The sequence below is a fragment of the Vigna angularis genome, chromosome 8, assembly GCF_016808095.1.
Source record: "Vigna angularis cultivar LongXiaoDou No.4 chromosome 8, ASM1680809v1, whole genome shotgun sequence".
In the NCBI taxonomy this organism is placed as follows: domain Eukaryota; kingdom Viridiplantae; phylum Streptophyta; class Magnoliopsida; order Fabales; family Fabaceae; genus Vigna; species Vigna angularis.
Window position 1 is genome coordinate 33,782,178 of NC_068977.1, and position 53,413 is coordinate 33,835,590.

At 33.6% G+C, this 53,413-nt stretch overlaps 6 protein-coding genes, 2 long non-coding RNA genes and 1 other non-coding gene across 10 annotated transcripts; 3 read left to right on the forward strand and 6 right to left on the reverse strand.

Moving 5' to 3' along the window:
* Positions 1 to 4,695: 4,695 nt before the first annotated feature.
* On the forward strand, positions 4,696 to 6,709 carry LOC108345157 (uncharacterized). The gene is made up of 2 exons (XM_017583735.2): positions 4,696 to 5,000; positions 6,159 to 6,709. The coding sequence occupies exons 1-2, from the start codon at positions 4,841 to 4,843 to the stop codon at positions 6,437 to 6,439; spliced, it is 441 nt and encodes a 146-aa protein (XP_017439224.1). The 5' UTR covers positions 4,696 to 4,840; the 3' UTR covers positions 6,440 to 6,709.
* Positions 6,710 to 7,021: 312 nt separating this feature from the next.
* LOC108345137 (pentatricopeptide repeat-containing protein At5g66520) lies at positions 7,022 to 9,114 on the reverse strand. The gene has a single exon (XM_017583712.2). It carries the CDS (start codon positions 9,022 to 9,024, stop codon positions 7,387 to 7,389), a length of 1,638 nt encoding a protein of 545 aa, XP_017439201.1. The 5' UTR covers positions 9,025 to 9,114; the 3' UTR covers positions 7,022 to 7,386.
* An 813-nt stretch (positions 9,115 to 9,927) lies between these two features.
* Positions 9,928 to 10,467, reverse strand: LOC128193538 (uncharacterized). The gene is made up of 2 exons (XR_008244844.1): positions 10,361 to 10,467; positions 9,928 to 10,209 (listed from the first exon to the last, which is right to left on the reverse strand). It is a non-coding gene; the product is annotated as an uncharacterized LOC128193538 (long non-coding RNA).
* Positions 10,468 to 11,364: 897 nt separating this feature from the next.
* Positions 11,365 to 11,445, reverse strand: TRNAL-CAG (transfer RNA leucine (anticodon CAG)). Its single transcript has one exon. It is a non-coding gene; the product is annotated as a tRNA-Leu (tRNA).
* Positions 11,446 to 12,191: 746 nt separating this feature from the next.
* On the reverse strand, positions 12,192 to 12,678 carry LOC128193537 (uncharacterized). The gene is made up of 2 exons (XR_008244843.1): positions 12,567 to 12,678; positions 12,192 to 12,491 (listed from the first exon to the last, which is right to left on the reverse strand). It is a non-coding gene; the product is annotated as an uncharacterized LOC128193537 (long non-coding RNA).
* A 3,248-nt stretch (positions 12,679 to 15,926) lies between these two features.
* On the reverse strand, positions 15,927 to 17,556 carry LOC108345264 (reticulon-like protein B9). Its single transcript, XM_017583851.2, has 5 exons — positions 17,408 to 17,556; positions 17,087 to 17,267; positions 16,821 to 16,962; positions 16,653 to 16,722; positions 15,927 to 16,377 (listed from the first exon to the last, which is right to left on the reverse strand). Exons 1-5 carry the CDS (start codon positions 17,511 to 17,513, stop codon positions 16,208 to 16,210), a joined length of 669 nt encoding a protein of 222 aa, XP_017439340.1. The 5' UTR covers positions 17,514 to 17,556; the 3' UTR covers positions 15,927 to 16,207.
* A 5,321-nt stretch (positions 17,557 to 22,877) lies between these two features.
* LOC108345122 (chlorophyllase-1) lies at positions 22,878 to 24,313 on the forward strand. The gene is made up of 2 exons (XM_017583694.2): positions 22,878 to 23,164; positions 23,261 to 24,313. Exons 1-2 carry the CDS (start codon positions 22,907 to 22,909, stop codon positions 23,945 to 23,947), a joined length of 945 nt encoding a protein of 314 aa, XP_017439183.1. The 5' UTR covers positions 22,878 to 22,906; the 3' UTR covers positions 23,948 to 24,313.
* Positions 24,314 to 30,125: 5,812 nt separating this feature from the next.
* Positions 30,126 to 50,669, forward strand: LOC108345314 (chlorophyllase-1). The gene is made up of 2 exons (XM_017583905.2): positions 30,126 to 30,428; positions 49,868 to 50,669. Exons 1-2 carry the CDS (start codon positions 30,150 to 30,152, stop codon positions 50,552 to 50,554), a joined length of 966 nt encoding a protein of 321 aa, XP_017439394.1. The 5' UTR covers positions 30,126 to 30,149; the 3' UTR covers positions 50,555 to 50,669.
* On the reverse strand, positions 32,456 to 35,171 carry LOC128193539 (uncharacterized). Of its 2 annotated transcripts, XM_052867193.1 has the most exons (6): positions 34,802 to 35,169; positions 34,460 to 34,722; positions 34,176 to 34,379; positions 33,868 to 34,104; positions 33,127 to 33,786; positions 32,456 to 33,040 (listed from the first exon to the last, which is right to left on the reverse strand). In XM_052867193.1, the coding sequence occupies exons 2-6, from the start codon at positions 34,718 to 34,720 to the stop codon at positions 32,777 to 32,779; spliced, it is 1,626 nt and encodes a 541-aa protein (XP_052723153.1). In that variant the 5' UTR covers positions 34,721 to 34,722; positions 34,802 to 35,169; the 3' UTR covers positions 32,456 to 32,776. The 2 variants fall into 2 exon arrangements, with proteins under 2 accessions (XP_052723153.1, XP_052723152.1); XM_052867192.1 differs by having other exon boundaries at positions 33,127 to 34,104; positions 34,802 to 35,171.
* Positions 50,670 to 53,413: the final 2,744 nt, after the last annotated feature.

The window sequence follows — 53,413 nt, forward strand, 5'->3', positions numbered from 1 at the left end:
CATATTATAATCATGTATTTATGTGGGTTTTATGAATGATAAATTTAATTTATACAATTTAATTAAAATTGAGATTATGTTTAGGATTATCAACTACTTATCAATAGTAAATTATTGTGAAATGGTAACATGGATAATAAATTTTACTATTTACAAAAGTATATTATATATATATATATATATATATATATTATTTATTTATTATAATTAAGTTTTATTTTAATTGAAATTCATTCAACCAGTAAAAGGTGTAACATAAAACATCCTTGATTTTTAATTGGATTTATATTTTATTTTAATTGAAACATCATTCACCAAGAAAGTGAACAAGTGTTGTAATTGAGAAATAATTTATCTTTAATCATATTTGTTTCGATAGAATTTAGAATCATAATCTAAAACATTTAAAGTTGTCTGTTCCATCATCCAGTTGCGATGTCTTCTCTCTTCTTCTTGTCCAAGTCGCGGGGAGGGTACCTGCAAAAGACACTCCGACGTTCAAGTCAGTGACCTCGCGTATTAATCTTGTAATCAAGATTAGTTACCAAGAGTTCAAAGTTAGTCCCAAGTTACCTCTTCTCAGAAATATTTATAAATTATAATAAGCTTCTGACTTATTAATCATCAATGAATGACAATATTAATTGTCAATAAATGACAATTATTTTCATTAACTTCCCGATAGTTATTACTATTGATTACCTTAATGATTGTTTTTATGGATCGGTTCATTGACTTGAGAGGTATCATCGGTCAGCCGACTCTTCTACACCTTTATCGTTCGGTCGGCTATGAGTCCATAGTAACAATATTAATTTTTAATTGGGAGATATTGTCATTGAAAACCCACATAATAAGGTGATTTTTTAATTGTATTAACTCTTAATTAGGTTTAAGTTTTATTTGAATTAAAATTATTTATCCAAAAAGGTGGAGAAATAGTGCAACGAGTAATTTAGAAAAAAATTACGATTTACACGATTTTATAATCTTGTTTGAAAATGCCATTGATTTTACTTTGTTGTGATTATGCGTGAGATTTAAATTGAAAATATTGTATAAAATTATAAGATCTTACAATTTTATTAGATAAATCTTAATTTTAATTACAATGAATTTAGATATAATGTTATATAAACATTCTTAATTGATTTTAGTTACATTGAAAACCTATGTATCTCAATGCAAAACTTATCAACAAAATGGAATACGACACTCAAGATGGGTGGTAGAAATGTCACTTGTCCTTTATGCTAGATAGAAATGTGACTTATCTTTTATGCTAGATTTAGTTATTTGATCTTTTTTCTTGACTATGTGTAAAAGATCTTTCTTAACCAAAATCAATGAAATATCAAATAATGTTATAATAAGATTTTATTTCTAAAATTATTTGATACTTTGTTAATTTGGTTTAGATTTGATATTTTACTGAGAAAGATTCATTCAAGTGTTCATTAATAAAATTGAAAAGAATCTTAACACGATGGTGATTTATAATCATTCCTTTTTTTTTTATTGTTTACAAATATGTTTTTGGTACACTTTTTTTTTTGTGTTGTTAGGAGGCACACTGCTCCTTCTTCTCCCTGGCATAGGCATCCTTCTTTGTCGTGAACGGGGTTACAAGCAAGCCTAAAGGTGAAAATGTTGTTAGGTTGTGTTGTTTGGAAGTGTGATATATAATAGATCAATTTTGGTTGTGGTGTTGCAAGGTTATGTTGTAGGTGATGGTGCGACTAGGGATAACAACAGGTTAGACACGGATAGTGTCTATTCGTAATCCGACTCATGTAAAAAATTGTATATGTTACTCGTCCTGCTACTTATCGGATACCAAAAACTGTGGATTTTTTTCAACTTGTGGATACCCATTGGATACCTGTTTTCCAATTATCAAGCCCAAATTCTGGCCCAAACTCTATTATCTCTTCTTATTCATAACTCACGAACCTTAGGGTTTTCAATTCAAAGAGAGTAGTCATCTCTTCTCCACTTGTGGACTGTCCTCCATCCACTTAGAAGCGTCGCGTTCTGCTCCGACCGACCCAGACCATCTTCGTCGCCTACGAGAGAAGCCTACGAGAGTTAAGGAGAGAAAAAAAAACCCTAGTCATTTTTCTCTTTTTTTATTATTTTTTCTTCTCTTTGAAAATCGCAAACTCTAAGATGTTGGGAGGTATGTGCGGCGTGAGTAAGAGAATGGAAGGAGGGGATGCTGACTTGTTCGTGAGGGTGAGAGAGGACGAATCATAGTGTATTTTGAAGCGAAACATTAGGAGTTTTATGGTGTTGAGAAGAAAAAATGCAACATCTTTGAGAGCGAGATTGATTTCTTGCGTTTTTGAAAAAAACATGCGAGTATTCATGTGAATATTAAAATATCCGCTACCCGTGAGTATCTCTCAGGTAAGATCTCTCATTGAATCACAAGTTGTATTGGTTGGCTCCACAAGTGACAAGATTGCTAATATTTACCAATTTTCTATTTTTAAAAAAAACCAATTCTACATCACCAACATTTTTATTAAGTCAGTCATTTTAAAACTTAACAAAAATATGTATAGTCACTGTTTATTTAAAGTTGTTTAGCCAATTTAATTAATTTTGTCTAAATTAGAAACTAAATTAAGGCAAAAAATAAATAAATAAAGAGATTGATTTGCGATTTCACTACAAAATGGAAACAAATAGAGCTCTTCCTCCTGTATCTTCGTATTCTCATCCTGTACCCCCGTAATGACCTTAATAACATTCTCAAAATCTGCAAAACCTATGCACACTTCAGAGAAATCTTTGACTAAGACCGTGTTTGAAAATTTAAAACGAAAACCCTACACCCCAAAAATCACTCCTTTCTCACACACTTTCGAGAAGAAACCCTCTCTGACGTTCAAAAACCCTTCCTCACTAAAACATAGAAAATAATATTTACAAAGTTAAATAATACATCATAAATAATAAAAAAATATTAAAAACGAAATAATAAAAAAATAACAACACATTAAAAAATTAATAGCACATAAATATTACAATTTAAATAATGTATATAAAATATTAATATATTATAAATTAAATACAAAATTCTTAAAAAAAGATTTATTGTAAAAGAATATATATAAGTTAAAAAGTAAAACATGATAATATATATAAAAAACTATTAAGTAAATAAAAATAATATAAAAATACATCACCGAATGTCCAAATACGTTTTAAAACATAACAAATATTAAAATAATAAAAAACATATGAAAACACATTACCGTATGTTGAAGTGGTCCCTCCTAAACCAAACTTCGAAATTAGGTTATGATTTCACGAACACCGGTTGAGGTATATCGCCTTTCGAACTGCGGTGATCTTTAACTATTTACCTGCTGGTCCAGTTCTTCCCAACCATCGATTCTAGTCGGTCATATTAAGATGGAACATCCAAGCTAATGCTGTCCGATCACACATAAACCGAGCGAGATTGTTCATCATAAACCGAACGTCCATCATTCATAAACTGAATGTTTATCGAGGTCGACTATTAAGACTGAGCGTCCAAGCTAACGTTGTTCGACCACACATGGATCGAGTGGTCATCCAAAGTCGTCCATCCAGGTCAACCATCAAGATCGAGCGTCAATGTGACCGATTAGCAGAACCGAGTGGCCGCCCACCCAGGTTGACATCCCTAGCCGACCACCCTTCTGATCGGCCATCCCGACCGACCCTCACTAGGTCGACTACATTGTTAAACACTAATGACTCATTAAAGCCTTTAATGAAGATTAAGGTATGATTGAGCCATTATCAGGCCCACGAAAGATAAAAGTCCATTACAATCCGTATAAATAAGAGTTTCAGGTACAATTTCTAGACATATTGCTTACGATACAATATATACATGCATTACAGACCATTCGGTCATGTTAATGACTTAAGCGTTGGAGTGCCTTTGACAAATATCCAACCACCCGGCTTGAAGAATTCGACGCAAACACTCCAATAAAATTTTGAGTTGCAATACACAACACTACACACCACAAACAACACCACCAGTCCATCAGAACTATCATCACCAATAGCACACTGTGACCATCACCGTAACCACCAACCACCATAGAGACCATAAGCATTACAAGCATAGACAAAAAAATACATATAAAAACGTAGCAAAATGTTGCATTATGTTTCCAAAATATGGGGAGTGCAAGTATGCATACCTAAATTGATTCAATTGGTTAATGAAAAAGGAAACAATCATTAATGTCATCACGAACTTTCATCAATGTTAAAAGACGAAGCAAGTTGAAGGGTATTAAGGTAATTATGGATTGCAGATAAGAATAATATGACCTAACATAATATCAAATATATTTCAAATGAAGTGTTTTGGGAAGAGGAAGTCATTCTAGCAATGAAAAAGAGTAAGAGTGCAATATTGTGTAAAAAGAGCGGAGAGCAACATGGTGTAAATATTGGGTGTGTAAAAAGAGAAAAACAAGGCTCAAAAATATTTTAACGGGGTCTTGAGAAACCCAACTTTTCAAGTGAATGAAAAGTTAAAGAAAAACCAGAATCACTAATACACAATCACCTTTTAATTAAAAAAATAGAATTAATAAAACAACAAATTAAAAGATAACATGCTATAAACTTCTCAAATATTTCAAATAGTAGGAAAAAAACGCCTACAGTCATTAAAATTAATAAATTGTTAAATGGTTCTTGAATTTTATTAATTTCAACGTAGAAGAAAGTTCCTTGGATTTGGTACCATTAACCATCAAGGTTGTGGATTTTGCTTGAATTGGCAACGTAGGAGGAACCTCTTTGGAACACTGACAAAAACATGAATGCGATCTTTCTCAGAAGCCTGTCCTCCCACGCGCGCCGACTTCGTCTTTCTCCCACCGCTTCCCTATTCTCTCTTACCGCTCTCACTTCCTTCTCTTCTCGCTCCAATGCTTCTGACAAACCCCACTCCCTCGTTGAAGACATTAGCAACGAAGGTAACACCCATCTTCGCACTTTCATACTTCTCTTCCTCAATTTCTGCTCTCTCTTTCTTCTTAATTACTTGGGTGCCTTTGACGTGTTTGATGTAATGCTTCTTTGAACACTCACGCCAATCAATCTTATTCTTTATTATTAGATGTTAATTTATTTGTGTTGCGAATTTATAATACGAATTCATAAAAAAATCATCTATTAGATATGATTAAATAGCTTATGTTTTGTTTGAGACAAAAAAGAAAGCAGGGATGACAGTAAATTTTCTTCTATTTGATTGGAGAGAAAGTAGAAGGAGAATGTAAGGGCTGAAGGGCCCATTCCCCTCACTCCTTCCAGAAGCCCAAACACAGCTGTTACTCCAGCTTCAGCTGTTGAGAAACCGTTAGAGGAGAGAGTCAAAAGAACCACAAAACAGCCACGTTACCTAAAGGATTATGTGGTCACGTGCCCAGTAAGAAGGGGAATTCGGTTAGCAAGAAATGATTGGAATTATTTTATATTTTTCCTTTATTTGTTATATGCACATGATCCGTACTGCAAGGCAGAGCCAAGCGCATATATAATACAATATTGTAACACAGAGGGGGAGGACGATATAACAGAAAATTCCCTCTGAAATTTTCTCTCTTCATCTCTGAATATTCTCTTTCCTCTGTCATCACTCTTTTCTATTTCCTGCAGCATCCTTACAGAGAAAAAGAAAGTAAAATTGGAATTGACTTCTAGAAATAAAATTAAAAAATCTCCTTTCACTTTCTTTTTAGTTCAAATTCTTATTTTCTTCCATCTTCCTACTATCGAACTAAAAGGGTTATGGGAAAGTAATTTATATAAAAGCTAACCATTTTTATCATAATATGACATATTTTAATTATTTAGCAATGTAAATGTTTATATATAATTTTTCTTATTATTATGTGAAATTCATGGGAGTTTTTTTACTAAATTTCCGAGGACGATATAAGTTTATTTATACAAGGTTGTTAAAATAATTTGTTAGATAGCATGGTGGTAACATTTGGTGTTATGAAATAAGGTTTAATGGAAATGCCAACTGATTGAAAGAGCCAGTTTGTATTTTAATCTTTGGTTTCAGATTTTGATCTTTTGAGTCTTTGCTAAGAAGAATTTTATTTTTTGTATTTGGGTTGAAGAGTTGAAGAGGCGTGTCGCAAAACTTCAAGAGGGTGATGCTGAGGCTATTCCTTCTGTGTTTGAAGCTATACTACAGAGGTCTTTAGTGGGGAAGCCTATAGAAGCTGACGAGGAGTTGATGAAGGAAATTCTAGGGAAACGGACATTGTCGGAAGATGAAGAGGAGTTTGATTCTGATTGGGAGGAGGAAATAGATGACCCTGAAAATGAAGATGAAGAAGATATTGATCTTGGTTTTAAAGGAAGGAGAGAAATTGATGAAGGAAAGAATAAGAGATGATACAAGTCTGCAACTGCGTACCGGCAGTCAAGATTTCAAATCAACCTTAAATTGCTTGCTTGTATTGTATAACAGACATCCGGAGATGCCTTTGGGCTGCTGCTGTTAAGCTATTTGGTGCTTGCTTTTAATTCTTTGAATGTAGTGGTTTTTACCTTGTGGTAGTCTTTTGTCATGATTAGAAATTTTAGAATTTTGTATTCAATCTGAACTGAGAAATCAAATTAAATTATACATTAATACAGGAGAATACTTACTAGGTACTGTAAATGTTGTTCTCTAACCATATTTAGTGTTTCACTTCGGTAATATGCAATGCACATAATGTAATGTAAATTAGTCAAGTAAAACTCTAATCCAAATTTGATTGGAAAACAACACCTACTATGTTTATGGTCCTACAATATATGCTTCTTTACGCGTGTCCCTGTATTCCATACCCTTTTGTGTTGGAGATTTTTTCTTCCTGTTAAATAGCAATGTTGTTTTCAGATTATGGTTAGTCATTTTCAGCCAACAAATGGCATTGCGTTGTATATAATTCAATTCCATCACCAGATATTTAAATGGGAAAGTAAAATGTTCATTAAACATGCGGTGAAGATTCTATTGACAAGATGCCAAACATTCTTTAGAAGAGTTTAGTGTCTATATCGCATCAATTTGTCTTCAGAAGTTTCAAATCTAAGATTATAAACTCAAAGCAACTAGAGTTTTCCTTGTATGTCCCTTGCAACTGTCCCAAAGCACTTTGTTGAAATGAATGAAAATTCCATCAGTCTACAGAGCGGCAACTGTAACCTAAATAACAACATAAAAGTGCCTAGATCGTGGAGTGATGGTTGAACAGAAATTATATCACATGCCACCGCAATTGATTGCTGCACTGTTGTTTAACAGGGCAATGTGCAGATTTTGTCATGTAAGCACATGCTTATGCTCATAATTCAACGTATTCGTATCTTCATCTCACTACTTAATCTATTTAAGATCAATACTAGTTCTTTCATGGGAAGTTCAGATGATCCTCCAGCTGAAAATTCTTGAACTTCTCCATTGATTTCAATCATGCTACAACCCGGGATTTTCTTTTCTATATCTCTTTCTTTCATAAAATTCCTAATTCTTTTGGCAGCACCAAATCTGCCAGCTTTGGCATATATATCACACAAGTTAACATAGAAAGCATGATTATGGGGTTCCAAGTCTATCAAATGAAGAGCTACTTTTTCTCCTAATTCTACATTCCCATGCATCTGACAACCTCCAAGTAATGCACCCCAGACATAAACATCCGGCTTCATCGGCATGCTTCTTATGAGAATCTCCGACTCTTCAAACAGCCTGGCTCGACTAAGAATATCAACCATGCAAGCATAGTGATAAACTTGCGGTTCAATTGAGTAAACACGTTTCATTGCCTCAAAGCACCAACGACCTTGTTCTACCAAACCAGAATGAGCACAAGCTGACAATAATCCAACAAATGTCACATGGTTTGGCTTTGCTCCAGCTCTTTCCATCTCTAAAAAGCAATCAAAAGCCTTCCAACCTAATCCATGCATAGCAAACACCGAAATCATCACTGTCCATGCTGAAGTATCCTTCTCAGGCATCTCTTTGAAGATTTCAAACGCTTTCTGCACATCCCCACACTTGCCAAACATACTGACAAGTGCTGTTCCAATTACCACATCATACTCTATGCCGTTTCTTTTCAGATAACCATGCACCCATTTCCCATGATCTATGGCACCAAGTTGAGAACAAGCTGAAAGGACACTAGCTATTGTAATCTTATCAGGTTTAACCATATCATCGCCCAAAAGCTGCATTTCATGGAAAAGCTCAAGTGACTCCTTTGCCCTCCCTCCCTGAGCCAATCCTGTAATAATGGAATTCCAAGTTATGATATTTCTCCCCTTCATCTTCCTAAATAAGTCCATTGCCATGTCAAGTTCTCCATTTCTCAAACACCCAATAACCATTGAGTTCCAAGAGACGACATCTGTAAGCAACATTTCATCAAACACGTTGCTGGCATTGTTCAACATCCCACAAGCCATGTACAAGCTGATCAAAGAATTGCCAACAAAAACATCCTTCAAAAATCCAAACTTTATCACTTGGGCATGAATAACTTTGCCAGTAGCACCATCCTGCCACCTAGTGCAACCCTTTAAAAGGAATGGGAACGTGAGACAATTGGGCACAATCTCTTTGGAAAATATTTGTTTATACTGCATCAAGGCCTTGCAATAATGAGTGTCATCACCTCCCTCCATGTTTGTATATGCTCTGATCATGATGTTGTAGACACGAAGATCAGGGTTCTGGATCATATGAAAAACATTGGTGGCATACCTGAAAGAACCATAATTCGAAAAGGAGCAAAAATATAGGAGTCGGGTAACTAGATAATATTGGTCACTATTGTGTAAAGTTGGGGACTTTAGAATCTGGGTATGAATTTTTTTGAGCTCTCTCAGGTTCTTGCATTGTTCAATCAATCTAGAGAGTGTGTTCTTGAGGGTTAGGCTTAGGGACTCCACTGTTTGGAACTCAAGAAGGCTAGCCATCATCATCCACCAAAAAAAGTAAAACTCGCTGCATTAATGATGGATGAACCGAAATTGAACCAGTTGAATAAACATTTTCCTTTTGGAATCATTCACTTTTAAGGTTAGACAGTGTATCTAACTTCACTCCAATCACAAATATAATCAATTTATTATATTATGATTATTTAAAAAATTATATCAATGACAATCCTTTATCAAATGTTTCATGTAAATTTTTTATACTAAAAAATCAAAAAATTCATTGAATTTTTTCTTGTTAGATTCTTTAACATGTCAGAAAAGATTAATTGGTTAGTTTTCTTAAATTGAAGTCTCAAGTTTCTAAGTCATGCCCTTATGTAAAATAACTAAAAGCATTTCTGGAAACATGTTGAAAATACAAAATCCAGGTTTTTGATTATAGAAACTATAATACATGCACTCATGACTACTGCGTTTAACAATCTTTGGGGTAATATTCAAATTAGATGATAAACAAAAGATGTTGGAAGAAAAACATAATGATTTAGGGGACTTGTGAAAGAGAGGTATGAACCTAAGGAAGCTTATGAACAGCTTAAAAAGTTTGATTCCTTGACGGTTAGGGAGAGATGATTAATAACTAATGGAGACTAAAGCACAACATGTTTTTTAGTTAGAATAAAGTAAGTAATTCTAGTGGTTTAAAAGAGAGTCAAAGATGAATTTTCAAACAAATTTATGATTGATTATGCATCATTTACTCTAGATTCTGTTTCTAAAGTTCTATATGATTACTATATTTTGGGTGTTTCCTCTAGGCCTTTTCTGAACACTTAAAAGTATGTTTATGTTTAAAATCTTCTTTGCAACACTTTGGTTTTGGAACATTCGTCTTACTTGTTCGGTTTTTGTTAAAAGCTGATGATAAAAGAGCTTAGATAAGTATGGTTAAAGGATCCATTAACACCCTTCAAATAGCTTTTATTACAAATTTGTTTACACTTATCAAATAGCTTTTATACGAAAGGTGTAACATTAAAGATATCGGGGTAACCAGAATCCAATTTAATGGTACCGAAAGTAAGAAACTTGAATTCTGATGCTGAAATTGTGGTTGTGTACAGTGAAGGTAGATCTGATAGGGGAAGATGCCTTGCTTTGATTTCAAGCCTCTTCTTTCTGCTGCCTTTCTTGTGTGATCTACATTATTCCACTTTAAATAAAGTGCTGTAGAGATAAACGAATAAATTATGTTGCAGACAAGTGTTCCTGCTAATGCATTATAAAAGCTTTCTGCCTAAAGAATTCTGGTTTGCAGATTATTATCAGAAAGGAATGAAAAACATTGGATACCTATTGTTCTGAACTAATAACTTACAATAACTGTGATTATCTCAGCCGTGAGAGAATCTTGAATTTGAAGAAGCATCTTTGGCTACCAATATTATTTTATGACAAAAAAACAGAAAACCAAAGAAACAAGGAACAAAGGGGTTATATATGTATATATCTATATATTCTCATTAAGAAATAACTGCAGCCTGTTCCAAAGGTTTTCCTGAGAAGATTTTCATGCAAATGTTCACAGTTCACAATCCTTCACAAGGATTGCAGGGTTTCATCAGCATTCAGCAAAAATTTGATGGCATATGGGTCCCACATACAGTGATATGGGGTGCAAACTAGCCCTTGAAGAGAAAAAAGAAAGAGTTACATTCTTCCATTGGAGGAGGAGGAGGCAGAGGAGTGAACATGTTGATACAACAAGACATGCCAAACCTTGCAATTGTTCACGTTTGGGATCTTTTCAGCAACAAGATCACAAAACCAAAGAGAAATTTGTTGAATTTATTTGTAGCAGTTGTTTTCTTTGTATCTGTTGCCCTTTGGCCTGTGTGTCATGTTTCATCAAGCAACCATGCAGAATCTGTCACCAAGCATTGAGGTGTGCCTGGCAATGGTCATGTTATGGATCAAAGAATAAGGTATGTGCAGATTATTCTTCATTTTCTGACATTGATTCTGATGTCACGTCTGGTAAGGTTAAACCAAGTAGTGTTTCTGAAGACAGAAGACAGAGTTCATCAATTGTTAAGTGAGTATGTTGCAGTGCAGTTTAATCAAAGCACAATCTGAAGCCTAGGAAAAGTAAAAAAAGTGTCTTTTGTTCCTCTTATGTTAGAAGGCATGCCTACTTACATGATTTTTTCTTCAAGTTCAGCTGTAAGAACAAATCTCACGTTATCAGAAAAGGAACTGTGCATTCAAAGTATAAATCACTCTTGGTTAATATTATGGACTTTGTTTTTATTGATAGAAAAATTAACTTTTGTGGAGTGATTTCAAAAATTAAAAGTTTTGTCAAGAATGGGTTAAAAGTTTTGTCAAGAATGGGATTCGAACCCATGCCCTTTCGGACCAGTACCTGAAACTGGCGCCTTAGACCAACTCGGCCATCTTGACCTTTGTTGATAAATTATGTAAACCATAGAATTTAAATATATGATTAAGAAAGAATAATTATATTCATTAAAAATGTAATCCCAAACCATTCCTTCATAGAACAAGTATCTAAATTACTTCTCTGTGTATTAATAATTCGTAATTATTAATATGTTAGTCTTGATTAGTGAAGATTTTGGAGAAATTGGTAGGTTAATTTAGAATTAACATTACAATAAATTCTATTAATTTAGCATGGGTTTAACAATCAATATAGTGTTTTTTTTTTTTTAAATTTTTGTCATTGACACAGAAATCCTTATTTTCCTTGAACTAATAAAGTTGATTTAAAAACATATTGGACCTTTGCATATTTTAGAAGAGGCATATTGAAGATAGGATCAACATGATATAGTAGTCAAATATATTCTTTAGATATTTTTTAAGATAATAAACTTTGAATCCAGAAATTCATCAAATAGAAAATCTTTCACACTATAGTCTGATATCAGTGTACTAATACACTGTATAAGATTATCTAGTCAAAAAATTTGATTGTTGGAAACTTAAATTTGTGTAGATTTGGTGTCAATGATTTATGAATCAGTTTATATAAAAGATTACATGCTATTTCAGGTTAAAAAATTTAAAATGATTAGTGTCTAGATCTTCTTAAATTTTGATCCATTTCCTTGTTTGTATTCAATGTATAACTCATTATTTCTAACAGAAACAACAATAGGAGAAAAAGATACACTTTGAGGTCATGAGATCAAAGTTCATATTCAAAATCCATTGCAGAACTTCTCAGCTTACATTTGCAAGTAAAACAGTCAGCAAACTTACCATACTAATAATCATAGTCCTTAGCAACAAGCTGCGATGTGAAATATAAGAAACTAAGACTACAATAGCCACTGAAGTTCACTCTTCTAGATATCTATGCATGAAGTTGATAGCAGCAAAACAAGATCTCTAGGCACCACATCCAGCACCACATCCTGCACCACATGCAGCTCCATAAGGCTCTTCATCTGCTGCAGAACTTTTCTCCTTGGAAACACCATCTGCACAAGAAAAGATGATGGCTGGAATAATGCAAAAGGTAACCAAAATCATCAACCAGATTGCATAGCCATTACCATAGAAACCAATATTTGCATCCACAATTTTCACCTCTCTCAATTCTCTCACCATTTGTTCCTACTTTGTTGAATAATTTTCACTTTCACCAGAGAATAGGCCTTGTTTTTTTTTTCAGAAGTGGACATATATGCTTGTTATATAAGCTATATATAAATAAAAAATACAAATATCTTTGTGTGCTGTTGAAGACGTTTTCAAATTTTTCCATACCCTAGAAAAGTCCAAGTTATTGCTCCTTTAGACTGTGGTGGACCACTCAGTTCTTGTCTTGAAATTTAGTTGTGGCAGCTAACGTGTAATCATGCTATTGATTCCAGTGATCACTTTCAACTAATAAATTGGCATTCATGCTTAATTGCAAAGTCCAATGTTTTTAAACTCAGAAATGATTGAGGTATTCCTTCCAGATTTAATAGTTGAACATTTATGAACTTAGTTTTAATTAAATAATACATAAAATATAGCTTTTTAACATTTAAAATACACATGACAAATCTAATACACCACAGTAGTTAAGTTTAAGTTTTATCATTACAAAACTATCATTAAAGACAGAAAATTTAAACATGTAAAATGAAAAAGAACATGACAAATATTTAGACTATTTTTTTTTTGAAAAAAAAACAAAATGGCAATCATATTAAGCCATTTTTTTTAAATAAACCAGAGATCATTAATTTTTTTATTCTTTCGACCACGATGGATTTGACTTTTTAAAACTGACATGTTTATCATAAGCAAAACTTTTTTTCTGACTTGGGGAGGTTGTAACTAGTTAAGCAGCAGTGAAAAATATTATTTTGCTGAGTGGCTGTTTCTATATAGTACTACTACCAACACTTTTTAGACTAGAAATTATATAAAAGAACATTATTAGAGATTCCACTCATTGTCAGTGGAGGACGAAGACCAATAAAGCATGGTTGTTGATTCTTTAGGAAAACGCAAAATGCAAACTTTTCAAAGCAGATTTTATCCTAAAATTCTACTGCTGCTGTACGGCACATGAATGTGTTGGTTTGCAGTTGCTTAATCAATATTATGCTCCATGTGTTATGTTTCCAATTCTTCATCAGCAAGCACCATTGTAATTAACATCATTTGCTCAATTACAATTCAGAATGGTGCTCCCACTACTGGATTAGAGAGGCTCAAAGCCTATATGCTTGGCCCTTTCTGATAGCAAATCCTCCACATCATCTGTTGTAGGCTATACCTATAACTACACTATCTTTTCTTATATTCTGATACTGATATTTTTCAGATAACTGTATCAGAAATTAAGCAATACTACAGTTACTGCTAACTCTACGAGGTTTTAAGTCCAAGAAACATGTACATTATTTGATAGCTCAACTTTTTTCCAGTTAAAATAAACTAAATGTTCAAAATTGCTTAATCATGACTACAGCTGTTGAAGTTGTATGAGTCGGACATTTTACTTTATTAGACTTTAAAAACCTTATGTTAATTTTGCAAAACAACAGTGGATCCTTGATTCCTTTTCATGAAAACTACAGTAACAAATAAAATGAAAAAGGATTATCGAATAACGTTTACAAAGTTCAGACTGATGCATTGATATGCAATCTTATAACAATTGGTTCAGAGGTTTACTCTATAGTTGGAGATATGTTCTAGTTAATCCTAAGAAAACACTTGAATAAGAATGAGAGAAAGAAACTTTTATTCACAAAAACATGTTATACATAGAATTCTCAATATGTAGAATTTAGAAAACAAAATAATAGAAAACAGTTAAACAGTTAAACTTTAACACTTAATACATGTCTTTGACGTCTTTTTAAACTTATATTAGGAAATATTTGTGTAGGGACTAAAATGTGAATATAAGTTCTATATTAGATAAAAATGAGAAATTAAGTAACATATAAAGTACAGAAGACTCATGATCTCAATGTATTAAAGTTTTGGGTTAGAAAAAGTATCATTCTTTTGTATAAATTAGATTGAGATCTTATCGATGTTATATCTTTTTCCTAAATCTTTCTCTGGCAAAAGACTCATCAATTTGAGATGGTCTTCTATACTCACCATACAGATACTATGAGAGTCCATCATTACAGGACAAATACAAATAAGAGGCAAATTTAGGTTTTGAAGTAATAAACCAAAAGAAGAAACTTAAAATCTGTGGTACTCTAGCCACTGACATTACTCTTATTGCATAAATAAAAATAAGAAGACTAAGTTTTGAGGCTTTTGGAAGCTGTTTAATTTTTATTGGACGCATTGTAGGTAGTCATAATGTTAGTGGAATTCTTGTAATCTAGGGGCTATCTGTTTCCCACCTTATAAGTGGGTCATAGACTACTGCACCACCACATCAGACGCATTATATATGCTTCATGTGACAAGCACAATTGTAATGTCACGTACTTGTATATGGAAGTCAACCTGTACCTGGTGGGAAACTCATCTTGGATTATTCTTCGACTCTATTTGATTACCATGGAAAAGCCTGATTTGAAACAATTAATTAGTAATCTCATCACCAGCACCCGTTATTTCGAACTTGGTATCCTATTATAGTTTTCAATTCAAAAAATATTTGAGACCCTTTTATTATATGTTTTCTTTTCATAAATAAGTTTTAGATCTCTAATTATAGATCCAATTCAAAGAAAATTTTTAATGGAGAAAACAAAAAATTGATTATACAGTACAAACTTAAAACTTATTTAAGGCTAATTTTGTCCCTATAATTTCATCGAGTCTTCAATTTCTCCATAATTCAAGAGAGCTGATAATTGTTTACCTAAAAATGGTGAATTGGGCAGAAATAAGACAGATAGAAAAGAACAAGAGAAAAGGTGAAAAAAGGGATAGATATATAATAAGTGACTATATAGATATATGTAGAAAAAGAAGAAAAAACTAAATGATATAGAAAAAAAGGTGTGGAGATGGTTATAATTTTTCTACAATACAAAGATAACATGAGTTTCTGATATGATTATACATTTTCACTAAGAGTTGTGATGATGACTTCTAAGGGAGTGGATTGAAGTTAAAGGAAGAGAGTAATAAGGAAAGAAGCAAGAAAAGAAAAGATGGACGAAAAACGAAGTGACAGATGTGATCATTGATGAAAAAAAGGAGACAGAAAAAGAAAATGGAATAGAAATGAGATGAAAGAAAAGTAGAAGTGTTTGATATATGTTTCCTTTCACCAAAAGAGTAGCAGACAAAGTGTTCTGGAGTCTGACCTCAGCTTCTCTTTATATCCGAATGCTAACACAAGAGAACTTTGAGGAACCTAAAAGGTGGAGAATATTGAAAGAGAACGTTGTTCACATACCACACCACACGCACGATATATTGTTTAGTGAAGAAAAGTATAACAATTAGATTTTATTGAAAAGTATATCACACACAATCCATGTAAAACACCATTGAATAACACAATTGGACATGTATGAAAAATAAAATTATTACATTGTATGGCTTTTTTGGGGAGAAACTTAAACATATTATGTATGTTTTTCTGGTGATAACCATTGTTTCTCTCATAGCAGCTATTTATGTAATGCACAATATATATATATATATATATATATATATATATATATATATATATATATATTGAAGTTGGGATGAGTGTAAGTGTAACAGTTTATTGGGTTTTCTTTGGCTTTACTGGTCCTCTGGGAATTCTGTTGAGGTAGTTCTTCTTAAAACTCCTGTAGTTTTTTCTGAGAACGATTATCATATCGCTCACCCAATTGTTGATTTCTTCCTCATATCGTTCATACACAATTGGCAGCGTGTGGACGCACAGGAAACCTTGTCATCAATGAACACCAACAAGAAACCAGACATCTTAGTACAAACTTCAGTATAAAATCACATATAAAAATAGGGTTAAGTTACTCACATTCACATATGCTCCATATTAAGGAGATGGTTAAATTATTCCTTTAATTCTTTAATCATGTAATTACATTTTAATTATTCAGAGTTTTCTTTATTACTTGCTACTGACTGCAAAAACTGCTATAACATCATAATTTACGACAGTCAGTTGAGTAATTTAACCTAAAAAGATGAAGAATGCTTACCAATATATAGCAGATTGACAAAGCTGAAGTAGCTTCCAATCACTGAGAAAATATAGAGGGACACAATGTTCTGAAAATGTTTTGAGAAGTGAAATGTCAGGTTTACGTATTCGTTAATTAAGAAATCCACTTTCAGTTTAGTGAAATAAAATGAATATTGGTTGTTACCAGAAGAAAGATTGGCAGGTCTATTCCACATGAAATATGGAGGAGCATTGGTAGTAACTGGTTGAATCTTCTGTGGAGAATGTAAGCAAGACTTTGGAAGAAAGATTCTTGTAAAATAATGTCTGGAATCTGGGGAGGTTTCCTGAAGATATATTTATCAAAGGGAATAATATCATAATGTCATAGAAGAACATGTATGCCTATATCATCTTGTAGATCTATATTCATAGACACTGTTACATTTGATGTTAAGTAAAAATAGGTACCATTTGAATATATCTGCAGCTGTGGACCATATGAATAGCACAAGCATGGTGGTGATGGAAATGTGACAAAGGAGAGTCACGAAATTGTATTCAACAATCTCAAATAGAAACCATATCACTGTCATCCCTCCCAAAAGCGCAGCTGATAAATTTCTGTCCCTCCATAACAGCATATCTGCCACTGCAAGTTCCCCAATTATCAGAATCAGTTCATGGATTATCATGTTATTATATATAGTTCTATAAACCTGTTTTACAGTTTGTAGAGCTGCTCTAGTTCATTCATATAAGAAAACTATGAACATGAATTTAATGTGGTACCTTTTCCTCCTCCAAGAACTTGATGTATCGGTTTTTCATGTCCAAAGAGCTTTACTCGTGCTCCGATAATTTCATTATCAGAATCAGATGATGTATCGTTCGCCATAGTTTTTTCTTCACTGATGTTGTGTCATGACTCTACCATTTATATTAAACATTCTACCATATTTATTTTCATGCAAAAGGAGAAGAGATTCTATGCTGATCACTAAAGTAAGGAATGACTTGGAGTTAACTTAGCATATTTGCATTCCTGCTAACACTCTAAAGTATCTAATTCCCCGAATCTAGATGAGTCTTCTTTCAGCAACAAACTCTGGACTTTAATAAACCCTATTATAAAAATGAAGCAAGCTATTATAAAGTTCATTTTTTTTTATGTAAAGTTAAATATTTAGGTTTATAGTATTGTTTTTATGATGATTTGTCCTAAATGATGTATACGTTGAATAACTCAAATGTTTTCTTTCAATGGTTTTGCAAACTTCTTTATCCATTAAAATATTTTTTTAATTTATTATTATATTCATCACATCATTTATAAACTCTCATAAAAAAAATTTCTTCAAATTCTTTTACTCGTCACTTCGGATCCCTTAATCCAAATAATTCGCGTATGAACCTTAAGATTTTGCTATATGAAAGTATTAAAAGTATCATCTTTTCATGTTAGTAAAAAAAAAGGGTACTCAATTATGGATTAAGAGTGCGAAGAGATTGGTAATTAAGGTCGGTACTAAATTAAAATTTATAGGAAATAAAAATAATAAGTAAAATTAAATATAAAATGTAAAATTGTCCAGGAGCTAAAAGTAAATTTAATAAAAGATGAAGAAACAAAAATATAATTCTAAAAACAAAGTACACATAACCCGCATGTTAAACCATTTAAATTCTTACAAATATTACTGAAAGAGTTAAAATTTATGGCCAAGTTTTGCGGAAAACAATAATCTATTGTTTTTATAAAAGTATAAACAAGATTCTAATTAATTTAATTTGTGATAAACTCAATTATCATAATTTCCGTCGTATTGACACCTTATTGTAAATTTTACTTAATAATTATTTATAATGGGATAGATTTAATCGTTAATTCCTCTGTGTCATTAATTTAATGGATTATTTGAAGAAAATAACTGAAAAGTTACTAGCAATATCTAAAAGTTTATGTTACTTACCTCGTAGTGGTAAATTAGCGTCACACACGAGTTCGATTTCAAAATCACGAACATTGACTTTTTAGGGCTGACTTTTCAAGACTAATTCTAAGTTAACGTTAACCTACCTAACATTAATGGATTTTTATTTTAAAATTTAATTAATTTAGCATAGTTTAAATCGATTCTAAATCAAATTTTTTCAATATTAATTTAATTTTTGTCTATTTGGTAGACACTAATGATATTAATTTTTTTTTAAAAATTCTCGTATAATATCTTTATATGTTAAAAAAAGTAAAATACTAATGAACAAAATAAAAAATAAAATTTTATGGTGGACAAAGGAGATAAGGGTGCATGAAATGGAGAAGTCGTTCCCAACAAACTTTTCGATGATGTTGTTGGGCTGCTCTCAAAACCCACACGAATTACATGTGACAGATTGCATTCTAGCTCGTTTTTCATTTCCAAGTGTCAAATATATTCAAAATGTTTATTTTGAATTCCTTGTCATTATTTTTATATCATTAACTTTGAATTCAATTTTGTAAAGTATTATTTACTTATTATAAATAACAAAAATAGTGTTATTAATACACACAATAATCTTATATTATTTATGAATCAAAATTAAAAACAATTTAAATATTTTTTTTGAAACATTTTTTAATTATGACATAATTTTATATTTCAAAACAAACAATATTTAAGAATTTAGGATGAGAATAGGAAAGTTGGTATGGTACATAGATTAATTATTTCACCATAACAAAAGATTTTAGATTAAAATCCTTGACATATGATTACATTAAACATTTTTAATTATTATTATTATTAATAGCCACAATACTAGCAAAATGATATTTTAAAGTGGGGTACGTTGCATGTGTCATTTGTTTGATACCCCTTCAATTATTTTGTAACAGCCAAAAAAACATGGTCCACTTATAAATTTTATCGTCATCTACAAGAGCCATGGTCTCATACATAAGTACTATACACTGAACGAGGGACATAAAACTAATCTCCAACATTAGAAGAACTTATACGTAAGAAAATTAGTAGTGTTCTTCCAATCTACATTATACATAAAAATATTATAATTTCAAATTTTATAACTAGTTTTGGACAATAATTTAGATATATTTTTATATATTTATTCATCTTTATACCTTTTCTTATCTCAAGATTTTTCACACTTTAATTTTTCATGATTACAATCATTTCTTTTTTCATATATGTTAACATATAAATGGAACTGAGTTTAATTTATATAAAAAAATTGATATAAATTTTAATTATAAATTTTAAAATAATAAACTTATAATTTCTTTTATATAATACTCGTCTTTATCATTTCTAACGTAAAGTTAAATTCATATTTAAATTACGGTTTCGAAAACAATAAAAACATCACATTCTAACATGAGTGTCTCCAAATTTGTTTCTTGAAACCTAACCTTCAACTATTGCATTGTGGTCCCTTAAGAACCTCTTCTATTTCTCTATCACTTATTTAATAGTATTGGCATTCACTGTGGGGCCCAGAGCAAGCAGAAGAAGCTCAAATGGTGACCACGAGGAGCATGGATGAACAACAGAATACCAGAGATTTAATAGCAGGAATGCAAGCACAAATACAAGCCCAAGCAAGAACCATACAGTCATAGGTGCAGGCACAACAAGAGTTACAGCGAAAACATGTAGAGGAGATTGCGACGCTTAGGGCAGAACGAGCCTGTACCGAGCAGACCGCCTCAAACCAGGAGAATGAAAACCAAAGAAGTCGTAATCGGCAGCCATCCTAGCACACCAATCCTCCTACATTAGAGAAGTATGATGGCTCGACAGATCTCGACAATCATCTCAAGATCTTCACCAACGCAATGGCGTTCTACACGGATAGTGATCCGGTCATATGCAGAGTCTTTTCCTTATCACTCAAGGATGAGGCATTGGAGTGATATAACACTCTTCCCCCAAACATAGTGGATTGCTTCGCCACTGTAGAAACCTTCTTCAAAAGGCAATACGCCTCCAATACAAAACAAGAGATAACCCAGGCGGAATTAGTAAACATTAAACAGGAAAAAGGGGAAACTTTAAAGGCCTTCATGAAAGAGTACAACGAAACCGCACGGCGGGTTAAAGAGGTTAGTCACTCTTTTATTAACAATTTGCCTTCATATCTGAGACCAGGATATTTTGCTGAAAAATTATATGCGCGACCACCAAAATCTATGGAAGAACTCCAAGAAAGAGTAATTGAGTTCATCTATATGGAGGACATGTGAATCTCACAAAGAAAGAAACAATAAGAAATCTCTACAAGTGGAAGCAAGAAAGAAGGCAGGCAATCATTCAACAACAGTGACAGGAATGGAGGTACGTTTCACAAGGATTTCGTTCGAACACCTAGGTATAATCATTACACTCCCCTCAACACACCCAAGGTAAAAGTTTAAAGGAAGCTATAAATATTGAGCTTCTTACAATTCGGAAAAAGTCTTCTCCAAAAGACGGTGACGAAAGGAAAAGTTGTCGGTTTCATCTAAACCGATGACATACTACAGAGGAATGTGATGCATTAAAGGATGAGATAGAAAGGCTCATCCGAGGGGGCATCTGCAGAGATTTGTAGAAGAAAGAACCCGAAAAAAAAGTCCTACCAAAAAAAAGTCTTAGCATAGAGAAACCGAATGGCCATATCAAAGGACCGAACGAAGACACAGGCGATAAAAATTCCTTCCTAACATGTGTCGCGCAACAAATCTCAAAGTTTACGTGAACATTACTATCATGCTTATTTCAATTTCTTAAGGCATAGACTTTTGTTGTTTAAATTCTTTTGTTGGAATAAAACGTTTATGACATTGCCATCACGCTTTATCAAATGCATTTGACCGTTCGGCCTTACATGTATTCAGCCATTCGGCATCACATGCATTCGATTCCTCCATTCGGCCTCACAAGCACTCGGCCATCAGGCCTCACAGGCGCTTGACCATCAGGCCTCACAGGCGTTCTGACATCCGGCCTCACAGGCGCTCGGCCATCCGGCCTCACAGGCGCTTGGTCCCGTTGGCTTCACGGATACTCGACCAATCAGCCTTACAGGGTCGTCCACAAAACATAGGGAACGTTCAACACCGAACGGCAAAAAGTGCTCAGCCATGCAGCTTCACAAGTACTAGACTGTTCTGCTTCACATACATTCAACCATTTGGTCCAAAAAGTATTCAACGAGTCAACTTCATATTGCAGGTAAACAAAAGGCTATCAAAGTCACTAGTCAACTTAGGGAAAAAGTTCTAAAAAGAACTCCCATCACAAGTTAATCAACCAATAGAACACGAACGACCTTCCCCAAGCTCATATAAGTCCTATACTTAACCTTGGCTAAAGCCAAACGGTTAACTCGGACTTGTGGGGCATTATGTATAGTATGATATCTAGGCCGAACGGTTAACATCCAAGACCGATCGACCTATCTACTAGCAATGCTCATCGACAACAACGCTCGTCAGCACGACCACAAACCACAACAGCGCTCGTCAACCAGACAACGCTCGTCAGTTATGTAGATACCGAACGGTCATACATTCAACACCGTTCGGTCACCACTAACAGTCAAAGATATCTGATTAAAAGATATTCACAAAAGGTCAGGAAAAGAAAAATCATGTCAAAAAGGTTAGTGTCTCGGTCTCACAAAAATATCTACAGAAACATTTTGGGTTAGTGTCTCGATCCCAAAAAATATCTATCCAAAAAATAGTATTATCACTTTATCACAATGGAGAAGAACTTTCCAATTGACTTGTAAGATGCAAAATTCAACTCAAACTTAAAAAACGGAAAAAAAGACGTGGAAACAATCAAACAATATGATACTTTTAGATTTAATTGAATTAGATATTTTTTTAATGTATACAATTAAAAAATTTATGAAACAGAAAGTTATTTAAAATTTAAGTAATAACTGAGCGATACATTTTTACATTCACTTTACAGATAATATAAAAATAAAATAATCATAAAATACAATTTTTAATATTTTTTTAAGAAAAGAAAGTCAAAAAAAAAATGAATTGAAAAAATATATATGCCAAAAATATAATTTCATGTTCTTAAATTTTATCTCATGCCGACAAATTTTACCTTCATTATATTAATTTTTCATATTCTAATTTTTTGTTATTTAAAATCTTGCACAAATTAAGAAAAAAATAGATATTGAAACCTGACAAAGAGTATCTCTATATAAGGTAGATGGACAGAGGAAGATTTTAAAAGTATCCTTAGAAGGATCGTGTTTGGTGTGAAAAGAGTAATAATGATGGCGAAGATAGCTGAAGCAAAAGTGGTGACCACAGATGTTTTCGAAAAGGGAAGTATCCAATGGAAGCATTTCAACATTGACACAAATTCTCCTTCTTCACCTCCAAAACCATTGCTGATATTTACACCAACTGTGCCTGGTGCTTACACTGTAATAGTTTTCTACCATGGTTTCTGCATTCCACCAAGTTACTACTGTGACCTCCTATCCCACATAGTTTCACATGGATTCATAGTTGTTGCTCCTCAGCTGGTATGTACACTTTCTATCAAATGAATGTAATGTCTGTAAAAATATGTTACTCTTTTAATGGATTCTCTGACACAAATTTTCCTTGTACCATTCTAGTTCTGCAGTTTGCCTTTGCTTGAATGCGATGAAATAAAGGTTGCAGGAAAAGTGGTGGATTGGCTGGTGAAGGGGCTTCAACCTTTGCTTCCTGAGAACGTTGAAGCGAAATTGGAGAAAGTGGTTCTATCAGGTCACAGTAAGGGTGGACAAACTGCATTTTCTGTGGCACTAGGATATGTTAAAACGATGCTGAAGTTTTCTGCACTGATAGGCATAGACCCTGTGGGAGGATTATCTCAGTGTAAGGCTAGCAAAACATCTCCTAAAATTCTGACAGGGGTGCCACGCTCATTGAATTTGAAGGTTCCCGTTGCTGTAATAGGCACTGGATTGGGACCAGAAAAGGCTAATGTTCTTTTTCCACCATGTGCTCCTAAAGGGGAGAACCACGTGGACTATTTCAACGAGTGCAAACCCCCTTGTGCAAATTTTGTTGCAGCAGATTATGGACACATGGACATGTTGGACGATGAAACACCTGGGATAATTGGGACCGTGCTGTCAAAGTGTTTGTGCAAGAATGGGAAGGGTCCTAAGAAGTGTATGAGAAAGACTGTGGGAGGATTGGTTGTGGCCTTCTTGAGGGCACAGTTGGATGAACACTTCCAGGATTTTGAGGCTATTTTACACAATCCTGGTCTTGCTCCTGCTAGACTCAATGATGTCAAGTACATACCAGCATGAAAACAACATTTGCTTTAGCTGTTTCTCCCTTTCTATGTTCTATTATATGTTTGTTTATGTGAAAGGTCTTCCTAAGATGTTTCAAATATATGTTAAATACAGTACTTTATTAAAAAAACTAGAACAAAGCACTCCATTGCTGAGACTCCATTGCCTCCTTATTCACTCATAGGAAGTTCTTCATTTAAACACCTACAGAAGCTTCCTTAATGGCATGAAAACTGCTCATAGAAATGCAGCAACAGAAACCATGTATTGCATCTAACATGAAAATCTTCCAAAAGGTAAAAGTGTGGGTCTTCCATTGATAGTGAAAGTCGAAAATCGTACCTGCAACAAAAACAAACCACTCTAAACCACAAAGTCAATGCGATGGATCAGATATCCATATATCATGTTATTCTTCCTAATTCACAAGTTTCATATTCCTCTTCCAACTTGCTACACCATCTAATGTACGATAATAAATCCTTATAAACTGAAATAACTCTTGCTTCCTAAATTTGTCCTTATGGGCTATCCAATAGTACTAAGTATTTAATGGGTTCCTAAAGTAGTTATTATTCTTTTATATATATTTAATCAAATTCTAAAACAATGATATTTAAAATAATACAAAATAAAATAGTAGATAAAAGTAAGAACTTTAAATAAATAGATAGATATGAATTAGAATATTATTAAAAAATATAATAAAAAATGTGAGTTTATATAAAGGATTAGTACATGTAAAAAATAAATGAAATGAAATAAATAAATAGAACTAGTATATAACTAAAAATAAATTAAATGAAAAAAATAAATAGAAATAAAATGTAACTAAAAATAAATTAAATAATATCAGTGTATAATCATAGATAATTTAAATGAAATAAATAAAATGCAATCAAAGATAAATTAAATTAAATAAATAGGTATGAGTGTGTAACTAGAAATAAATTAAATGAACTCAATAACACACACTAACACACTAATTAATTTGTTTAATTATTATTATTTTTATTTGTTTTGTTTTCTTCATATATTTCTTTTTTGTTACTATTGTCATTTTACTTCTTAAACTATACTTGATTTAATTTTTAATGTTTACACAACATCTACATAAAATATGAAACATTAGTAAAAGTTTAAAATTTTTAATTATTATATTTAAAGTAAGGATAAAATATAGTTTACTAAGAATTAAAATATTAAATTTATTGTTCGTTTCTCTTAGGTTTAATAATTTTTTTTTTCTAAAAAAATTCAAATAAATCTCTACTTATAGTTTTGTTTCAATTAAATTTTAATTTATAAAAATTAACTTAATTAAATCATTTCCATGAATACCTTCAACGAAATTTAATCTGTCACGTTAATCAAATTTTACACTAATTCTCACAAACTTTACTCCAAATTTTCCCTCAATTGCTCTCTTCCAAATCCATTCAAGTGAACAAAACCTAAATGATCTAATCTCATCCATGTGTCATTCAAAAAGAGAATCCTAATTCGGACCTTTCAATTCATAGATGTGGATCTCTGACCTATGAATGGGGATACCCCCAAAACTCACAAAGAAAAAAGAAGAAAATGAGTTAGACAAAAAGAGAAGAAACTTGGGCAAAAAAAGAACTAACTTGGACAAAAATAAACAAAGTGACTTAGACAAATCTTTTTTGTCGATAACCTCAGACCAATCAATCGAATATTGATTTAATATTTAATCGATCGAACACTACTTGAAAACGGCTATTCTGCTCAGAAATGAAATATCTATTAGAAGTGGATTTTAAGCTTAACTCAACTCCACAAAATCGATTTGTAGAGTGATGTTTGCACCCAGTTATAACCTATAAATTATTCTTATCTCTAGTCAACATGAGACTTCCAACAATTTCATATATATCCTACTTCCCGATTCATAATCTCTTCAAACCAAACTTTCTCACCACAACCACAAATCCTTCTTAAATCTTTCCACCATCTACATTTTCACTAAACACCCTTTCTTTCATCCACTTTCTTGTACAAGAAATCGTGTGATTAGATTTCCACTTAAATGCATCCAAAATGAGAAAAGGGACACAATATCTTCTGTTCTGTGTCAGTTTCCAACCCACCTCCCATATATGAAACTTATCCAACTTTTGTAATTGCAACAATAATGGCTAAAACAATCGTTCAACCCACCAAAAAAAAAGTGACTCTTTAATATTCCAAAGAGCAACGGTCCAACCACCCAAAAAACTAAGCTTTAAAAATTATTAAAAAGATAAAATTGTTGCGTCGGTTCAACCGACGCTCTAGAGATTAATCAAAAACACGATGCTGGTTATGAAAATTACATACCAGATTAACGATGATTTATTTTAGGTTTCCAAACTCACCAATGACGATGACAATACCTAAACCTATTAAATGAATTTTTTTTTTCAATACTCGTCTAATAACAATATTTATATTATAATTAATATAAATGTTTGATTGTTGATAATTTATCTTAAGATAAAATTATTAGTATTATTTTTAATAGTCGTGGTCATTATCGTCCAAGGTTGTTGTTACTCACTATTGCTCATCGTGGCACGCTTTCGCTTGTCGTGGGTCGCATATGCCGCGATTGTGTTTGTCTGTTCACAGGCACTATTTCGCATTGAAAATAATTGCTGCTGTTTGGTTGCTTTTTAATTTAACAATCCTCTGGTCTCGCCTCCTTTGTTTTTAATTTTCGAATTGGTTTTAGTTGTTGTACTTTTTTTTTTAATTTGTAGTGGAAAATTAGATTATTAGGTATTCTTCATAGACATTTTTACATTTCCATTTATCTTTTATGATATTTATATGAACTCTATGTGAACATATTTATTTCAAAAGTTAGATAATTTTATAAACTTATTTTAATTAAAATGTTATTTATATAATTTTTTATGCAAAGTAAATTTTTATAAGTTTACGAGTCAAATTTGGTATATTTGGTATTAGTTTAACTTTTACATAATATATAATAAATGATTGGTAATTGATTAAATAGTTATATGAACATGTAATAGTAATATAAATATAAATAAAAATAAAATAACTTTTCATACATATATGTAGCAAACTATAAGGAAAATTGATATTATGGACAATCAAAATTTGTCGATAATGTGTAAAATTTGTCGATAATGTGTAAAATTTGTCGATAGATTAAAATACTGACAGCTTACCGACGGTAAAGAATACGTCGGTACAATCGTTTTCGGTAAATTTTGTCGACATATTTTTTTCATTGGTCATTTTTTAGTAATTATTGACATAAATTTCGTTGGTAAATTTATTGGAAATTACAGACCGAAAATTCATCAGTAAATCTGTCGGTAAATATCGCAATATGGTTAATTTTCTCCTTTCGCTCTCCTTCTTCTTTCACTCTCTTTCTTCATTTTTTTTATTTATTTTTACCAATACTGAAGAACACATTAAAGGTTAGTGATAAACTTTGGTGTTAGCCGAAGTTATAGCAAAGGGTGCGATTGTGGCAGTGTGTGGTTTGAAAGAATAGAGTCAGTTTGGCTAAATCAAGATGGAGGCGCCTTGATTGAACAAAGCGGTAACCTTGTTAAACGAAGTTGGAAATAGTCTTAATTTGTAGCTACAATGAAGTGGAAGAGAAGAAAAAGATGGAATGAAAGATGGAGAAGTAGGAGAAGAAGAAGCTCCCTGTGCAAATGAGAAAGAAATGCGAGAGAAATAATATATAAACATTGTCTCGCAGACAAAGAAAAAAAATAGGTGAAAAAATTCTCGTTTGTTTTATCAATAGATTTTATCAACGATTTTTTTTGTTCATAAGTGAAATTTACATTATCAACGAATTTTACCAACAAAAAATCCACTGGTAAATGAAGAAATAAGCAAAAAATTCTCACTCTTTGTACCAATGAATTTTTCGTTAATAAGTGAAATATGTATTACCAACTAATATATTTTTGTTTATAAAATTGTACCGATATTTCAAAATTTTTTGTAGTAAATATAAATAAAAAAATAAAAACTAAAATAAATGTATAAAAGAATAAAATAATTTTCATGCATATATGACAATAAAATAAATATAAATGAAAAAAATTTAGAAATGTTAAATTCCTTAAAAACTAATTTTTGGAATACTTATCAACAAAATAAAATGAGTATTAAAATAAATTTTTTAATATTTTTTTCTTATACTATAATTAGACCTACTTCTCACTTTGATTTACCTATAAAATGAATAACCCACTTATTTTAAAAGTCGATTTTAAATAAGACATGGAATAATTACATTTGTTTTAACTTACAAAAAATTGTTTCAAAATATAATATCATTATGGTACAAAGTGTGCATTTAAAATAATTATCCATTCATTATAATGAATTTAAAATTTATTTATTCCTGTGAATAAGAATAACTATCCACTTACGTGAAAACCTTTAAATATCTCTTCTCTTCCACATAACATCATCTTAAAAACTTTACTAAATAAGTCACTAGTGTTTAACACCATTGGGAAATTTTGAACCAATTACTGCAAGTGGTTCTATAACTGGTTAAATTTTTAAACTTTAGATAACGAAACTTTCAATACATTTTATACTCATGATATAAATAGGATGGTTGATATTTTAGCAGATAATTATACGGCTTTATTTTTTTTTTAGACTAATAATTAAATACTATATATTTAAGATGAGAAAACGAGAAATAATTTCTCATTAATAATATCAAAATATTTAAATTTCGGAAGGTAAAATAAATTTTCTCTCACAAGTTGAATCTTGACAAGCCATTAAGCTGTTTGAACTAATACTTTAGGAGAAAAATATTTAAGAAAATAAAACTTCATTATATCAAACTGTTTGAACTGTCCACATTATATACGTCTTTTCAATAATTGTGTAATGCCATTAAATCAAAAGGATAAGGTTGCCAAAACTGGTCCAAAATATATTTTCTTTATCTGGTCGGATCCTACTTTAAATTAATGGGCCATTTATAACTAGTTTAAAAATTACAAAAACATGTAATTCTATTAATGGAAAAGCCAGATAATATTCAACATATATACAAGCTGACCTAAAACGTAGTAAAAACCTAAAATCAGAGTTACACTCTTATGCAAAGGTTAATAACTTATGTTTATATTTCAAAATTCATTAATCGTTTATTACCATATAAACATTTATAAAAAAAATTAAATGAATAAAAAATATGAAAATCATCCGAAATCCATAATAGAAATTATCCTTAACGAAATATAAGTAAATTATATAAAAGATATAAATAAATATACAAAAATAAAATATTAAATTATTTATATTATTTGTTATTAATGAAAGTCAAAAGTTAACTCTCACCATAATATTTTTCTCGTAAATTTTGATTGCATGCTCCATTAATGCAAACATTCATGTTAATTTTTATTTTTTTTGAAATTTAAAAAAAAATCACTTCTTAATTCAAAAAATCATAATAAATTAAAATATAATTACTCTTTAATAAAAGCTCTTTTGAAAACCCTCTTTCCAATGCAAGGATACTATAAAACTTAAACAACCATATATATAAGTCCAATACAAATAAAAGTCTATACTCTTAAAAAAATAGAAACATTACTCGCATGTTCACTTTGAATTTATCTAAAACTGGAATTTCATGAAGCTAAATCATTAATCTTGTTGATGAATAATTTCTACAATATACGTAAGCTTTTATTTTTATATTATAATGGAGTATGAAATTAGTAAAACATTCCTTTTTAGTAAAAATTAAAAGAAATGAATTGATTATAATTTACCCTTTTCTCTTTTTCTTTTTCCTTCTTTTAATAGAGAAATAATTTTATTGGATGAAATAAGAGAGAATAGTAACATGTGAGAGGACAATGGTTTGTTTGATGAGTATATATATATATATATATATAGATAATAATACTTTGACAAATTTTAACATGATCTATGTGTCATTCTGTGATTGGTCTATGTTGGTATTTATAATTATTATTATTGATTGTGGACTAACTTTAGACCAATAACAGAATGACCAATAACAGAATGACACGTAGAATGACACGTAGAATGACACATAGATGATGTTAAAATGTTGTCAAAGTATTATTATTATCTGTATATATATTAGGTAGATGCATGCATAGAAGTGAAGTTGAGTATTCTTAGAAGCAAAGTGTTTGGTGTGAGAAAAATGATGATGGCTGAGGGAGCTGTTCCAGCAATGGAAACGACAGAAGTTTTTGAAAAAGGAGATATCCAATGGAAGCAATTGAAAGTTGATGCATCCAGTGTTTCTTCTTCTTCTTCCTCCTCCTCACCTCCAAAACCATTGCTGATATATACACCAACTGTGCCTGGTGCATACCCTGTAATATTATTCTGCCATGGCTTTTTCATTCCCAATACCTTCTACTCTCACCTCCTAACTCACATAGTTTCACATGGATTCATAGTTGTAGCTCCTCAGCTGGTACATCTACTCTCAACGCTTTCTAATTTCTCTTTTCGTTATATACATTGCACCATTAATATTTCTATACAATCTCGTTTCACAGCAAAGCCAAAAAAAGAAAGTTATGTTTATTGATCCAATTATTGTTAACTTTTATTTCAAACAAGGTGTCAGGGATCGAATGAAAAACAAATATACATGAGAAACACTTCTCTACTAATATTCTTATCTTCTATAAATTTGTAATGTTTTTTTTTCGTGAGAAATATAATTTGAATGTTTATATATGCTGCTCGTTTATAATAATTGGAAATTATTATTAATTAATAGATATGGTTAGTTTTGAAATGTAAATCTAAGTCTAGTATAAAATGAAAAAGTTGAAGATCACTTAAGATAAAAAATGTAAATTAATTTGTAATTTTTTTATGTTTTTAATTTATTTTAGAAAACTATTTTAGGATATTAAGAATCATAATTTCTCACATATTAACATATATAATAATATACTAATTTTCATCGTTTATAGATTCAATGATAATGTGTTTTTAATATCATTATTTTCTTTTTTTTTTCCAATTTATCACTTTGTCTTTCTTCTTTTTTTCTCACCCTTTCTTGATAGTCATCAAAGAACCCTATAACCTTAGATAGAATTCTAATTCTTAATAAACTAATATCATCAAGTTGATTTTATTTTATTTTTTTATATAACTTTCTATAATAACCAATAAATCTTTATATTTTATTAAATCTCATACAGATCCACTAGTGCAGAAACGGTCTTTCACGTCCGACATTTTGGCCTTTTGACGTCCGGCGTGCGCCGGACGTCTATGCGGTAGACGTCCCTCACACGTCCGTCCTGGGAAGACGGACGTCTATATGAACGTCCGTTCTGCCTGAGGACAGACGTCTATATGAACGTCCGCTCTGCCTGAGGACGGACGTTTATTATAAACGTCCGCTGCATCAGGACGGACGTTTATATAAACGTCCGTTGCCTGAGGACGGACGTTTATTATAAACGTCCGTTGCCTGAGCACGGACGTTTGTCATAAACGTCCGCTGTCTGAGGACGGACGTCCATATAAACGTCCGCTGCTGTCTGAGGACGGACGTCTACCTTGCTGAGTTTTTTTTGGTGTAGGCTGGGCGTGGGACGTCCGTATGTGCACAGACGGACGTCTATAGACGTCCGACTGTACACTAACGGACGTCTACTGGGCGTTTTTTTTTTAAAAATTTGTTTGTTTTTTCAATAGAACCACACCTGAAAAACAGAAAAATGTCCCAGAACAATTCTCCAATAACATAAATATGCGTTTTATATAAACAAAATTCTACTTAATGTTCAATCCACTACCAAAGTATTAACATAAAAATAAAACTAAAACCAAACAATGTTCAATCAAGAAGAAATATAACTATTCCTAACTCCATCTTTGTAGAAGATAAGCGGTCCACTCCTGCCTTATCTGGTTAATTGTGTCCTCTATAATAGGCGATGTAGTCTTGAAGCGCTGCAAAATTCAAGAAAGATTCATTATTGTTTCATATATAGTTGAAGATGATTTTGATTTGTAATGTATTGAAGGTATACATCATTACCTCATTCCAGTCATCTGTAATGACAGCTCGAATGATGGTCTTAATCCAACACATCACATAGAAGCCACATTCCCATGAATCTACCTGCTGGTTACACTAAAATAACAAACTAAATAGTTAAAAATTTAGATCATTCAATAACATAAATGAATTAGAAACTATAAATGACTTACAACCTTTGGATACAAAATTTGAACCAATTGACCACGAGATTTACCAATAACTCTATACAGATTGAAAACACAAAGTATAATTAATATGACTATTTTATCATAAAAGTTGAAGGTTAACATCAAATTGAAGTCATTTTTTGGAGAAACACTTACCCTTGAAGCATGGTTCTCAAGTCATTTTTCATCTTCCTGTGCAACGAACAAAACCATATAATTTTACATTCTTTGGGAATGATAACCATCAGCTGCCAGTGAGACCTATCACGAAGGACAAATAGTTATTCAACTAATTAAGGAAACTATAATAATAAACTGACCACATATAAAAACACGTACCCGTCAATGTATGGCACAAGGTATATGTCTCTTTTGGACTCATCCATCCATGTTTGCAAATAATGTTGTCTGTTTTGAAGTGTGTTACCAGACGGTTGAATGGTCTGAGGTTCAACAAATCCGTACATGGAAGACCGACCTTGGTCTACAACGATTGTGTCCATGTACCTAAAACAACAAAGTTAAGTCGTTAGAAACTATATAAGAATGTAAATAAAAGTAATATCAAAGACCAAATTGACTAACTTACATACACCACAGCTGAATGATGGAAATATTCAACATCCTGTCTCCCTCAATCACCTCCAATGCATCAGAAAATGTGATATAAACTGGCACATGTGGGGGAAGACCAAATACCCTCAAATCCCAGTATAGTTGTAATGATGCTTTCTTCAATCTGGGTAATTTTGTCACTAACTTTGATATAGGATCATCCTCTGCTTCAGCCATGTCATCATCTTCATGTATGACTGTATCATGAATTGGCTGCTTCTGAGGACGTGTGAACTGAAGATAAGAATTTACGTGAAAGCTTTATAAACAATTATATGAAGACAATTAACATAGAAATACTAAGGAAAAAGACATTATACCTGTGGAGTCGCGATGTGGGACATGATCAATGCTCTAGGCCAGGCAATAAATGTTCCTATGGCCTCCCCCACAAAGTTAATTTCTGGAGTGGGTACAGGCACCTGAGCCTGGGGATCCCGAACCTCGTCAATGGTCACACGCACGTGCTGGGGTAATATGGGAACACCATGAATGGTCTCCCCTCCCTCAAGCACTCGTCCGACAGCCACAATGCGTGGGGGATCCCCATCAACCAACAGCTCATATTGACCGCTATACTCATTGGGTTCTACAGCAGAGCATGATCCTCTAGTGCTGACACGAGGTGCTGTGGGAGTTTCATCGGCCCCCATGTGGCCTTGCGTCATGGAATGCAGCTTTTCTTCAAGCGCTCTTTGTATTTGTTTTTGTTCTTGTAGCTGCTCCATGAATCGTTGCTCCATTGATCTCATGCTTTGGTTGAGTCTTTCCTCCCACTGAAGATCCATCTGCCTCAGTGTCTCCTGACTCATTGATTGGGGGGTTTTCTGTGTAGGGCCAAAATAGTCACGAAGACCAATCGCCCCTGGAACTCCACGTACACGTCCTGGGTGCTCGGGCCTTCCAATGGCCGTTGTCAGAATGTCGTCCCTACCTTGGCCAGCAAATGTGCCCTGAGTCTGCTGCTCAACCAACTCATCCTGCACATAAAAAACCAAGTTACTTAGAAGACATGCTGTGATAGATACACAATCAAATAACTGCTTATAATTTGAACTTACAATTCTCTGTGAGATCAAGGCAGCTGAGGAAGATGTCATGTTCCCATCAGATTTAGTCCGAGCAGCCTTCCACAGCTCGTACCTAGCAGGTGCAGGTGCTAGGTCAGGCGACTCAAGTCCCAAGGCATCGGCTCTAGACTTTCTCAGTTTCTTCTCCAGTTTTGCATATCCACCTCGTGATAACAAGTGGGGTGTGTCGTTTAGCCTTTGTCTTTCTTGGGCGGCTAACCTTTTATCCTGTGAAAGCATGTATATAAGTAAGTCTAAAATCATAAAAACTCAATGAAAGATGATCTTAAGAAACATACCTTCCATTCTTCAGACTCTCTAGATGCACGAAACTGCATCCAATCCTCCTCTGTGAAGGTATAATGCTGAGATGGATTTTCATGTTGTCTATCTCCAAAGACATATAGTCGTGTCAGCCTTGTCTTGAAATCCCTAAATCTTATCGCTATATGCGATAACACTTTCTTTCTGATTTGCAATGTGTTTGGAATATCAAAATGTTGCTGTTTAAAACAAAAAACTTGTTACCAAGAGAAAAGTTAACAGATAAGTATATCACAAATTGCATGAAGTCTAAACATACCTGAACATCTTGCCATAAGAGGTTCTTGTCGACCTCTGGGACGTCATCCCAACATGCATGAAGGATAGAGACATGACTTTTTGCTAACTTGCCCAGATAACTCCTAAACCTATCAGCATTTGGCCCTGATGGATGACCTGATCTGGGGTCAATGTCAACATGCCTCCTCTGACCATCCACGCGTCCGGATGTCACATCTGCCACTCGGGTGACGCCTCGTCCACGTCTGCTCTTTCCCGATCCTGAGTCTGAGGCCGACATACCTGAAAAATTAGACAACGTTAGTAATAATTCAATTATGATGGACAAACATATAAAGTCAATAAAAGTGAAAATATTAACCTATTAATTAATTGTTTTTTCCCAAATGCCTTCGTTGTGATCACTACGAATTGCTTGCATTACATCGGCAACGTCATCAACTGGGTCTTCAGTGGGTCTACATGCAACAGATGTTGTCTCAAGTATATCAAGAGAATCGTCATCATCATGTCCATGCATGTTTCTACCTTCTAAAACCACTGACCATTTGTTATTCGATGGATCACTTACGTAGAATATTTGTCTTGCTTGACTAGCCATGATAAATGGTTCATCAGTGTAATTCATCTTGTTCAAGTCTACCAATGTGAAACCAAGGTCATCCATCATGACACCAGAATTTATATCAACCCATTTACACTTGAAAACTGGTACTCTAAAAGTAACGTAATCAACTTCCCATATTTCTTGTATTATTCCAAAATAACTGATGGATGCTGTGATTGGATTTTTGTCTTTAGCACTAGCAAAGTGCACAGACTCAGCTTGTAGTGTGACGCCACTATTTTGAACTCTGCTTTTTTCATCTTCTACCTTTGTCTGAAAAGAAATATTGTTTATATAGTACCCACCATATGTAATGACCTCTGTGTTCGGTCCACGAGATAACCTCAATAAAGTTTCAGAAACATGTGGAGTCGCATACACCTTTTTCTTAAACCATCCCAAGAAGGTTTTCACATGTTCATTAAGATGCCATTTTTCACTCATTTTTGGGTTTGCTGCCTTTATTTCATTAACGTGGTCAGAAATGTAAGGAATCACATCAACAGTGTTGTTTAAGACGTACAAATGAGCTTGGTCAATTTCTTTTCTGGTAACACTTTGAATTGTCACACCTCGAACACCCTTACCTTCACATTTTCCTTCGTTTTTGCTCTTGGGAAGACCGACGGGTTCACAAGATGGCATATAACTTGAACAAAATTCAATGGCTTCTTCTGCAACGTATCGCTCTATGATTGAAGCTTCTGGTCTATACTGATTCTTGACATATCCCTTTAAGATCTTCATGTATCTTTCAACTGGGTACATCCACCTTAAGAAGACCGGCCCACATATTCGAATTTCTCTGACTAGATGAACAATCAAATGTACCATGATGTCAAAAAAGGAAGGTGGAAAATACATCTCCAATTGACATAGTAGTCTTATTCCCTCATTTTCCAATTCATCTAAACCTCGAGGGTCAACAACTTTCTTGCAAATGGCATTAAAGAAAAAACTCAGACGTGTCAGAATACCCCTAACAGAAGGAGGTAATATGCCTCGAATAAGAACCGGTAACAATTGTTGCATCAATACATGACAATCGTGAGACTTTAAACCAACTAGCTTTAAGTCTTGCATAGACACAAGGTTACTAATATTTGAAGAATAACCTTGCGGAACCTTCACACTTCTTAAACAGTTACAAAAACTTTGTTTTTCTTTTTTGGAAAGTGTGTGACAGGCTGGGGGCAGATAGGTGCGTCTTCCTATTATCTGTGGATGTAACTCAGATCGGATTCCCATGTCAGCCAAATCTTGTCTTGCCTTTATTCCGTCTTTGCTCTTCCCTTTGACGTTTAATAAAGTTCCGATGACACTGTCACAAACATTTTTTTCAACGTGCATCACATCAATACAATGTCTAACATCAAGTTCACACCAATATGGAAGCTTAAAAAATATCGATCGTTTCTTCCAAATGTTCTTTGCAGAGGTACTTTTATGATGTTTTCCAAACACAATGTCAATGTTTTTGACTTCGTTGTACACCTCTTGACCATTCCGGGGTCTGCACACAACCTCATCCTCAGCACTTCCATTAAATGCTTTTTTCAATCTACGATAAGGATGATTACGAGGAAGAAATTTTCGATGTCTTGTATATACTGTCTTCTGACCATGCTTCAACTGAAGGTAACTAGTGTTTTCTTCACATATGGGACATGCAAAATGACCTTTAACACTATAACCGCTCAAGTTTCCATATGCTGGGAAATCATTTATAGTGCAAAACAACATTGCACGCAAACGGAACTGTTCCTGAACATGTGAATCAAACACGTCGATGCCTTCTTCCCACAACAATTTCAAATCATCAATTAAAGGTGCTAAGTAAACATCAATGTCATTTCCAGGTTGTCTAGGACCCGATATCATCATGGTCAACATCACATATTTTCTCTTCATGCACAACGAAGGAGAAAGATTGTAAATCATCAACATAACTGGCCACGAACTGTGTTTGCTACTTAAGTTTCCATAAGGATTCATACCATCAGTTGCAAGTGCAAGCCTTAAGTTTCTTGGATCTGCACCAAATTCAGGGAATTTGTCATCAATCTTTTTCCATTGTGGAGAATCAGCAGGGTGTCGAAGAAGATTATCGCACTTTCTTTCGTCAGAGTGCCATTTAAGGTTCTTTGCATCTTCTTTAACAGAGAACATACGTTTGAACCTAGGTATTATAGGCAAATACCACATCACCTTAGCAGGTGCACCATCATTACCTTCATTACCAGTGACTCTGTCAGATTTCTTTTTAAAACGGGATAAACCACATGTTGGACAATAGTTTAACGAAGCAAACTCCTTTGTGTACAAAACACAATCATTAGGACAAGCATGTATCTTTTGATATTCAAGACCCATTGGACATAAAAGTTTTTTGGCCTCGTAATTACGAATAGGTAGAGTATTATTTTCTAGAAGCATCTCCTTCAACAACTCCAACAACTCGGTGAAACTTTTATCAGTCCATCCATTCCTTGCTTTTAAACTAAACAACTTTAAAGTTGAAGACAAGCGTGTAAAGTTTGAGCATCCTGGGAACAACGGTTGCTCTGAATCATTAATAAGAGTATCATACAAATTAGCCCTTCCAAAATTATCTTCACCGACATCACGTATCATGTCCTCTAAATGGTCACTCATCCATTCTTCCACATAATTTGTTCCTCGTGACGTGGTAGGCTGCTCAAGTACTTCTCCATGCCAAGTCCAAACTGTATAAGTCCTCATTATGCCATACATGAATAGATGGTCACGCACATTGCCTAAGTCTTGGCGTATTTGATTAAGACAACGCACACAAGGACAAAAATATGTCCCGTTGACAGACTTAGCATTTTGTTCAACGTATTGCAAGAACTGTGAAACACCCTTGTCATATTCTTCACTCATGCGACGTTCGTTCATCCATCTTCGATCCATACTATGTTCGTAAAATCATCAGTTCAAGTGTTTTAAATTATGAAAATTAATTTTCTCAAACTGTCCAATCGGACAATTCAAAATTTAACACAAACGATTAAAAGATTAATCGTTTGTCTTAAATTTCAAACGGGAACTAAGTGTCACTCAATGTATGGCAATAACTAATACACATTTTACACAATAACACATACATGCATACACAAAATTTAACAGTCAAAAACGTCCATACATTAATACACATTTCGCATTAATCGTTTAACACAATAACATAACTAATACACATTTTACAGTCAAAAACGTCCATACACAAAATCCACATACATGCATACACAAAATTTTCAACCAACAAGCTAACCTGAAAAGTAGATTCCAAATCCGAAGGAGGGAAGTGGAGGAGCAAACGGCCTAACACGCAGTCCAAAAAGAGTCAAGGAAGCCGTCCAAGAACACGCAAGAGTCTGCAAAAAAACGGACCGAAAACAATTTTTAATCGGTTCAAATCAAAGACATTTCATCACAGAACAATGTAATCGGATTAAATGTAATTTTAAACGGTCCAAAAGTGAGAAAACCAACCTGGAAACTGAACGGCGCAGCAGCAGAGACGGCGTTCGCGGGGAAGAAGACGAGTGACTGGTTCGCGGTTTCGATTTTAATAAACCTAGACGTCCGAGCCACATGGGCCGGACGTCTATAATATTATAGACGTCCGGCCCGCTGTAACACCCAAACATTTTAAAGGGTATTACTGATAGTAGAGACTAAATTAATTTGATACCTCATATAAACAATCAAACTTTATTTCAATTACTCCAAAGTACAATACCAAACTTACAAACTTTAAACAATATAGTCTACACCGTTGACATTTCAACTTTTAAATTTTACACAACATAATCTTCCCAATACAAATTTATTCTTTTTACAAAAATCCCTGAAAGGTTTTCCCCGCATCTCTCTCATCTCTAAGCTTTATCAACCACATCTGCAACATTATCTAATCACATATAACATGAGTTATATGATCATAGCACAAACAAATAAGGGTAAGCCAACCATATCATAAAATCATTAAACTTGTAATAAAAATATTATAATCATGTATTTCTGCAATTGATAAAATATCATTATTCCGATGTCATTAATTCATCATTATCAAAATCATCTTTCTCATTTCCATAAATCTTACAAGTGTTCCATGCTTACTCATGAAGCCTTATGGTCAGACCGCTCTCTGCCTGCTTCCTTAAGCCTCACTTATATACTATGTCTTACTTTCTGAAGCCTTATGGTCAGACCCCTCTCTGCCTGCTTCTATAAAACTTACGAATCATATGTTTATGTCAAAGCCTTATGGTCAGAACACTTTCTGCCTGCTTTCATAAACCTCAAGTGTTACTTTGCTCATACCAAACTCTCATGGTATAACTCGAACAAACTACTCCCGGTAGTAAACATCATTTCATAAGTAATGATTTCTCATATCCACCCCAACATTTCATAAAACCAACAATTTATACCCTCTTATCCACCTAACTCAATCATGTTCATTCTTTAATCATGAATTCATAATCACCCGTTTTGGTATCAATAAATCAAACATATTGCCAGATATCATACTTCATATTATAAACTCATTTTGCCCATAACGAGTATAACTCAACATATTTTCACCAAACAAAGATCATGGATCAACCAAAATATATCAACATATCTTAAGAACTACATATTAAAGTCTGGGCTCAATGTAATGATAAATAAAATATATATGAAATTTTTACCATGATAATATTATGCATCTACAATCAATTTGTTTTATTTTATTTTCATCCTATTATAGATTTTTCTTTACCCCAATTGGTCACCGGAGAGGACCCAGATGTCTGAACGCATCAAACTCACCTTCGACGCCAGCACATATGACTAGTCACAACTGACTGGACCAGGCCAGGGCTGCTCTATGATCAGGGATGTGCCAACTCAGGTTTTTAAGGTTCCTCTATCCTACCAACAAAGGGAGGTCCTCAATAATTAACAATTTATTTATTTAATTTATCTACCTTATTTTCTTATGCTCTAAATCTTAAAATGCTTAATTTTACTTCCTCTCACCACAACCTCAACCAGTATCTGTATATCTATTTAATACCCATATACAAGTTATTACAGAACCCTTATTCCAAACCTCCCAACAAGATCAATTTCAGCCAACAAACTCATTCAATAAATTCATCACAATAAACATCCATAATAGAATTCATACAAGATAATTATAAACAATTAACAATAATAAAACATTACAATAAATGGTCATAGAAGAATACAATATTTGACAATCATAAAAATAATCTTAATATAAAAATTCATGGGGAAACAAGAAGTTGAATCTGGCAGAGCCGGTTAGACAACTTTTAATCCATCCAAAAATACAATATAATTAAATAACAAGAACAATAACATGTATGGGGAAATAAGAAGTTGAATCTGGCAGAGCCGGTTAGACAACTTTTAATCCATCCAAAAATACAATATAATTAAATAACAAGAACAATAACATGTATGGGGAAATAAGAAGTTGAATCTGGCAGAGCCGGTTAGACAACTTCTAATCCTTCCAAAAATGCAATAAAATAAATAAGTAAAGCAATAAATAGTTTGGGGAAACAAGAAGCTGAATCTGGCAGAGCCGGTTAGACAACTTCTAATCCTTCCAAAAGTGCAATAAAATAAATAACTGAAGCAATAGAAAGTTTGGGGAAATAAGAAATTGAATCTGGCAGAGCCGGTTAGACAATTTCTAATCCTTCCAAAATACAATAAAAATAAATAAGGAAAACAATAGAATGTTTGGGGAAACAATAAATTGAATCTGGCAGAGCCGGTTAGACAGTTTCTAATCCTTCCAAAATACAAAAATAAACAACTAATAACATACAAATGGCATAACATAATCAATATCACGTTTTACAACTATCACACTCGGATATTAACACAAAAACATACTCTCATTTAAATTCAAAATCATACAGAAACAAAATACTCCATAATCAAGATTTAAGATCAGACAAAAGCAAAATATAGCATATTCAAGGCTTAAGATAATACAAAAGGAGATACTCAAGGTTAGCTTCCCTTACCTCTATTACAGACTTAATCTCCTCGCCCTCTGAAAACTTCCAGAATATCCCCTTTGCAAAATTTGAAATTCTTCCAACTCTCTTCTCTCAAAAATTTTCTAAGTTCTTTGGTGTAAATTTTCAGCCTCCCCCCTTGGCTATTTATAGCAAAAAAATTTACTATTCATTTTTACTATTCATTTTAACTATTCATTTTTTTTATTCATTTTACTATTACAAAAATAATTTTTTATTTGCAATTTGATAAATTCTGATCTCAAAGCTACGTGGAACACTTATCCTTTCCAAAAATATTTTTATTTTATTATTTTTTTTTTTATTTATTTTTTTTTTTTTACTATTCACTTTTTACTATTCACTTTTTACTATTCACAATTTACTATTCATTTTTTTTTATCTAGTATTTTAACTTACAAATATTTTCAAGGATCTTACAATCTCCCCAACAACAATTATTTTCGCCCTCGAAAATTATTTATTTAAATAAAGACTATCTAACAAAAGATTACTTACAAAAGAGATATGGATATTCCTTTATCATAAATTCTTCCAATTCCCAAGTCATTTCCTGTGTGTCTTCATTCCAAAGTACTTTTACTGTGCGAATATCTTTCCCTCTTAGCTTTTTCATTTGAACATCTAGTATACGCACTGGTCCAACTTCCATTGTTAAATTTTCCTTGACCTGAATTTCATCAACTTCTAACACATGCTTTGGATCTGGAATATACTTCCTCAGTTGGGATACATGAAAAACGTTATGCAAATTTGCCAATCCAGGTGGTAATGCTACCTCATAAGCCACTGGCCCAATCTTTTTGAGAATTTGATACGGTCCGAGAAATTTTGGTGTCAGTTTCCTCATCTTGATAGCTCTCCCGACTCCTGTAGTTGGTGTTACTCGTAAGAATACATGATCTCCTTCTTCAAATTCTAATGGTCTTCTTCTTTTGTCGGCATATGACTTTTGTCTACTTTGAGTTGCTTTCATCCGATCTTGGATTAATTTTATTTTTTCTGTAGTTCGCTGTAATAGCTCGGGTCCCACTGTTAGTGCTTCCCCATCTTGAAACCAACACAACGGGGTTCTACATCTTCTTCCATATAAAGCTTCATATGGTGGCATACCAATACTGGAATGATAACTGTTGTTGTAAGTAAATTCTACTAATGGTAGTATCTCATTCCAACTTCCAAGATGATCTAATACACAAGTTCTTAGCAAATCCTCCAAAGACTGAATAGTCCTTTCTGTTTGACCATCAGTCTGAGGGTGATAAGCCGAACTCATCCTCAACTGCGTTCCCAGAGCCTTCTGTAGCGTCTGCCAAAACCTTGAAGTAAACCTCGGATCTCTGTCTGACACAATGCTTGTAGGTATTCCATGCAACCTCACTACTTCCCTGATGTATAACTCCGTCAGCTTTTCTAGAGACATACGTTGATTAATGGGCAAAAAGTGAGCGCTCTTGGTTAGTCTATCAACGATAACCCAGATAGAATCGTGACCTTTTGATGATTTTGGTAAATGTGTTACAAAGTCCATCGAGATATTGTCCCACTTCCATTGAGGAATGTCTAACTGTCGTAACATCCCTCCCGGTTTTTGATGCTCCACTTTTGCCTTCTGACACACCAAGCAGGCTGCTACAAACTCGGCCACATCCCTCTTCATTCCATTCCACCAAAATGACTCTTTCAGGTCCTTATACATCTTAGTCATACCTGGATGTATGCTAAGACGACTTTTATGGCCTTCGTCTAAAATTAAATGTTTTAATTTACTCTTTGCAGGTATACACACTCTGTTCTTAAATCGAAGGATGCCATCTTTACTTAGAACGAAGTCCTTAGCTTGATCGGTGTCCAACAACCTGATCTTTTGCTGCAACTCTTGATCCATCGACTGCTCAACCTTCACTTGTTCTAAGAAGTCACTAGTGATTACTAAATGACCACACCATATATGATCTGGGGTTAACTGCAACCCCAAGTTCATATCACGTAACTTTTCTAACAGTTCTAACTCCTTCACCATCATTGTCGCTATTTGAGCTTGTCTCCTACTCAATGCATCTGCCACCACATTGGCTTTTCCTGGGTGATATAAAAGCTCGAAATCATAGTCCTTCATATATTCCATCCATCTTCTTTGTCGCATGTTCAGCTCCTTTTGATCGAACAAATACTTTAGACTCTTATGGTCACTAAAAACTTGGAAACTTGCCCCATAGAGGTAGTGTCTCCATGTCTTTAATGCAAATACTACTGCTACAAGTTCTATGTCATGCGTTGGGTAGTTCTTCTCATGCGCCTTTAGCTGCCTAGATGCATAAGCTACAGGTCTCCTTCCTTGCATTAGGACGCACCCCAATCCTTGATATGACGCATCGCAGTACACCTCAAAAGATTTGCTAGAGTCTGGAATGATTAATACTGGTGCTGACGTTAGTCGTTGCTTCATATCCTCAAAACTGGCTTCGCACTTGTCAGTCCACAGAAATGGTTGATCTTTACGAGTTAACTGAGTTAGAGGACCTACAATCTTGGAAAACCCTTCAACAAAACGTCGGTAATAACCGGCTAATCCTACAAAACTTCGTACTTCAGTTACAGTTTTCGGCCGCTCCCACTTTAGCACAGCTTCCACCTTTGCTGGATCCACTGAGATTCCTTGAGCAGAAATCACATGACCCAAAAATTGTACTTTCTCTATCCAGAACTCACACTTTGACAGTTTCCCATACAGTTGATGTTTTCTTAAAATTTCCAACGCCACCCTCAAGTGTTCTGCATGCTTTTCCTTATTCTCTGAATAGATAAGAATATCGTCTATAAATACTACCACGAACTTATCTAAACATGACCGAAATATTCTGTTCATGTAGTCCATAAAAATCGCTGGAGCATTCGTCACGCCAAACGGCATTACCACGTACTCAAAGTGTCCGTAGCGAGATCTGAAAGCCGTCTTTTGCACATCTTCCGTCTTGACCAGAATCTGATGGTACCCAGATCTGAGATCAATTTTTGAAAACACCTCTGCTCCTCTCAACTGATCTAATAGATCATCGATTCTTGGCAAAGGATATTTGTTCTTTATTGTAACCTTGTTCAGCTGTCGATAATCCACGCACAACCTTGAACTTCCATCCTTCTTCTTCACCAGCAATACAGGAGCTCCCCATGGAGACACACTTGGACGGATAAACTTCTTCTCCAGCAGATCTTCGATTTGCTTTTTCAACTCTACTAGTTCGGCAGGAGCCATTCGGTATGGAGCCATAGAAACTGGGCCAGCTCCGGGCATTAGATCTATTGTGAAATCGATCTCTCGACTAGGTGGTAAACCTGGTACTTGTTCTGGAAAAACATCAACATATTCTTCTACCACAGGTATTCCGATGATTTGTTCTTCAGTATTCTCTCTTTTCTCCTGAGCTAACACCACATAGCAGGTAGCTCCATCTTTGATATCCTTCGCAACTACTCGAGTTGAGCTTAGTTCTAAATCGTTCAAATTTAGAAACTCTATCTTTTGTTTCCCACAATCAATAAGAACATGATTGGCAGTCAACCAATCCATTCCCAAAATAATGTCTAGATTTTGAAGGGGTAAGCAGATCAAGTTCACTTTGAACTTGCGTCCTGCAATTTGGATCGGGCATCCGACACAGACTGAACTGGTCGTAACTGGTCCCGATGCTGGTGTAGAAACTACTAATTCACACCCTAGATCAAGCATCGGTAATCCGAGTCTTTCTAAACATGCTAGGGATATAAAGGAGTGTGTGGCTCCAGAGTCAAACAAAACATATACGCATTCTCCTAACAACATACAGGTGTGTAAAATTAATGTACCTGGCTTAGTAGCCTCTTCTGCAGACATTGCGAATACTCTTCCTGTTGCCTGGGGCTTTACTTCAGCAGAATCTTGTTGTTGTGGTTCTCCCACCTTCTTTTTCTTTGGACAAACATTAGCAAAGTGTCCCGGATCATTGCAGATGAAACATCTCTTCCCTTCAACTTTTTCCCCAATAAGTTTAGGGCAGTCACGTCTGAAATGTGCCCCTCCACACTCAAAACACTTCACTGTTCCTCGATATGATAATTGTGGTTTTTCATAAGGTTTTTTGTTGAATTTCATTGAAGATTCTCCCTTGGCAAGTCTGGAAACTCTACTTGGATCAAACTCCAATAATTCTATCATTCTGGCTTTCTCTACCAATGCTGGAAACTCTTGTATTTCCAATGGCATAAGTACCTTCTTCAGTTCATGCCTTAGTCCTCCCTCGAATTTTCGACATCTCCATTCTTCTGTGATATTCTGAGTATAAAACCTCGAGAGATAATTAAATTTTACTACGTACTCTTGTACTGATAACCTCCTTTGTTGTAAGGTCAGAAACTCCGCCTCCCTTGCAAATTTTGCACTGTTTGGAAAATATTTTTCCAAGAACCTTATCTTAAAGTTCTCCCAATTCACAGCCTCACCACGAACCGTCATCAACTGTTGCATACTTTCCCACCAATATTCAGCCTCACCCACCAAAAGAAATGATGCATAAGTTAATTTTTGTTCTTCTGAGCAAGTTATTACCCGGAAAATCTTCTCATTCTGCCTTAGCCAAGAGTCAGCCTCATCAGGAGTAGCATCCCCATTAAATTTAGTTGGATCATGCCTTAAAAAGTCATTCAAGCTAGAATGATTTTGAGGTGCTTGATCAACTTGTTGTTGTTGCATCTTTGTCGAGTTTTAAATGATTTCTCTTCAAAAAGATAACAATACAATTTAGCATATGATATCAATTTCCTCCAATAGTCATTTTCATCATAACAATTAATAGTTTTACTAAGAATAATAATTTCACTCCCCATAGTCCCAAAATACTTTCGAAAACCATTGCTCTGATACCATAATGTAACACCCAAACATTTTAAAGGGTATTACTGATAGTAGAGACTAAATTAATTTGATACCTCATATAAACAATCAAACTTTATTTCAATTACTCCAAAGTACAATACCAAACTTACAAACTTTAAACAATATAGTCTACACCGTTGACATTTCAACTTTTAAATTTTACACAACATAATCTTCCCAATACAAATTTATTCTTTTTACAAAAATCCCTGAAAGGTTTTCCCCGCATCTCTCTCATCTCTAAGCTTTATCAACCACATCTGCAACATTATCTAATCACATATAACATGAGTTATATGATCATAGCACAAACAAATAAGGGTAAGCCAACCATATCATAAAATCATTAAACTTGTAATAAAAATATTATAATCATGTATTTCTGCAATTGATAAAATATCATTATTCCGATGTCATTAATTCATCATTATCAAAATCATCTTTCTCATTTCCATAAATCTTACAAGTGTTCCATGCTTACTCATGAAGCCTTATGGTCAGACCGCTCTCTGCCTGCTTCCTTAAGCCTCACTTATATACTATGTCTTACTTTCTGAAGCCTTATGGTCAGACCCCTCTCTGCCTGCTTCTATAAAACTTACGAATCATATGTTTATGTCAAAGCCTTATGGTCAGAACACTTTCTGCCTGCTTTCATAAACCTCAAGTGTTACTTTGCTCATACCAAACTCTCATGGTATAACTCGAACAAACTACTCCCGGTAGTAAACATCATTTCATAAGTAATGATTTCTCATATCCACCCCAACATTTCATAAAACCAACAATTCATACCCTCTTATCCACCTAACTCAATCATGTTCATTCTTTAATCATGAATTCATAATCACCCGTTTTGGTATCAATAAATCAAACATATTGCCAGATATCATACTTCATATTATAAACTCATTTTGCCCATAACGAGTATAACTCAACATATTTTCACCAAACAAAGATCATGGATCAACCAAAATATATCAACATATCTTAAGAACTACATATTAAAGTCTGGGCTCAATGTAATGATAAATAAAATATATATGAAATTTTTACCATGATAATATTATGCATCTACAATCAATTTGTTTTATTTTATTTTCATCCTATTATAGATTTTTCTTTACCCCAATTGGTCACCGGAGAGGACCCAGATGTCTGAACGCATCAAACTCACCTTCGACGCCAGCACATATGACTAGTCACAACTGACTGGACCAGGCCAGGGCTGCTCTATGATCAGGGATGTGCCAACTCAGGTTTTTAAGGTTCCTCTATCCTACCAACAAAGGGAGGTCCTCAATAATTAACAATTTATTTATTTAATTTATCTACCTTATTTTCTTATGCTCTAAATCTTAAAATGCTTAATTTTACTTCCTCTCACCACAACCTCAACCAGTATCTGTATATCTATTTAATACCCATATACAAGTTATTACAGAACCCTTATTCCAAACCTCCCAACAAGATCAATTTCAGCCAACAAACTCATTCAATAAATTCATCACAATAAACATCCATAATAGAATTCATACAAGATAATTATAAACAATTAACAATAATAAAACATTACAATAAATGGTCATAGAAGAATACAATATTTGACAATCATAAAAATAATCTTAATATAAAAATTCATGGGGAAACAAGAAGTTGAATCTGGCAGAGCCGGTTAGACAACTTTTAATCCATCCAAAAATACAATATAATTAAATAACAAGAACAATAACATGTATGGGGAAATAAGAAGTTGAATCTGGCAGAGCCGGTTAGACAACTTTTAATCCATCCAAAAATACAATATAATTAAATAACAAGAACAATAACATGTATGGGGAAATAAGAAGTTGAATCTGGCAGAGCCGGTTAGACAACTTCTAATCCTTCCAAAAATGCAATAAAATAAATAAGTAAAGCAATAAATAGTTTGGGGAAACAAGAAGCTGAATCTGGCAGAGCCGGTTAGACAACTTCTAATCCTTCCAAAAGTGCAATAAAATAAATAACTGAAGCAATAGAAAGTTTGGGGAAATAAGAAATTGAATCTGGCAGAGCCGGTTAGACAATTTCTAATCCTTCCAAAATACAATAAAAATAAATAAGGAAAACAATAGAATGTTTGGGGAAACAATAAATTGAATCTGGCAGAGCCGGTTAGACAATTTCTAATCCTTCCAAAATACAAAAATAAACAACTAATAACATACAAATGGCATAACATAATCAATATCACGTTTTACAACTATCACACTCGGATATTAACACAAAAACATACTCTCATTTAAATTCAAAATCAGAAACAAAATACTCCATAATCAAGATTTAAGATCAGACAAAAGCAAAATATAGCATATTCAAGGCTTAAGATAATACAAAAGGAGATACTCAAGGTTAGCTTCCCTTACCTCTATTACAGACTTAATCTCCTCGCCCTCTGAAAACTTCCAGAATATCCCCTTTGCAAAATTTGAAATTCTTCCAACTCTCTTCTCTCAAAAATTTTCTAAGTTCTTTGGTGTAAATTTTCAGCCTCCCCCCTTGGCTATTTATAGCAAAAAAATTTACTATTCATTTTTACTATTCATTTTAACTATTCATTTTTTTTATTCATTTTACTATTACAAAAATAATTTTTTATTTGCAATTTGATAAATTCTGATCTCAAAGCTACGTGGAACACTTATCCTTTCCAAAAATATTTTTATTTTATTATTTTTTTTTTATTTATTTTTTTTTTTTTTACTATTCACTTTTTACTATTCACTTTTTACTATTCACAATTTACTATTCATTTTTTTTTTTTATCTAGTATTTTAACTTACAAATATTTTCAAGGATCTTACACCCGCCACTAATATGACGTGTAACGAATTTAAAATTTGAATTTCGCGGGGCTTTAAACGTCCGTTCCCAGGGCTCGGACGTCTATAATTTTATCAACGTCCGTCCCAAGACGGACGTCTAAAATTCTGATGAAACCCTAAAACGATTCAACTACATGTCAGTCCTCTGAACGTCCGTCCTGAGGGGCGCGGACGTCTATAACATTATAGACGTCCGCGCCCCTCAGGACGGACGTTCAGAGGACTGAAAGTAACTACCACCCCAGCCACTCTGTCAGTCCTCTGAACGTCCGTCCTGGAGGGGGACGGACGTCCATATATAATGGACGTCCGTCCCCCTCCAGGACGGACGTTCAAGAGGCTGATGGGTTGTACTACCCTGTCAGCCTCTTGAACGTCCGTCCTGGAGGGGGACGGACGTCCATATAAAATAGACGTTCGTCCCCCTCCAGGACGGACGTTCAAGAGACTGAGGGGTTGTACTACCCTGTCAGCCTCTTGAACGTCCGTCCTGGAGGGGGACGGACGTCCATATAAAATAGACGTGCGTCCCCCTCCAGGACGGACGTTCAAGAGACTGAGGGGTTGTACAACCCTGTCAGTCGCGTGAACGTCCGTCCTGGAGGGGGACGGACGTCCAGGACGGACGTTCAAGAGACTGACATCTCAGTCTCTTGAACGTCCGTCCTGGAGGGGGACGGACGTCTATTATATATGGACGTCCGTCCCTCTCCAGGACGGACGTTCAAGAGGCTGATGGGGTCACACCCTGTCAGCCTCTTGAACGTCCGTCCTGGAAAGGGACGGACGTCTACTATATTATAGACGTCCGGCTCCCTCTAGGACGGACGTCTACACACTCAATTATTTACACTCAATTATGAAGCTCTAGAAGAGAAATTTGAGGTGAACAATTTTTTACATTTATTCCTTTTGGGTTTCTCTAACAGTTTTTACATTTATTCCTTCTTAGTTTTGCAAAGGGTTGCCAATGCTTGAACCCAGTGAAGTAAAATGTGCAGGAAAAGTTGCAGATTGGCTAGCTGAGGGGCTTCAACCTTTGCTACCAGAGAAGGTTGAAGCCAACTTGGAGAAATTGGCAGTATCAGGTCATAGTAAGGGTGGAAAGACAGCATTTTGTGTTGCACTTGGCTATTCAAAAACCAAGGTAAAATTTTCAGCACTGGTGGGCATAGACCCTGTGGCTGGAATATCTAAGTGTTGTGAAACAAATCCTCATATTCTGAAGGGAGTGCCAGGATCCTTGAATTTGAACATGCCTGTTGCTGTGATTGGTTCTGGGCTGGGTCCCAAGAAGAGTAATTGTTGCACTCCACCTTGTGCTCCTGATGGGATGAACCATAAGGAGTTTTTCAAGGAGTGCAAACCACCTTGTGCAAATTTCGTGGTGGCAAGGTATGGTCACATGGACATGTTGGACGATGAAACAGCAGGAGTAATTGGGAAATTATTGTCAAAATGTGCGTGCAAGAATGGATCAGGTCCTAGGGATTTGATGAGAAGAACCATAGGAGGCTTGGTTGTGGCCTTCTTGAGGGCACAATTAAATGACCACTGGAAGGATTTTGATGCTATTTTAGGGAATCCTAACCTTGCTCCAACTCAATTGGACAACATGGTATACATTCCATCATCATAGGTGTTAGGATTACATGACTTTGATCCCACATCGAACAGAAATATATATATATATATATATATATATAGGTAGTGTTTGGTCATTGAAGAAGTTATCCTAAATCACGTTTGTAGCAATTGAGTGCATTTTACATGTTATTGGAAATGCGCTTTTCGCAGGTGTCTTTACAATTTGAATTTTATATATACTTGGCAATGTCAGAGGAAATGTATTTAGTGTTTTCTTTTGGTAATAAGAGGACAGAAGAAGAAATAAAGCAGCGTTTGGATAAACGTTTCAAGATTTTAAGGAAGTTAATGCGTATAAGGAAGGATTTAGCTACTTTAAGTTTGTTTAATAAGGTAATATTTGGATTATCGTTTGTTTATTGTGGTCTGACTTATTTCTAAATGTCGTATAATTAATATTATTAATTTATTCATTTTAAATTTAAATAAATATTACTTAGTCAAAATAAAATGTAAATGATACCATAAAGGATCATCTAGTAATTTCTCCTTGACAACAACTTGTTTTATCTATTGTACACATTCGAAGAAGTCAAAGCCCAGTATGCCAAATAGGCTGGACAAACATGGGCTTAAAATGCCTGTAAAATGGGTCTGGTAATAAGATCTTCTGTATAAACTGAATTTTTTTCCAAACATCTTAATAATTTCTAATTGCACCTCTTAATTTTCAAAACACATGAAATATGTATAGAAACAAACTTTTTTTATAATAAAATTCTTTCCAGAAAGAGCTCTTTCTCCTAATCTTCTTCCTACGCAGCAGATAATGAAGGTACAGTGACAATGGTGCAATAATGATGATGGTAACAGTTACAATGGTGGTGGTGGTGTATTATCCTCTGTCTATTCTATAACATAATAATTATATTTAGAATTATAATAAATATTAAGCTTTTAAAATATATATGTATCATAATTTATATCTGTTTATATATATATATTTAAAATTGAAATTGAAATTTAATAATATGATTTCAATTTTAAAAATACATATTGATTTTTAGTTTTACTTATATTTTTTTTTCATAACTTTTTTAAAGTAGATAAAAATTGCAATGCGACTTGATAGACTTAGACTTGATCGAAAAATTTGATCTCATTTAAAACAATAAATTTAAATAATTATACGAAAAAAGTATAATTTAACCATAGAATCGATAAATAAATTATTTAAATTTTAAATTAGTTGCGCATGATGAATTGACTGTCTAATTTAACTATTGATTTCGAGATAATATTAATTTAAATAATAAATGGCTTAATCACCGTCATTAATTTGATATTGAATTTTTTATCTATACAAATGTGGTATAAAGTAGTTTTTATATTAATATAGTATTTAGTAAACATTTGAACATGTGTGTGTTATAAACATTTGAATTTTGAGGGGATGGAATTGAGAAATATTTTATTATCTTGGGATACTCATTAATTTAGAAAAGCAGGTTCAGTAGCATGCCTAATTAATCCCTCTTCCATGCATCATCATACATTACTAGCTCTCTTTTTTCTAGTAAATTTCCCTGGCCCACAAAATCACCTTATCAATTATTTAACAATATTTAAATTTATTTTTTTAATTATGACTTTGATTTTCTTAATAGGTTTATTAACTATTGCTGGAAAAGAACATAATTATAGAAACCTAATTAGTCCTTTGAATTTAATATTGTCACACCTGTACTTCTCTGTATTAGCGTTCTCACTTGTTTTAACTTAGTATTTTCTAAACCAATATTCTTATCTGAGGTAATTTTTTCACCAGTTTATCACGCTTCATTCTACAACAGTTTCACCATAAACTACTAATAAAAAGTAACACTAATATATTTATATTCATTTGTATAATGTTCAATTTTTTTCATTATATTTAACGTGAAACTTACACTCAAAATCTTATAACAAATCAATAAATGCTTCAGACAAGAGTAAAGATACAAGATTACTGATAGATCTATGGTAATAACTAACAGTCATTCTTTGTAAAGTACAGAAGAATTAGCCTTGATTTTCTCGCCAAAGATAAAGAAGACAGTGAAATGAAAAGAGAAGGAACATGAATCTTGAGAAAAGGTAAAGTAGGATGGTGGTGTTGGTGCTTCATACAATAGTGAAATAAGCTTTTTGTGCAGATTGATATGTGAGCTTATCATTAATCGTTGTTCTGCACTCTGTAGGCCAAAATCGACTGATGTAAGCAATGATAAATCATCAATGATCATCTGAGCAGCATGAAGATTAAAAGTTGAAGGTACCATAATTTTAAGGCCCCACACGTTGCATCATCATCACAACCACTTTAATTGTTCAATAAAAATACAACCCCCCTTAATTTTGACTTAGAATGGACCAAAATAAACCAGTAAATTCAATGATTATGTGCGTGAATTCACGCCAATTTGATCTCTCTTTTGCTTTTCCCATATGAATTATTGAACAACAACTGAGCTGATGATTATTATTGCTTGGCGTGCTTAAAGTATATATAGTGTACAACCAACATAATCAAATGTAAAACTATGAACCAATTTGCAGATAAGTTGATTGTAGAAATGCATAGCATACCAAATGCATTCAGAAATAGTAACATTTGTCAATTACACTTGAGATTTACCATTTAAAATGAACAAACTCATACATCTTTCTTTAGTTTATTTTCATTAGTGTTGTGTTTTTTCTAGTAATCTTCTCTTAAATCTTGTGGGATGTGCTTAATTTGCCTTCCACACACAACAGATCAATGATCATTACAGCAGATCTGAACAAAAACTGGAACTTTCAAAAGATTAGGTGTCTACAAAAACAAAAACTGCACCTTCTAATCTGAATATGGCATGTCTCCCACTAG

Bases quoted from the DNA above. Each gene is read 5' to 3' on its own strand.
- LOC108345137 (XM_017583712.2), bottom strand. From the start codon at position 9,024: ATGATGATGGCTAGCCTTCTTGAGTTCCAAACAGTGGAGTCCCTAAGC.
- LOC108345122 (XM_017583694.2), top strand. From the start codon at position 22,907: ATGATGGCGAAGATAGCTGAAGCAAAAGTGGTGACCACAGATGTTTTC. The intron at 23,165-23,260 runs GTATGTACACTT...GTACCATTCTAG, and splicing joins TAGTTGTTGCTCCTCAGCTG to TTCTGCAGTTTGCCTTTGCT.
- LOC128193539 (XM_052867192.1), bottom strand. From the start codon at position 34,720: ATGTCGGCCTCAGACTCAGGATCGGGAAAGAGCAGACGTGGACGAGGC. The intron at 34,380-34,459 runs GTATGTTTAGAC...TGTTTTAAACAG, and splicing joins TCTTATGGCAAGATGTTCAG to CAACATTTTGATATTCCAAA. The intron at 34,105-34,175 runs GTATGTTTCTTA...ATGCTTTCACAG, and splicing joins GAGAGTCTGAAGAATGGAAG to GATAAAAGGTTAGCCGCCCA.
- LOC108345157 (XM_017583735.2), top strand. From the start codon at position 4,841: ATGAATGCGATCTTTCTCAGAAGCCTGTCCTCCCACGCGCGCCGACTT. The intron at 5,001-6,158 runs GTAACACCCATC...TTTGGGTTGAAG, and splicing joins TGAAGACATTAGCAACGAAG to AGTTGAAGAGGCGTGTCGCA.
- LOC108345264 (XM_017583851.2), bottom strand. From the start codon at position 17,513: ATGGCGAACGATACATCATCTGATTCTGATAATGAAATTATCGGAGCA. The intron at 17,268-17,407 runs GTACCACATTAA...GGGAACTTGCAG, and splicing joins AGTTCTTGGAGGAGGAAAAG to TGGCAGATATGCTGTTATGG. The intron at 16,723-16,820 runs GTAACAACCAAT...AAACATTTTCAG, and splicing joins ACCTGCCAATCTTTCTTCTG to AACATTGTGTCCCTCTATAT.
- LOC108345314 (XM_017583905.2), top strand. From the start codon at position 30,150: ATGATGATGGCTGAGGGAGCTGTTCCAGCAATGGAAACGACAGAAGTT. The intron at 30,429-49,867 runs GTACATCTACTC...ATTCCTTCTTAG, and splicing joins TAGTTGTAGCTCCTCAGCTG to TTTTGCAAAGGGTTGCCAAT.